The 71,664-nt window shown below is 52.1% G+C and overlaps 2 protein-coding genes across 2 annotated transcripts in view; both read right to left on the bottom strand.

The window, feature by feature from the left end:
• Nucleotides 1-8,159, bottom strand: part of LOC144951205 (tubulin beta-4 chain-like) — an 8,326-nt gene extending 167 nt beyond the window's left edge. The window contains exons 1-6 of the mRNA XM_078881350.1: nucleotides 7,991-8,159; nucleotides 4,231-4,339; nucleotides 3,716-3,826; nucleotides 2,168-2,412; nucleotides 1,320-1,922; nucleotides 1-892 (exon numbers count right to left, since the gene is read on the bottom strand). The exon at nucleotides 1-892 is cut by the window's left edge and continues 167 nt beyond it. Of these exons, the coding sequence (XP_078737476.1) occupies nucleotides 680-892; nucleotides 1,320-1,922; nucleotides 2,168-2,412; nucleotides 3,716-3,826; nucleotides 4,231-4,339; nucleotides 7,991-8,047 (1,338 nt within the window). The 5' untranslated portion in view covers nucleotides 8,048-8,159 and the 3' untranslated portion in view covers nucleotides 1-679. The remainder of the gene's footprint in view (nucleotides 893-1,319; nucleotides 1,923-2,167; nucleotides 2,413-3,715; nucleotides 3,827-4,230; nucleotides 4,340-7,990) is intronic.
• A 14,981-nt stretch (nucleotides 8,160-23,140) lies between these two features.
• LOC144951204 (chloride intracellular channel protein 5-like) lies at nucleotides 23,141-67,280 on the bottom strand. The gene is made up of 6 exons (XM_078881349.1): nucleotides 66,908-67,280; nucleotides 37,120-37,229; nucleotides 34,830-34,955; nucleotides 33,860-33,966; nucleotides 32,305-32,492; nucleotides 23,141-25,739 (listed from the first exon to the last, which is right to left on the bottom strand). The coding sequence occupies exons 1-6, from the start codon at nucleotides 66,962-66,964 to the stop codon at nucleotides 25,578-25,580; spliced, it is 750 nt and encodes a 249-aa protein (XP_078737475.1). The 5' UTR covers nucleotides 66,965-67,280; the 3' UTR covers nucleotides 23,141-25,577.
• Between the last annotated feature and the right edge of the window lie 4,384 nt (nucleotides 67,281-71,664).

The following is a 71,664-nucleotide window of genomic DNA, read 5'->3' as shown; positions in this document are numbered from 1 at the left end:
AAGGGGGGGGGGGCGGGAAAAGATGGTTTCCCCAAACACCACAAGTGCTTCTCAAATAACAATTTTATTCATCAGGTGCTAGCATGTACATTAAGAGCTGGGGGCTTGCCGTCCAAACATTTCAAAGCGATCTATTTTAGGGTGCAGCTCTGAAATGTCTAGACCAGCCCACGCCACTGCCGTAAGAATTAAAAGGGCTCCAGAGAATCTGTAACGGAGTTATTTCAGGCCCAACTCTCAAAGCTGGACAGGTCGTTACGTCTCGACGAGGTCTGATCGCACCACACTTGACCCCCCTGCACACAATCCTGCAAGGTGTCTGGGGATCACCGGATGGATTGTTGGGGTGCAACCTGTCGAGTGGACTTATTCTTTCCCAGATCCGCCGGGTCATTAATTTAGCAATCCTGTGGAGTGTTGCGGCGACACAGCTGGCACCACCAGGGCTGCTGCTGCACTGCCCCCTCAGTCCCCTCCACGGGGACCCATCCCTCCAACCACCCCCAAGACACAACTTCCATTGCAGCCCGATTAAACCCCCGCTTCAACCTCATGGCTGCACCCAAAAAAAAGACACGTGCAGTCACGACAAACACGACACCGACAACACAGAAACCAGAAGTGTAAGAGAACGAGTGGGGGGGCAGGGGGGGTTGGATGGGGGGGGGGTCGTCAACTTTTAGGCATCCTCTTGCCCCTCCTCCTCCTCAAACTCTCCCTCCTCCTCGGCGGTGGCGTCCTGGTACTGCTGGTACTCGGAGACGAGGTCGTTCATGTTGCTCTCCGCCTCGGTGAACTCCATCTCGTCCATGCCCTCACCCGTGTACCAGTGGAGGAAAGCCTTGCGGCGGAACATGGCCGTGAACTGCTCGGAGATTCGCTTGAACAGCTCCTGCACACGTGCGGTGGGGGGGGTTAAGGAGACGGAATGCAGTCAGCAGATGAAACGCCTTGAGAGATACCAGCATCAATCACAGCTCAGTCCACGAGTCCGTGGGAGTCACTGGCAAATGGGCCGAAACTAACTCACGACCCACTTGGGAACCTTGTTCAGAGGTGCCCAACCTGTAAGACCTAGTATCTATTACACTCAAGTGTGTATACATTTGACAGTTCTTGGCACACTACTTTGAGAGCATGGCTCTACGCGATGCCCATTTGCCATGAGCCACTAGTGGGGGATTAAGGAGCCCGCCACCACATGCGGCTCAGGAGTCGGCCACAGCCGACCGCTTAAATTACAGGCGGGCGCGACCAAAACCCAGGATTTCAAAAGCTTCCGCCACAGCCGTAAAATACCGCACGCCACCACAACTCACCTGGATGGCCGTGCTGTTGCCGATGAAGGTGGCCGACATCTTGAGGCCGCGGGGCGGGATGTCGCACACGGCCGTCTTCACGTTGTTGGGGATCCACTCGACGAAGTAGCTGCTGTTCTTGTTCTGCACGTTCAGCATCTGCTCGTCAACCTCCTTCATGGACATGCGGCCGCGGAAGATGGCGGCCACCGTGAGGTAGCGGCCGTGCCGCGGGTCGCACGCCGCCATCATGTTCTTCGAATCGAACATCTGCTGGGTGAGCTCGGGCACGGTGAGCGCGCGGTACTGCTGCGAGCCGCGGCTGGTGAGCGGCGCGAAGCCCGGCATGAAGAAGTGGAGGCGCGGGAAGGGCACCATGTTGACGGCGAGCTTGCGCAGGTCGGCGTTGAGCTGGCCAGGGAAGCGCAGGCAGGTGGTGACGCCGCTCATGGTGGCCGACACCAGGTGGTTGAGGTCGCCGTAGGTGGGCGTCGTGAGCTTGAGGGTGCGGAAGCAGATGTCGTAGAGAGCCTCGTTGTCGATGCAGTACGTCTCGTCCGTGTTCTCCACCAGCTGGTGCACCGACAGCGTCGCGTTGTACGGCTCCACCACCGTGTCCGACACCTGCGTGGGGGGAGGGGAAGAGACCACGTGAGCCAGTGCGCGTTGGTGGGCGAGTGGCTTGGTGTACAAGTGTGGCCGTTGTTCAGGGTTCGGACTCGCACGTCACCACCATCCTGGGCTGTCTCTGCCTCTCACCGTCGTGCAGGAGAGCACCATCTCATCCCCATGGGGGAGGGGGCACTACCCTGAAGCCGTTGGTGCGGTCACGGTATATAGAACTTGTATTATAGTACGCGTAGTCTCACCTTGGGAGAGGGCACCACGCTGAAGGTGTTCATGATGCGGTCGGGGTACTCCTCGCGGATCTTGCTGATGAGCAGGGTGCCCATGCCCGAGCCGGTGCCGCCGCCCAGCGAGTGCGTCAGCTGGAAGCCCTGCAGGCAGTCGCAGCTCTCCGCCTCCTTGCGCACCACGTCCAGCACAGAGTCCACCAGCTCGGCGCCCTCCGTGTAGTGGCCCTTGGCCCAGTTGTTACCCGCGCCGCTCTGGCCTGGTGGACGACAAGACGCAGCAAGGGGTTGAGTTTATTTTGTTTTAAACCACAAGTGAGAGCTAGGAGTCGTTTAAAAAAATACCGGGTCAAAAGCAAAACACTAAGAGCAGCAGCAATTGTGCAAAAAAAAAAAATCGGCGCACAAACAGCTTCACATGAGAAATCGATAATCCTGTACAAGTCCATGTTCAATTATAACCTCCCTCAAGCTAAAGTTATTTTTAGATCAATCACATTACGTGACAGAAGCCTGCGAGGGAAGGGGGACCATTGAACTAAAGCGTAATGAAGCAATGGCACAAGAGGATGCCATTCAAAGTTGTACCACGGGGCACAGCACAAGTCAACTAACAGGTAAACAGCACGTTACGCAAGGCCTACACTACACAGCACATCCATTACTACCACCCAGTGTGTGCCCAGGAAGCCCGAGGCCCTCAGGAGGGTCCTGCCAAGTTGTGACAGTAGGGGGAGTGGGAGGGAGCAACGATTGTACATTCACAGCATGTACGCACCACATTTACAAAAGAAACGTGGCCAACACAAGGGGCGGTTTCACACAAGCCATTCTCACACCACCCTACTATAATCGGCTTGCGGCCGCAAGCGTTGTGCGGACTATTAATAATGCACCCCATTCTCACTTTAACAGCGACAGCTGAACAGACGAGGTCTCGGTCGTTTCAACAACGAATATTGTAGGCGTCAATGGACAAGGTAATCCCGTGTCCAAGATAATCAAGCACAAATTCCCGCTGCTCAAAATGAGAGCATTGTTGGTGTTCAATTGCGGTCTGCAGCCATGCCAAGGCCAGTGGTAGACATACCACTCCTATGACAGAGGGGGCAAGTCTCAACATAGGGCAACTGGTGTTGCCTTCATGCTCACCGCACAGTGCTCTCGCTTTATAAAGGGATGTTTATTGGAGCCATGGAATGGGTGGCCATTTCCTTGCCGAGGGCACTAATCGGCACAGCGACATTAAGCACAGGACACAGTCCACAAGCTCACAGTACAGACACTCTTCCTCGTCAGGGTCACCGAGGTAGCACCACTTTGGCAGTTAATTTATTTTAAAAGGCCAATTATAGCAAACCATGTGATAATTATTTGAAATGAGCGGGTGTTAAAGCAATTCACTCTTATGTAGCCGCGTGACTAAAAAGGGTGTTCCGTGGAGGTTGATACTTTTGGCCAGAGCGGGAACTAAAAGGAGAGTTCATTTCCACGCGGTGTAAATGTCCATTCTCTTCTGGTGACACGGGAGCACCAGTCACCACCCCAGCCGTCGGCACTCACCGAACACAAAGTTGTCGGGCCGGAAGATCTGGCCAAATGGGCCAGACCGCACCGAGTCCATGGTGCCGGGCTCCAGGTCTACGAGGATGGCGCGGGGAACGTACTTCCCACCTGCACAGCAGACACACACACACACGAGGCGTTAATCGTACATAGGGTTACGCATACACGCACACACGGCGTTAATCATACACAGGGTTATGCATACACACAGCACACCAGGCCACTCTTACACGGCACACAGTATCATTTAGCCACCTCACGCCAGGGCATTACCTCACAGGGCGTTATACTCGCACACCCATTACTCAGCCTTTACATCACCCAGAGAACCTCAGCCCTTAGACTCAACACCTGTCGCACAGCCCCATCATGCAGGAACCTGCCGGTCGTGTTTATCTAGACCATGTCTCACCCAAGTGGGGAGTGAGCGGATGCGAGTGAATATGCAAGCGAATGTGTAATAGCAAAAGGGGCGAGCGAGCCATGGCGAGTGATCAAGTGCGCTTCGTTACCAGACGCCTCGTTGTAGTAGACGTTGATGCGCTCCAGCTGCAGGTCGCTGTCGCCATGGTACGAGCCCGTGGGGTCAATCCCATGCTCGTCGCTGATCACCTCCCAGAACTGGAACCAGACACGCACGCGGTTCGTTAACCAGGCACCACACACGATCAAGTGGGTAGAAACAATGCATGCACACTGGAAGAGTAGTCGTCGTTACACACGGTGTTTACACGCCAGTGGCTGAGCACAAGGTAACGATCTTTTGAGGTATGTGCGGTTTGGCTCGAGTGGTTGTACAGAGTGCAAGTGAGGGGCGAGCCCTGTTCTTTGAGGGCGAGCGCAAGTCTGGGCGTGCACAAGGGCACGGATGAGAGTGCACGGCGAGTGGGTTCTCGGCGTGTGGATGGGCGAGTGGAGAATGAGCGAGGCGAGCGTGTAGCGGCGAGCGCGTGCCAATGACTGCATGCGCATGGGGCGAGTGAATGCGCGCGACCGCGCGAGGTTCGAGCGAGTGTGAACGTGCGTGGCAGCCAATTCTCAAGTAGAGAGGAATGCAGCGACGTCAGCTTTGCCAGCTCAGCATTTGCCCCTTGCCGCAATCCAATCTCGGCAACCCCCCCCGCCCCCCCAAACAGGTGCATCTCTCAGCACCATCCGCCAGACTTTAGACGGCACCCCATCTGCTGGCTCGCCCCCCCGCAAGAGCCAGCTGGGATACACGATCCCCTTAGACTCTAAAACACAGCTGCTCGGCACAGCCTCATTAAAAGCTCTCGTGGCCAATCCACTGCTGGATGAATGTCTCCCAATCCATTTGCGCGAAAACGCAAATTCAATAAAACCTCCACAGCAACTGCACACGAGTCGACCTCATTGTCTCAGTCTCCTGGGCGGTTCTAATCGTAGAGTCCTCTCACCTCCTGGACTACGAGTCACTCAATTTTGACCACCGGCCATGAACAACGTCCGAGTGGTAGATGTGCCCCGTCAAGCCCAAATGTATCAGCGTTTGAAACGCGTCCTGTTAACCCCGGCTGTGGTCACCTCTCTACATAATCCCAATCGTGCACCCTCATGCCATTTGCTTTTGTTCCACGTGCTGTTAAAATGGCCACGGCTTTTGATACACGTGACCGTTCCTCATCTAGAGTTGACAATGAGATGCAACTTGTCAATGTGCCTAAAGGTTTAAACCCAATGTGGTACTGCTACTACCTGCAATGTCAGCGACTGCTCACCCCGAACCAACAGTACCACGCCCACCCCACCCCCGTGCCAGGCTAGGTAGCCAAACCTCCCCGGCTGGATTGAAAATACAAACTCCTCTGCTCATTAAAACAAATCAACACGTTGGATTGTTCACTGAATAAAACTCCACCTTGTCTCATCTAAACAAACCGTGTTTGTTTCTAACAGCAGCCGAGCCGCTTCCCAAAGCCGTGACCATCCAGAGCAATCTCCCCTGGCAAGCTTCGAGAAACCGCGTCCATTGCCACGCAGCAAAGTGGCATCATCATCATCATGCAGGACGGCGGCAAGCGAAGCCTGGCGACCAGGCTTCGCTTGCGAGTTGCGTGGACACGAGATGGATGGCGAGGGGGGCGCATTGCGGGTGGTGACGTTATAGGTCAGCAACTCTGTACAAGGCCGCCGTGTTTGTCAGGGCTTTGTCAGCGGTGGGTGGTGGCGGCGTTGCCACCACCAGGACACGAAGGGTGGGGGGGGCCATGATGCATTTTGGGTGAAACAAAACCAACATTGATGCACGCTCGATTCAAATCGAATCCAACATTCGTGATTCCCACAGCCTGCCAATGTGGTGGCGGCGGTGGCGAGACCTGAGGGGCAAGCCCGCAATGCGACACACAAAGGAGAATCGATTACAAAATGAAATCGGAAGCTTCCAATCGAATTCACGGAGTCGCCTGGCGGGCAGAATCGGCGCGGGTACGAATCAGGGCGTGACGATTCAGCCCCCATTTTGCGATGTTGCTTCCCCATCGCCCCGACCCCATCCACTGCTGGATTAGTCGACTGCACAAAGCCATCGTTAATTAGGTGGATTTTTTTTGTTTTAGTTCCATATTCAATAAACGGTGAGCGATTGCCACAAGACATTAACCCAGGCGAACCGGCCACGTTCGTTCAAAGGTCTCGACGGTGCGATGGGTGAAAATATAAAAATGTAAACGTGTAAGGGGCAAAGAGCGCCGAGTAGTGAAAGGCGACATCCCGAGCGGGGAGACGGACAGCGATGAGCGAGACGCAACGAACGTCACAACCACCGCCGCATCGCGAGATGGCGGCCGAGTGGGGGGGGGGGAGTATAAAGCGGGGGGGTGGTTTACGGTAACAATCTTTAATCCACAGAGGGGGGGGGGGTGGGAGGGTGGCGATTGACCACATTAATATCGCAGAGCAAAAACATTTTTTTTCCATAACCGCGGCCCCGGCACGATAACGTGGAATCGTAACCACGTGGTCAGCAAACCCCGACCACCCCCCCCCTCGCGAGCCTCGGAGATCCGTTAGCGACGTCACGCCCGGCAACGGCGCCCGCTGATTGGCCGCAGCCCAAACCGGCCCCACCCCCCACATTTTCTTTGAATTTTGCCGAGCGACGATTGGACGCGGGCGGTTTGAATCTGCAACGTCGAGCCGCGATTGGTCGAGCGACGCGAGAGGGTGTGGGGGGGGCGGGGCTACGACCGCCCCACGGCAACGGTCGCGGCCGAGCGCGGGAAACGGCGGCCCCCACCCCCCAACCCCCCCGTGGCCGCCATTTTACATTTCGCCCACTCGCACACACGGGGTGGTAATGAGCGTGGAAAAAGCCGAAATCCACACGCGCGCACGTTTAATCCATCGCAAGCTACAAAAACGTACGTTTAATCCATTGCAAACTACAAAAATGCGCTTTTTTAAAAGCAAGCGAGACGTTTTTAATAATAATTCGTTTCTCGTCCACGCGAACCCCCCCCCCCTGAAGAGTTGCTAACGGCTGCGGGCGAAATTAACAAACGCTGCGTCATCCTAAATTTTTTTTTATTAAAAAGCATAAAAAAATCTCACAGGCAAGGTGCTTTAGCGTAAGACGCAGAAGACCTCCCCCCCTCCTTCCAATCATCGTCTGCATCAATCCACTGCTGGATGAAGGCATTCCCCCGCCCGCATTAAGATTCCTTGCCCGCACGGCGAACATCGACGGCGATTGTTGCCACAATGGGTCCCTGGACAACCACCAACCCTTTCAAACCGCTACGATTTAATTTTAAAGACGATGGATTTCGGAGGACGAGGGGTGTTCAATATTTGATTGCAATCTGTTGCGTACGCGAGATGGCGGGAAATGGCGGCGAAGCCTCCAACCGACCGCCCTCACCGATTTTTTACATTTTATTTTACAAATTACCAATGAAGCTGGAGTTGCCATCTCAGCCTTAAAACCTCTTAAACGACGCCCTAAATTACGGGATTTTTTTTTATTACCCATGCAGGTGTGGTGGGTCTTATTAAAACCGGCATTTTGTGGCGCGATCCCATGTGCATAAAATGTATAACCGACGTACAGCACGAACATTTTCTTGGGGCGCGTCTTCCCTTTCTCTCCAGAGCGCCCCATAATTACGATGCCCAAAGTCCAAATGTCACGGGCAGCAAGATCCGGGTTCGTTCAACACGCAGCCACGTAAACCACCGTCGAGCCCCCTCGCGACAATTAAATCCGAACATTTCTCAAATATCACGGAGGGGGGGGGGGGCCTTCCTTACCTTGGCGCCGATCTGATTGCCGCACTGGCCCGCCTGCAGATGAACTATTTCCCTCATGGTGAAGTATGTAAATGTGCTTGACTGTCACGTTACGTCGACAAAAAACCCTCTGGTGAAATCTTCAGCAGCTTTGGTGGTCCCCGGCTCCAACTGTCACCAACGGCTCCGCCGCGCCCTTATATACCCGCAGCTGGCGTGGAGGGCGGGGGGGCCGGGGGCGGGGGGGTTCGAATTGACCAATCGTGGCGCGAGCGCGAGACGCCGCGGCGGGATCCGATTGGTGGAGAACGCTTTGACCACGCCCCCTCCCACCCCCCGCCTCTCCCAACCCCCACCAGCCTCCCGTCGCTGAGCCACGGCTGTTGTTGCATTTTAACGCAACGAACCCCCATCACCAACCCCCATCACCAACCCCCATCACCAAGTTGCTCGTTCAAACAAAGATGGCCAAACAGTGGCGAGTCTCGGCGGCCTCTAGTGGGTGGGTGGGCGGGTGGCTCACGCGACATCGATGCCGCATCTCTGTTGAACCATTTCGTTACACTCGCTTCTCAGCCCGTCGAGGCAACCGTGTGTATTGCATTGCAAAGGGGCCGTCCATAAATGACGTCACGCGATTTTGGACGATTTTTGACCCCCGCTCTCGTCACACGGCGTCACAAAAAGTCAGACCCCCCCCCCTCAAATATGACGTCACAAAGCTCTGCCCCCCCCCCCCCCAAAAATAAATCATGCTTCAAATCGCTTTAAACTATTGTCATTGTAAAATTTTGATTTAAAGCTTTCGTGACTGCAGGGATTCATATTCTTGGTTCTTTCGGTAAAGTCACGTAGAAGGGAAATAATAAAATAATACAAATATAAACTGATAAAATAATACAAATATAAAACAATAATATTGTTTTATTAAGTAATAATAAAAAGATAAACCAATAACATTGTTTTATATTTTTTTACATTTTTAATATTTTTATTACTTTATTATTTCCCTTCTACGTGACTTTACCGAAAGAACCAAGAATATTGTCATTGTAGTGCGTACTTAATGTGGCGCTGCACTCTGATGTTGTAGGAGAAAACATTTATTAAAAAGTATATTTAATTCAGTAGAACGTGTTGTCTATATGTATTTAAAGTTGCGCATTTTGATGTGACGTCACATCTCTCACCCCCCCCCCCTCGTCACACATCGTCACAAATGTCTGACCCCCCCCCCCGAGGTGCGTGACGTCATTTATGGACGGCCCCAAAGTACATCTGAAATGTTCATGATGATTAATGAGAATGGGTGGTGGTCTATGTGAAGTGACGTCACCTGCTAATGATTATTAATTACGTGGGTGGTGCTTTTATGTGGAGTGACGTCACGCGCTCATGATTATTCATGATAGCGTTACGGAGTTCTGGCTTTTAATCGATTAAGAATTATTATTTATTTAAAATGTGCAGCGGTATTGTAGCGGTTCAGAATACAATATTTATCTATGCTGGAGGAATCCGATTAGCTATTAAGCTATTTTTCACAAATGCCCAGCAGTTTTCGCACAGATCTCCAGTTGGCATTCCCCAAGGTTGACTCAGCCTACAAAATGAGTATAACCTGATGCTTCCAGGGAGACAAAGGCGGCCGGGCGTAGTGTTGACAACCCACCCCACCCCCACCTCGTGTGCCGTTCTGGCCTTCATAGGTGCTACTCGCTCACAGCACTTGACCCAAAAGTCCGTTGAGGCTATCCGGGGGATCTTTGTTTTTGTTTTTGATTGGGCTTCCTGAGAATGGACTTCCAAGTTGGGATAACCTGGATTGCGACCTCTATGAACAAAACAGAAGTAGACATTAAAACAGATAACACAACATAGTATTACAAATACTAAAATAGGATGATCAATACTAAAATAGTATGATAAATACTAAAATAGTATGATAAATACTAAAATAGTATTATCAATACTAAAATAAATACTAAAATAGTTTTATTTTTCGATTTAAAGCTTTCGTGACTGCAGGGATTCATCTTCTTGGTTGTTTCGGTAAAGTCACGTAGAAGGGAAGTAATAAAATAATAAAAATAAAACATAATAAAATACAATTCTCACGACGTTTCGGCCACAACGCAAGCAGCCGTCATCAGGTGAAGACCAGGTCTGTCGAGGCGACAGCGTCTGATTATTATTTTATTACTTCCCTTCTACGTGACTTTACTAAAATAGTATTAGCAATACTAAAATAGTATGATAAATACTAAAATAGTATTACAAATACTAAAACAGTATGATAAATACTAAAATAGTATGATAAATACTAAAAGAGTATTACAAATACTAAAATAGTATGATAAACACTAAAATAGTATGATAAATACTAAAATAGTATTACAAATAACGCTTCTGATTCACGGCTGGTATTTATGTGGTGGGCCAGGTCTGACTCGTGACTTAAATGTGCGTGGATCTCTATCCAGCTGCAATGCCACGGCCCCCTATCTCAGAGCCAAAGATGAATAATAATTCACCTCTAGATGTGAAGTTTTTCGTGCCTGCAAGGATCTATACTCTTTGGTTCTTTCGGGAAAGTCACGTAGGTGAAAAGAAATAAAATAAAAATAAAAATTTTACTTATTTTATTTTCACCCACGTGACTTTACCGAAAGAACCAAAGAGTTATTCACCTGTACGCTTCACGATTCGGACTTGATCGCCTGATTGAAGCTGCTGCTGGTGGTGGTGGTTGTTGTTGTTGTGATCACCTGCGGGCCTAGCGACACATTGATATTGGACGCGATCTGACCCAAGGGAAAATAAACCTCTGGGTGATATTGGTCGAGAAAGCCCCCACCGCCCCCACCGCCCCCACCCCCCCAGAAAAAAAAGTTGTTATGGATACCTTGCGTGTGTTCACCATGTGACAACCTTTACAAATCTGAATCGTTATTTACACTACAGAGGGATACGATGAGCTTCAAGGCACTTTCATCGCAGATGTCCGGTCGGGGCACGGGGTAAGAACGTTTCTACAACAAACGACAAACACGACAGCAGTGCAACCTACACGCAAGGTAAACCAATCGCCCAAACACAAACACAACACTCAACCATCCTCATCCTACCAGGCAAAGCCCGCTGAACTGTGCTTTTTCTGAAATATTTTGCCGTCTTTTCTTGGATTTTCTGTTTGCACTTAGTCACATATTCACTTCTAGATTTGAAGCTTTCGTGACTGCAAGGATTCATACTCTTAGTTCTTTCGGTAAAGTCACGTAGGTAAAAAATGTAATTAAAATTAATAAAAAATAAAAACAATAAAATCACGACGTTTCGGAGGCAACACAAGCTTCCGTCTTCAGGTGAAACTGTCACAGCAAAAAATCTGTATCACTGTAAGATGTTTTCTTGTTCATGTTTTTTTTGTTTGTTGCGGTTGCACCCGAATCAAGAGCCGAATGGCTCACGGGGCTACACCTAATAAATGAACTTGAACTTGAACCAGAAGCGACTTGACCACCACAAAATGATAGCCCAACAAAGTGGCCCATCATTTGGACATTTATAGTAGCCAGAATAATATAAATCATCTCAACGCACGTTTCTAAATGTTCCACGCGACCACGGAGATAGAGAGACACACAAACTACAAATATACAGCAGCAGGCCTCATTAGGGTCGGGATCGAACCCACGACCTCATGTACACCAGGCGAGGTAGTTAACATCTCCTAGCCACCGTGATGATGGTGAGAGAGAGAGAGACACGCAAACTCCAAATACACAGCAGCAGGCGGCAGGGTCGGGATCGAACCCACGACCTTCTGTACACCAGGCGAGGTAGTTAACATCTCCTAGTCACCGTGATGATGATGAGAGAGAGAGACACCGCAAACTCCAAATATACAGCAGGTATCAGGGTCGAGATCGAACCCACGACCTCCTGTACCCCAGGTGAGGTAGTTAACATCTCCTAGTCACCGTGGTGATGATGATGAGAGAGAGAGAGAGACACCGCAAACTCCAAATATACAGCAAGTGCCAGGGTCGGGATCGAACCCACGACTTCCTGCACACCAGGCGAGGTGGTTAACATCTCATAGCCACTGCGAGCTCGTAATACAGCCATCGCCTCGCTGCGGTGAAGGCGAATACCGCCCGGACGAGGGGGTGGTGTGTGCCGGGTGTTGTGTGGCCAGGGTCTGGGGGGGGGCTGGCCTTCAAGGGCATCGTCAATGCACTCTGCTTGCTGCTCGTGGCGACGTCGCGGTTACCACGGAATGCGTTGCTACGCCCGTGCCGTTCCACGTGGTTTTTGTTGCGCGCTTGGACACGGCACACAACGACGAACAAACACAAAGTCGCTTCCTTCTTGGCGAGCCTCGACAGACTTTTGGCGGTGGGGTCAAGTTGCTGAAGGCCGCCACGGCACACGAGGGGGCTGCCTGGCTGGCTGGCTGGGGGGGCCTTTGTCTCCCTCGTGGCGATGTTTACACACCGCACCGGCTATTCGTTTGAGGCTGAGTCGACCTAGGGGAGGCCCATGATCCGGTTCAGATGATCGCCACCGGGGGTTTCACCGTGAGCAGGAAATCGAACTCGGGTCGCCGGGTTCGGAGCGCAATGCTAACCACTGTCCCACCGCTCAACACGCATGCACAAAGACAACGAACCCCCGTGTAGCCTTAGCAGACTATCGGGGCAAGTGCTGTTAGCGAGCAGCACCTATGAAGCCCGGCACGGCACACGAGTGGGGGTGTGGGTGGCCAGCACCACGCACGGCCGCCTTTGTCTCCCCCAGTGGCGATGTTCACGACACCACCGCACTGGGGACTCGTTTGAGGCCGAGTCGACCTAGGGGGGAGGCGCAGGAGCGGTTCAGAGAATCGTCACGTGGTGTTGCCCGCTCGCTGGAATTGAACCCGGCTCTCTGCCGCGTTCCTAACCAATGCCCCACCGCTCCCCACGTTCACCCTAACAAAGACAAAGGTCCCCCGTGTAGCCTGTGACGGACTGTCCGAGGGGGGCAAGTGCTGTGAGCGAGTAGCAGCACCCACGAAGGGCGGCACGGCGACCCATGAGGGGGTTGAGTGGCCGGCACCACGCACGGCAAACATAGACAGCGGACCGGTGTGCCAGGCTAGGTGCAGGAGATCACGAGAGCGGAGACCCAGTCATCATGGGTTGGCTGCTGTGCCAGGCTAGGTGCAGGTCACGGAGACCCAGTCATCATGGGTTGGCTGGTGTGCCAGGCTAGGTGCAAGTCACGGAGACCCAGTCATCATGGGTTGGCTGCTGTGCCAGGCTAGGTGCAGGAGGTCACGGAGACCCAGTCATCATGGGTTGGCTGGTGTGCCAGGCTAGGTGCAGGAGGTCACGGGAGCGGAGACCCAGTTATCATGGGTTGACTGCTGTGCCAGGCTAGGTGCAGGAGGTCACGGAGACCCAGTCATCATGGGTTGGCTGGTGTGCCAGGCTAGGTGCAGGAGGTCACGGGAGCGGAGACTCAGTCATCATGCGTTGGCTGCTGTGCCAGGCTAGGTGCAGGAGGTCACGGAGACCCAGTCATCATGGGTTGGCTGGTGTGCCAGGCTAGGTGCAGGAGGTCACGGGAGCGGAGACTCAGTCATCATGGGTTGACTGCTGTGCCAGGCTAGGTGCAGGAGGTCACGGAGACCCAGTCATCATGGGTCGGCTGGTCTGCCAGGCTAGGTGCAGGAGGTCACGGGAGCGGAGACTCAGTCATCATGCGTTGGCTGCTGTGCCAGGCTAGATGCGGGTGACGGGAGCGGAGACCCAGTCATCATGGGTTGGCTGCTGTGCCAGGCTAGGTGCAGGTCACGGAGACCCAGTCATCATGGGTTGGCTGCTGTGCCAGGCTAGGTGCAGGTGACGAGAGCGGAGACCCAGTCATCATGGGTTGACCGACTGAGATGACCGGTAGATGCACCACCTGTGCTCCCCACTGTGCCAACTCGCTGTGGTTTAGCCGCCCGGCGCTCCGCTCGTTGTTGTGAGCGTCGCTCCTCGGAGGGCGACTGCCTCCAGCTGCCCAGCAGCAGCCGCGGCGTCCTTCACGAGCCTCCTCCATAGCGGGATATCGTCGCTGGTGCCGCTCATCAGCAAGTCCACTCGGCTCCACAACATCCTGTACCTTACCACTCCATCTCTTCTCAAACCCGTGCCACAGACTCACCCACTCACTCACCTAATCACTCACCCACTCACTCACTCAATCACTCACCTACTCACTCACTCACCCACTCACTCAATCACCCACTTATTCACTCACTCACCCACTCACTCAATCACTCACCTACTCACTCACTCACTCACCCACTCATTCACCTACTCAATCACTCACCTACTCACTCATCTACTCAATCACTCACCTACTCACTCAATCACCCACCCACCAACTCACTCACCCACTCATTTAATCACCCACCCACCACCTCACTCACCCACTCACTGAATCACCCACTCACCCACTTACTCACATCAGCCCATCTCTTCTCGCGTTGCGCGGCACGCGTGCGTGTGTGTTTGCGTGTGTGCGCGTGTGCGTGCGTGTGTTTGTGTGCGTGTGTGTTTGTGTGTGTGTTTGTATGTGTGTGTATGTGTGTTGATATGTGTGTGTGTATGTGTGTGTGTGTTTGTATTTGTGTTTGTATGTGTGTGTGTATGTGTGTATGTGTGTGTGCGTGTGTATGTGTGTGTATGTGTTTGTGTGTGTGTGTATGTGTGTCTATGTGTGTTTGTATGTGTGTGTATGTGTGTATGTGTGTGTGTATGTGTGTGGAAGCTACCTGGTCTGTCGCTCCGCACGAAGCTTCAGGTCTTCTCGGCCACGGTCATTCCCTCCCTTCTCTACGCTTGCGAAACATGGACCCCCCTAGTGGAGCATCTTCGCCGGTTGGAAACATTTAGGCTGGCCTGCCTACGATCCATCCTGGGTTTAACCAGGCTGGATTGTGTGAGGAGCTCACAAGTCCTTGAAAGATCTGGGCAAAGTCCCATCAGTGAGCTCCTCCGGCAGGCAAGGCTGCGTTGGCTGGGTCATGTAGCCCGCATGCCCAGCCACCGCATGCCTAAACAGCTTTTGTTCGGCCGGATCGAGGGGGCTAAACGGGCGCGGCACGGGCTAGAGAAGAGATGGAGTGATGTGGTACAGGAGGACGTGGAGCTGAGTGGACTTGCCGATGACTGGTACCAGCGGTGTCAAGATCGGCCTCAGTGGAGGAGGCTCGTGAAGGACGCTACTGGGCAGTTGGAGGCAGTCGCCCTCCAACAACAACGGAGGGCGGAGGAGCGACGCTCACAACAACGAGCGGAGCGCCGGGTGGCTAAAGCACAGCAAGTTGGCACAGTAGGGGGCACAGGTGGTGCATCAGCCAGTCATCTCGGTCATCTCGGTCAGTCGACCCGTGGCACCTGGGTCTGCCCCGTGACCTCCTGCCAGCGGGCGTTCGACACTTCACGTGGCCTCAGGGTGCAGATGGCCTGGCACAAGGGTCGCGGTGACGTCACCGCCACTTAGTGGCGAATGGCGGTTGTTGTTGTTGTTGTGTATGTGTGTGTATGTGTGTGTACGTGTGTGTACGTGTGTCTGTGTGTGTGTGTGTTTATATGTGTGTGTGTGTTTGTATGTGTGTCTGTATGTGTGTGTTTGTATGTGTGTCTGTCTGTTTGTGTATGTGTGTGTGTATGTGTGTATGTGTGTGTTTGTATGTGTGTGTTTGTGTGCGCGTGGTCGCCTGGTCGCGTTGTTGCGTAGTCACGTGGCCGCGTGGTGACGTGGCTGTGAGAGCGTGAGAGTGCCCATCGCCTTTTTTTGCGTTCACCTGGGTGGGTTCACTCACATGTGTGTGTACCTGTGTGTCTACCTGTGTGTGTCTACCTGTGTGTGTACCTGCGTGTGTACCTGTGTGTGTGTCTACCTGGAGAGGGGGGGAGAGGGGGGGGGTATTGCGCGCTGTTGACACGTGGGGCAGCACGTTGGTTGTGTGCGCAACGAGCGCGGCCCTCGCAACAGCAGCGACGACGCCGCCGCTTTCGCTCGGCAAGCGGCAGGGCTCTGTCGGAGCCCTGGCGGAGCCATCACCACACCCCAGCGTCTCCCTCCTCCTCCATTCTCCTGTTCCTAAACAAAACACATTCCTGCGGAGGGAGCTGGTAGGAACGTTGGGTTGCTCGGTCAATGGCCAGGGTCAACGGCCAGGGCGTGGTGTATTCCGCAAATATGCCCGACTGTGTGGGCGGGCACAAGCCGGCGTGAGTAGGTTAAACGTTGAGTTTTATAAGGGCACCACGGGGTGACCAGCCCCTCCCCACCCAGCCCCACTCATCCCACCCTCCCCACCCAGCCCCTCCCCACCCTCCCCACCCAGCCCCACCCCACCCAGCCCCTCCCCACCCTCCCCTCCCCACCCAGCCCCTCCCCACCCTCCCCTCTCCACCCAGCCCTACCCCTCCCATTTGTGGATGCACGACGGACGGACACAATAATCCCCTGTGGGCTGGTGTAACCAGGAGGCTGCCGCTGGCTCCTGATCGTCCACGCAGCTGCGCGTGGTCCAGCCCCATGCACCGCCCCAGCCACTGCACACAGCGTGGCAGCAGCAGTGGAGGCAGCGGGTCGCTGCTGCTGATGATGATGGTGATGCTGCTGATGATGATGATGGTGATGCTGCTGATGATGCACAGGCGGGGAATGAGAAACTCTGCGGTAGTCTTGATTTAAAGCTTTCGTGACTGCAGGGATTTATCTTCTTGGTTCTTTCGGTAAAGTCACGTAAAAGGGAAATAATAAAACATAATAAAATAATTATCACGACGTTTCGGCCACAAAGCAAGCAGCCGTCCTGGTTTTCACCTGAGGACTGCTGCTTCCGTTGTGGCCGAAACGTCGTGAGAATTGTATTTTATTATGTTTTATTTTTATTATTTTATTATTTCCCTTCTACGTGACTTTACCGAAAGAACCAAGAAGATCTGCGGTAGTCGTGTGGCCACTGTGGCCAAGCAGAGCAGAGGGCGGCACGACGCAATGCCCCGACCCGCACACTGCGAAGACTCCGCTGTCTGCTGCTGGCTCTACCACCACCTCGATGTGACCAGGTGGTGCTTGTTGTTGTTGGATCTGCATCGACATCAGCAGCCGTACGGCAGAAGAAGGAAAGTCGTGATTTGAAGGCACTAACAACAACAATAGCAACCATATCAACAACAACAATAACAACAATACAAACAACAACAAAAACAACAATAACAACAACCATATCAACAACAACAATAACAAAACAACAATAACAACTACATTTCGATTTAAAGCTTTCGTGACTGCAGGGATTCATATTCTTGGTTCTTTCGGTAAAGTCACGTAGAAGGGAAATAATAAAATAATAAAAATAAAAAACAATAAAATTCTCACGACGTTTCGATTGCAACACAAGCAATCATCATCGGGTGTGCAATCCACAAGCCTGCGACGCGTTCACCGGCCCCCCTACACCCCCTGGGACACTGCCACGTGCACCCCCACACGCTGCCCACCGCTCCTTGTGTTTTTGTCACGTACTGACCCCGTGCCCCCTACTGGACATCTGCGACGAAGAGCTTCATGGCTCATCGGATTCCTCCCGCAGGATAAATACAAACATTCTGATCGCGAAACCCCCAACGGGCTTCCAGCGCAAAGACGCGAGGTGGCGCCCAACTCCCACACACAGCACCTCGTGTGTGTCTCCACACAGCTTCGTGTATCCACACAGCCTCGTGTGTCTCCACACACAGCCCCGTGACTCCACACACAGCCCTGTGTGTCTCCACATGTCCCCGTGTGTCTCCACATGTCCCCGTGTCTCCACACACAGCCCCTCGTGTCTCCACACACAGCCCCGTGTCTCCACACACAGCCCCGTGTCTCCACACACAGCCCCGTGTCTCCACACAGCCCCGTGTCTCCACACACAGCCCCGTGTCTCCACACACAGCCCCGTGTCTCCACACACAGCCCCGTGTCTCCACACACAGCCCCTCGTGTCTCCACACAGCCCCGTGTCTCCACACACAGCCCCTCGTGTCTCCACACAGCCCCGTGTCTCCACACACAGCCCATCGTGTCTCCACACAGCCCCGTGTCTCCACACACAGCCCCGTGTGTCCACATACAGCCCCTCGTGTGTCTCCACACAGCCCCGTGTCTCCACACACAGCCCCTCGTGTGTGTCTCCACACACAGCCCCGTGTCTCCACACACAGCCCCGTGTGTGACTCCACATACAGCCCCTCGTGTGTGTATCCACATGTCCCCGTGTCTCCACATAGAGCCCCGTGTCTCCACACACAGCCCCTCGTGTGTCTCCACACACAGCCCCGTGTGTGTCTCCACACAGCCCCGTGTGTGTGTATCCACATGTCCCCGTGTCTCCACATGTCCCCGTGTCTCCACATAGAGCCCCGTGTCTCCACACACAGCCCCGTGTCTCCACACACAGCCCCTCGTGTCTCCACACAGCCCCGTGTCTCCACACACAGCCCATCGTGTCTCCACACAGCCCCGTGTCTCCACACACAGCCCCGTGTCTCCACACACAGCCCCGTGTCTCCACACACAGCCCCTCGTGTGTCTCCACACACAGCCCCGTGTCTCCACATACAGCCCCGTGTCTCCACGTGTCCCCGTGTCTCCACACACAGCCCCGTGTGTGTCTCCCCATGTCCCCGTGTCTCCACACACAGCCCCGTGTGTCTCCCCATGTCCCCGTGTCTCCACATACAGCCTCGTGTGCGTCTCCACACAGCCTCGTGTCTCCACATAGAGCCCCTCGTGTGTCTCCACATACAGCCTCGTGTCTCCACATAGAGCCCCTCGTGTGTCTCCACATACAGCCTCGTGTCTCCACATACAGCCCCGTGTCTTCACACAACCTCGTGTCTCCACATACAGCCCCATGTGTGTCTCCACATGTCCCCGTGTGTCCCTCCACATGTCCCCGTGTCTCCCCGTATGTCCTCCCGCATGTCCACGCGTGTCCACGTGTCTCCCCATGGCGTGTCTCCCACGCGTCTCCCCGTGGTGTGTCCCCATGGTGTCCCCACGTGTCTCCCCATGGTGTCCCCACGTGTCTCCCCATGGTGTCCCCACGTGTCTCCCCATGGTGTCCCCACGTGTCTCCCGTGTGTTCCGTTGCCGGCCTTCAGATGTGCTACTCGCTAACAGCACTTGCCCCTACAGCCTGGTGAAGACTATAGGGGGTATCTTTGTCTTTGTGTATCCACGTATCCCCTCCGTGTGTCCATGAATCCGTGTGTCTCCACGTGTCTCCGCGTCTCTTCCACCATCTCTCCCCGCCCCCCCCCCCCCGTGGCCCCACGCCTCTCTTCTCACAGGAACGACGCGAGACTTGGCAACTGCAATAATATGTTTACTTTTAAACTCCGTTCCAACGATGACAATGAGGTTTAACACGCAGCAGCAGCAGGCTTTCGCGATCAACATCATCCATAATGCAGGTTGTTTGGGGGGTGGGAGTTAGATCGCGTAAATCTATAAATGTGTCGTCAAACCCGCCACCACCCGCCACAGCCAATCGGCAAGGGTTGTGTCACGTGACCAGAACGTTGCCAACTCGTCACTCGCACAGCGCCGCCGGTTGCGTGTTGGGGGAGCCAAGCCGCGACTTTCACAATCCGAGTGTACGACGTTTCGCCAGTGATTACAAGCACCTTCATCAGGCGGACAGCAGGAGCCAGATCTGTGGAGAACCCCACGTGGCCAGACCCGTGGCTGTAACGACACGTGGACACATCACCACCACCCCCTCGTGTTCTGGATGACAATGAACACGCGACAGGGTCTCGGGGCAGGGCACCACGTGGGTTTGGCTCTGCGAAGTGGCCCTGGGAGTGGCCCGGCACGGGAGGCGTGAGCCGGGCACCGCCGCTGTGCCCCACGGGGTTGCGATGTCGCAGCGTGTGGACCACGTAGAGCACATTGTTGACTTGTTCACGACTTCACGTCGCGTGTGTGTGCGTCGTCTGCGTCGTCGCCCGAGGTAATGGACCAACGTGGCCACGTCACCATCGCAGCCAAAGATAATCTCAAATCCACTCCCCTCTGAGAACCCGCGGGGCGTGGGGGGTGTGGGTAGGAGGGGCTGTGGGTAGGGGGGACTGTGGGATAACAAAAAAAACCGACACCCCCACCACCTTTTGTTCTTCTTGGTTCTTTCGGTGAAGTCACGTAGAAGGGAAGTAATAAAATAATAAAAATAAAACATAATAAAATAATTCTCACGACGTTTCGGCCACAACGCAAGCAGCCGTCCTCAGGTGAAACCAGGTCTGTCGAGGCGACAGCGTCTGTCTACGTGACTTTACCGAAAGAACCAAGATGAATCCCTGCAGTCACGAAAGCTTTAAATCGAAAAAAACCCCCACCACCACCACCATCACCACCCCCATCACCACCACCACCCATGGGAGTAGAGGTGACGTTTAGGACTACATCGCGTCCCAGTAATGTTCAGGTTATGTGTGTGTTCATGTTGCGTGTGAGTGTTCAGTCTGTGTGTTCAGGTTATGTGTGTTCATGTTGTGTGTGTTCATGTTGTGTGTGTTGAGGTTGCGTGTGTGTTCATGTTATGTGTTCAGTTTGTGTTCAGGTTGTGGGTGTGTGTTCAGGTTATGTGTGTTCATGTTGTGTTTTCAGGTTATGTGTGTTCATGTTGTGTGTGTGTTGAGGTTGCGTGTGTGTTCTGGTTGTGGGTGTGTTCAGTTTGTGTGTTCATGTTGTGTGTTCATGTTGTGTGTTCAGGTTGTGTGTGTTCAGGTTGTGTGTGAGTGTTCATGTTGTGTGTGAGTGTTCATGTTGTGTGTATTCAGTTTGTGTGTTTGTCATTAATGCTCATCTCCATTCCGCCTCTCAGTCACTCTAACCAACCGTCGAAGGATCACCCGGTACAGCTCCAGCGACGGTCCTAACCGTGACCCCCCCCCCCCCCACGTTGCCCACAGACACACAGAGCCAAGGGCTCTCACTCCCGAGATGGGAGAGAGGCGACAAGAACGCCGGAGAGACGAGTCGATGCATCGTCAGCTTCACGCGCAGCAGCAGCAGCAGGAGAAGCAGCAGCAGCAGCAGGAGCAGCAGCAGGAGCAACAGGAGGAGAAGCAGCAGAAGCAGCAGGAGGAGAAGCAGCAGTAGCAGCAGCAGAAGCAGCAGGAGAAGCAGAAGCAGCAGCAGCAGCAGCAGGAGCAGCAGCAGCAGCAGCAGGAGAAGCAGCAGCAGCAGCAGGAGCAGCAGCAGGAGCAGCAGGAGGAGAAGCAGCAGAAGCAGCAGGAGGAGAAGCAGCAGAAGCAGCAGGAGGAGAAGCAGCAGTAGCAGCAGCAGAAGCAGCAGGAGAAGCAGAAGCAGCAGCAGCAGGAGCAGCAGCAGCAGCAGCAGCAGGAGAAGCAGCAGAAGCAGCAGGAGGAGAAGCAGCAGAAGCAGCAGGAGGAGAAGCAGCAGTAGCAGCAGCAGAAGCAGCAGGAGAAGCAGAAGAAGCAGCAGCAGCAGAAGCAGCAGCAGCAGCAGCAGAAGCAGCAGCAGAAGCAGGAGAAGCAGCAGCAGCAGAAGCAGCAGCAGGAGCAGCAGCAGCAGCAGCAGAAGCAGCAGCAGAAGCAGGAGAAGCAGCGGAGAGGCTTTCGCGACCGACATGATCCAGATGTGTCGTCGGAGCCGCCACCACCCGACGCGGCCAATCCAGTCAGGGGGGTTGTCACGTCAACAAGACGTGGCAATGAGTGACCAGTCTCAGCGCGCCCGGGTGTGTTGGGGAGTAAAAAAAACATTTTCAATTCGAGTAGCTGCGATGTTTCGCCGGTAATTCCAACAAATGTAGAAAATTCCACCGGTTCCGGACTTATGCATCGAGAGTTTAGAGAGTTTAGAGAGTTTAGAGAGTTTATAAATCTCTGCCAATCGGCGACTTGGCGAGTCACGACCACCCCGAGCTTGGCGACGAGTTCAAAGCGAAACCGACCCTTGGGGCTCACAGCGACCCCACGCACGCAGCGGCATCAGCGGCATCAGCGGCATCAGCGACGACCCCGACGAATCACGGCAAAGTCGAGCCACCGGCAGGCGTCGTCCAAGCGAACGTCACGGAAGGAAGACGGGGAGGGAGGGGGGGAGGGGAGAGGGGGGGGAGGGGAGAGAGGGGGGGGAGAGGGGGGGGGGAGAGGAGGGGGGAGAGAGGGGGGGGAGGAGGGGGGAGAGAGGGGGGGAGGGAGGGGGGAGGGAGAGAGGGGGAGGGAGGGTTGCCCCCCCGTGGTAGACCCAGCCACCCCCCACGCAGAACACAGTGGGGGGCGGGGGGGTGCTTGGCTGAATGAACGGAAGCGACGACATCATTCACGGACACGCGCGGTGCAGTATCCAGTAGCGGCGGGACGAGCGTGCCCCCCCCCCCCCCCCAGGTGGCCAAAGCTACGAGTTGGAGGGCCCCCCCCCCTTGACAGCCGCCATCCCACGACGAGATATTGTCAAGAACCACGAGGACAAACCGGAGCCGCCCCCCAGACGCCGTTAAACGTCGGAGAGACCAGAACGGGACCTCCATCCCCCTAAAGAGACTCGGTCTTCATGAAGGCAGCCGCCGTCTCTGCTGTAGGCCAATCGGTGTCAAAGACGACGCACCACACGTCAGCATCAGAGCCACGTGTGTGTCTGTACGCTCACCACAGGCACTGCGTGTGCTTAATGCAGAAACTCCATTCCTCGCACGAGGTTTCTATTTGGCGTTTGAACATCTTAGCACGACTCCTGTTCTACGTCGTGCGTTGGGGAACCCGCGAGCGTGACGACGATGCGGCTGAGGCCGCGATACGCAGTGACCTCGAGGTTTGGTCGTGCGGGAAAACAAATCGAATATTGAGGATGGGGGGGGGGGCACCTGATCGATTACCGCACCCCTCGGAGCTGATGATGATGATGTCACGACCACGCGCCGCTGGGTACAGCCGCTTACAACCGCGCCGAGATAAACACGCGGGGGGGGGGGGAGATCCTTAACATAATAGTTTGTTATTCCTATGCAGTCTATGTAGTACTCTGCCTCTAATAACACTATGTTGCACCATAACATATATGAACAGGGATTTGACGACAAGAGGAACGATAATGCAAAGCGTAACAAGTTTAATATTCATAATTCTGAGTCGTCCTTTCTCCTCTCTCGTCAAAGCCCCCCGCGTCATCTGCCGGGCACAGCCATTGCCGCCATCAGCGCCATTCCCCATTCACGACGCAGCAACAAGAACAACAAAAACCGCGGCTTTCGATTTCGAGAGCTGTTGGCGTGCAACGGCTGCGATTTGCGATTCGAAAAACTTGGTTCGGAGGTTTTTTTTTCCTTTCCTTCCTCCCCGCGGCGGCCCCAAGATTCCGACTCATCGTCCGTGTTTCAAGCCGCGGGCGATCAAGGCCACCGGGCGGAACGATACGACCAACTCTGCGTCGTCGTCGTCGTGGTGAACCCTCCGACCGCCCGACACGGAAGACGATGAGCGCTCTCCTCCCGCCGTAGCGGCTCAACTCGCCACCGATGGCGGCGGAGGGTGCGAGAGAGAGAGATTCAGCGGTGGCGGCGAGCCGCGGGTTGTGAACGACACTTAATTTGCGTTGGGCGGGCCCCCAACCCCAATTCCACTACGAATCTCGTGCCGTCGCCCGCAACCGCCTTGTCCGCATGCGCCGGGGCGAGCCGCTCTCGAAATCCACGAAGATTCTACAATCGACGGCCGGCATCTCCGTGCGGACGTCCCGGGTCGCAGAGGGCAGGTTGCGTGGCACGCCCAGACGTGGCACGCAAACACATGTGGCACGCACACACGTGGCACGCGCGCACACGCGGCACGCGCGCACACACGCGGCACGCGCACACACGCAGCACGCGCGCACACACGCGGCACGCGCACACACGCGGCACGCGCACACACGCGGCACGCGCACACGTGGGGGAGCGACGCAAGTTGCACGCAAACGCCTGTGGGGAAGGATCGTCGCGACGAAATCGCAGTCCGTCGCACGCTAACAGGGCCGCGCGACGCACCCCCCCCACCACCCCCCCTATGGACCCGCTAGCAACGTGTCAATCGCGACGAGGGGTAACAGATGGCGAAGACCGTAGCGGAATACGATGGCAATGGTAACGAGAATAACAATGATTAACAAAAACAACTTTTAATTGGCCTTTCACGACGGTCGTGGATATTTGAGTGTGGCCAAGCGTGGTAAATATGCAGGCACCTTGTGAGATTCACGCACACGGACACGCGCACACGCGCACGCACGGACACTGCGAGTGTGCGTGCGTTAGGGATGAGTTTAAGAATTAAACATTTCGGGCGAGCGACTATTTTTTAAACATAATTTCTGTTCGCGTAATGATGCTCCGACTTCTGTTCCGATTGTTTGCGTGGTCACGTGACGCTGGTTTTTACGCGAGACACATTTATGGTCCCCGACGATTCGTATGCACGATAGAGAGAGAGGCACGATCGACCGAACGTTAAAGGTGAAAGTGCAATTTGATTGAGGGACTACTGCTCCGTGTGCTATGTTGGTGTGGGGCCATTTGTTGTTAATATAACACGCAGGCTTTTTGTCGTGGTTGTTGTTGACCAGGCTCGATAAATCGAACTGATAGGATGGATGTAATCATCAATGATTTTATCATAGTGACTTGATTACCCATTCCTCGACTTAGCACTCCCCGTCATGTTTTTGAGATCGTTTGTTGATTTAAGCGATTTGTTTACCTTGCCAACAACTTGCACTCCCACCGTGCTGTTGTATTATTCGTTGTCGTAACGCTCTCATACCGTGGCCCCCACACTGGACATCTGCGAGAAAGAGCTTCATAGCTCATCGGATTTCCACCTCCTGCAGTGTAAATAAACATTCTGATTTTGATTCAGATCAATCGCCGCTGCCACCGCCGGAGTATTGATCATCTAGATCCCATCATTCCAAGTAGAGCCAAGGGTTCTAAAAGTAGCCAAAATCCTCCGGAAGTTTTACGTAAATCGGGGGTTGACGCCCCCCCCCCCCCACCCACTGCGATGCTCTCACTTGATAAACAAAAATAATGAACTATTTTTTATTTTGACCAGGTAGGGCCGCGCTGAGCGATGGAGCTCTTCTTCAAGCCGCTCAACCACTCTACATCATCGTGTGGAATGTATAGCAGTGGCAAAATACTCTAGAACGCGCGATGTTGACTCTAAATGTGGAGGGGAAAAACCGGAAGACTCAGAGAAAATTCCACGCGACCACGTGGAGAGAGAAAGGTGAGACACGCAAACTCCAGATATACAGCAGGTGCCAGGGGGTCAGGGTCGAACCCACGACATCCTACATACACCAGGCGCAGGAGTTAACGTCTCGCCACCGCGGCCACCGTGATAACAACAACATCCCTAGCGTGAGCGTGTGCGCGCGTCAGGAAGAGAAAGAGAGAGTGAGAGAGAGACAGAGAGAGAGAAAGGAGAGACAGAGAGAGAGAGAGAAGAGGCAGAGAGGAGAGAAACAGAGAGAGAGAGAGGCGAGAGAAAGATGCTCATTTGAGAGGTCTGGCGACCGCCATGTAAGCGATTTCGATCTCCTTGTCGGCAGGACAGGTGTTGGCAAACTCTTCGCGAGCGTAGGCGCTGTCCAGGTATCGCCAGTAGCCCGTGAGCTCCCGCGGAATCGAGAAGCCGCGGTACTTCTTGCACACGACCTGCCGGGACGGAGAGACGGACATGTCAGCGTTAGCCACGCAACGCTTACATACTTGCTAGCGAAACTGAACACGATGAACTGTTTGTATTTTTACCAGAAGCGACCTGATAGTTCAACGAAGCGGCTCATCGTCACGTGGGAATTTATAGCAGAAGCCAAATACACTAAAAATGCACAGAGATCCCCCAGTACAGCCGTTAACACTGTTGGGGCGAGGTCCGTTAGCGAGCAGCAGCACCTATGAAGGTTGTTAGTGAGTAGCAGCACCTATGAAGGCCGTGAGTAGAACACAGGGGAGTCTACGCTTGGTGCCGAGAGCTTACAAATCTCTACCAGTTAGTTGGTGACTGGGCGAGTCATTTCCACCCCTAACTTTGGCGACGAGATCCTTGGGGCTCTGGACAAACATCACCTGGGCTCACACCGCCCCCCACGCACGCAGCGGCATCGGCGGCTTGCGTGGCCACGCCGACGACTCCCGGCAAAGTCGAGCGACCGGCAGGCGTCGAAGCGAACGTCACGGAAGGAAGCGAGGGAAAGAGGGGGGGGGGGTTTCCACCCCGTGGTAGGCGCAGCCGCCCCCACGCAGCACGAAGGGAGGTAATGAAGTCGTCGCTTCCTTTCAGCCAGGCACGGAGTCACGGCCACCACGCGCGGTGCACGCGCGCGCGGGGCTCGCGGAGCCACACGTCAAGGCGCGTGTGTGTATTTTGTGAGTGCATTGTGGGAGGGGGGGGTGTCTTTGTGTGGGCGTCTGAGCAAGTAAGAAAGTGGGTGGGTTGGTTGTTTTATGACTGTGTGATGATGGTGTTTGTATGCGTTTGTGTTGGCAATGTGGGGAGCGGTCGCGTGCGCCAAGCGTGGTGGCCAGCACCAAGCTTGGCCGCCTTTGTATCTCTCACGGCGATATTGACAACACACCGCACCGGGCAGTCATTTGAGATCGAGTTGATCCAGAGTAGGATCCGGACTGGTTCAGATAATCGTCACTGGTGTTGGCCGAGAGCCGGAATTGAACTCGGGACAGACCCAGGTGCCGTGCGCTTTGACCGACTGAGATGGGGGGCAGATGCACCAGCTGTGCCCCCGACTGTGACAGCTCGCACACAACAACAACAACCGCCATTCCCCACCAGGTGGCGGTGACGTCACCACGGCGCTCGTGCCAGGCCAGGTGCACTTTAAGGCCACGTGAAAGTGTCGGACGCACGCCGCCAAGAGGTCACGGGACAGACCCAGCACGTGCCTGGCCGATGCACCACCTGTGCCCCCTACTGTGCCAACTTGCTGGTGTTTTAGCCGCCCGGCTGAAACAGTCACCAACCATAACATCCGCCCACTCGCCCACAAAGACAAACACCCGCAAGTACGCGCGCAACCTGTTCACAATAGCGCACATCAGCCCACGCACACACGCGCCTTACGCAAACTGACCCCATTCAATAAACTCCCCCTATCCCCCTCCCCGCTCGCTGGCACACACACACACACGGATGACCACCCGTTGACGATTCGTAATTGATTTTAGGGTCAGATCGCCACTTTGGTTAAGTGCGTGGCGTACACCCCCTCTCCTCCGCCCGACAGGACAGATGAACAAAGTCGGCACGCGATCAACAAACGTGGGGGTGCAGTGAATCAGTGGGGCAGCAGCAGCAATAGCAGCAGCAGTAGCAGCAGCAGTAGCAGCAGTAGCAGCAATAGCAGCAGCAGTAGCAGCAGTGGCAGCGGCGGCAGTAGCAGCAGTAGCAGCAGTGGCAGCAGCAGTAGGACTGTCGGTCTCGCTGCTGCTGGAGAGCGATGGGCAATGTGGTGAGCGATGTGGTGAGCGATGTGGTGAGCGATGTGGTGAGCAATGGGCGATGTGGTGAGCGATGTGGTGAGCGATGTGGTGAGCGATGTGGTGAGCGATGTGGTGAGCGATGTGGTGAGCGATGTGGTGAGCAATGTGGTGAGCAATGTGGTGAGCGATGTGGTGAGCGATGTGGTGAGCGATGTGGTGAGCGATGTGGTGAGCAATGTGGTGAGCGATGTGGTGAGCGATGTGGTGAGCAATGTGGTTTGCGGCGGGGGTGGGTGGTGGTGCGGGCGTCTAGCTGGCTGTTCTGATCCGGTCCTGGGCCCTCCCCTAGGTCGACTCGGCCTCAAATGAGTACCTGGTGCGGTGTGTAAACATCGTCACTAGGGAGATAAAGGTGGCCGGGAGTGGTGCCGGCCACTAGGGCTGAACGATTAATCGATTTCAAATCGAAATCGCAATTTCAAACAAAGCGATTAGCAAATCGCAAAGGCTGTGATTTTTGCGATTTGAAAAGTCCTATGACTTTCCTATTGGAATTGTTTCATTTTGTATTATTATAACTTTAATCAGTGAGTGTCAGTGAGTGAGCATTTGTATCAGTGAGTGAGTGTGTGTATCAGCGAGTGAGCGTTTGTATCAGTGAGTGAGTGTGAGCAGCAGTGATTGAGTGTGTGTATCAGTGAGTGAATGTCAGTGAGTGAGTGTGTGAGTATCAGTGGGTGAGTGTGAGTATCAGTGTGTGTGCATCAGTGAGTGAGTGTCAGTGAGTGAGTGTGAGTATCAGTGAGTGAGTGTGAGTATCAGTGAGTGTGTATCAGTGAGTGAGTATCAGTGAGTGAGTATCAGTGTGTGTGCATCAGTGAGTGAGTATCAGTGAGTGAGTGAGTGTGTATCAGTGAGTGAGTGTGTGTATCAGTGAGTGAGTGTGAGTATCAGTGAGTGTGTATCAGTGAGTGAGTATCAGTGAGTGAGTGTGAGTATCAGTGAGTGAGTGTGAGTATCAGTGAGTGAGTGTGAGTATCAGTTAGTGAGTATCAGTGAGTGTGTATCAGTGAGTGTGAGTATCAGTGAGTGAGTGTGAGTATCAGTGAGTGAGTGTGAGTATCAGTTAGTGTGTATCAGTGAGTGAGTATCAGTGAGTGAGTGAGTGTGTATCAGTGAGTGAGTGTGTGTATCAGTGAGTGAGTGTGAGTATCAGTGAGTGTGTATCAGTGAGTGAGTATCAGTGAGTGTGTATCAGTGAGTGAGTGTGAGTATCAGTGAGTGAGTGTGAGTATCAGTGAGTGAGTATCAGTGAGTGAGTGTGTGAGTATCAGTGTGTGTGTATCAGTGAGTGACTGTGAGTATCAGTGTGTGTGTATCAGTGAGTGACTGTGAGTATCAGTGTGTGTGTATCAGTGAGTGAGTGTGAGTATCAGTGAGTGTGTATCAGTGAGTGAGTATCAGTGAGTGTGTATCAGTGAGTGAGTGTGAGTATCAGTGAGTGAGTGTGAGTATCAGTGAGTGAGTATCAGTGTGTGTGTATCAGTGAGTGACTGTATCAGTGTGTGTGTATCAGTGAGTGAGTGTGTGTATCAGTGAGTGAGTATCAGTGAGTGAGTGTGTGAGTATCAGTGTGTGTGTATCAGTGAGTGACTGTATCAGTGAGTGAGTATCAGTGAGTGAGTGTGTGAGTATGAGTGAGTGAGTGTGTATCAGTGAGTGAGTGTCAGTGTGTATCAGTGAGTGAGTATCAGTGAGTGAGTGAGTGAGTATCAGTGAGTGAGTGTGAGTATCAGTGAGTGAGTGAGTGTGTATCAGTGAGTGAGTGTCAGTGTGTATCAGTGAGTGAGTATCAGTGAGTGAGTGAGTGAGTATCAGTGAGTGAGTGTGAGTATCAGTGAGTGAGTGAGTGTGTATCAGTGAGTGAGTGTCAGTGTGTATCAGTGAGTGAGTATCAGTGAGTGAGTGAGTGAGTATCAGTGAGTGAGTGTGAGTATCAGTGAGTGAGTGAGTGTGTATCAGTGAGTGAGTGTCAGTGTGTATCAGTGAGTGTGTATCAGTGAGTGAGTATCAGTGAGTGTGTATCAGTGAGTGAGTGTGAGTATCAGTGAGTGAGTGTGAGTATCAGTGAGTGAGTATCAGTGAGTGAGTGTGTGAGTATCAGTGTGTGTGTATCAGTGAGTGACTGTGAGTATCAGTGTGTGTGTATCAGTGAGTGACTGTGAGTATCAGTGTGTGTGTATCAGTGAGTGAGTGTGAGTATCAGTGAGTGTGTATCAGTGAGTGAGTATCAGTGAGTGTGTATCAGTGAGTGAGTGTGAGTATCAGTGAGTGAGTGTGAGTATCAGTGAGTGAGTATCAGTGTGTGTGTATCAGTGAGTGACTGTATCAGTGTGTGTGTATCAGTGAGTGAGTGTGTGTATCAGTGAGTGAGTATCAGTGAGTGAGTGTGTGAGTATCAGTGTGTGTGTATCAGTGAGTGACTGTATCAGTGAGTGAGTATCAGTGAGTGAGTGTGTGAGTATGAGTGAGTGAGTGTGTATCAGTGAGTGAGTGTCAGTGTGTATCAGTGAGTGAGTATCAGTGAGTGAGTGAGTGAGTATCAGTGAGTGAGTGTGAGTATCAGTGAGTGAGTGAGTGTGTATCAGTGAGTGAGTGTCAGTGTGTATCAGTGAGTGAGTATCAGTGAGTGAGTGAGTGAGTATCAGTGAGTGAGTGTGAGTATCAGTGAGTGAGTGAGTGTGTATCAGTGAGTGAGTGTCAGTGTGTATCAGTGAGTGAGTATCAGTGAGTGAGTGAGTGTGAGTATCAGTGAGTGAGTGTGAGTATCAGTGAGTGAGTATCAGTGAGTGAGTGTGTGAGTATCAGTGTGTGTGTATCAGTGAGTGACTGTGAGTATCAGTGTGTGTGTATCAGTGAGTGAGTGTGTGTATCAGTGAGTGAGTATCAGTGAGTGAGTGTCAGTGTGTATCAGTGGGTGAGTGTGAGTATCAGTGTGTGTGCATCAGTGAGTGAGTGTCAGTGAGTGAGTGTGAGTATCAGTGAGTGAGTGTGAGTATCAGTGAGTGAGTGTGAGTATCAGTGAGTGAGTATCAGTGAGTGAGTATCAGTGTGTGTGCATCAGTGAGTGAGTATCAGTGAGTGAGTGAGTGTGTATCAGTGAGTGAGTGTGTGTATCAGTGAGTGTGTATCAGTGAGTGAGTATCAGTGTGTGTGCATCAGTGAGTGAGTATCAGTGAGTGAGTGAGTGTGTATCAGTGAGTGAGTGTGTGTATCAGTGAGTGAGTGTGAGTATCAGTGAGTGTGTATCAGTGAGTGAGTATCAGTGAGTGTGTATCAGTGAGTGAGTGTGAGTATCAGTGAGTGAGTGTGAGTATCAGTGAGTGAGTGTGAGTATCAGTTAGTGAGTATCAGTGAGTGTGTATCAGTGAGTGAGCGTGAGTATCAGTGAGTGAGTGTGAGTATCAGTTAGTGTGTATCAGTGAGTGAGTATCAGTGAGTGAGTGAGTGTGTATCAGTGAGTGAGTGTGAGTATCAGTGAGTGAGTGTGAGTATCAGGTAGTGAGTGTCAGTGTGTATCAGTGAGTGAGTATCAGTGAGTGAGTGTGAGTATCAGTGAGTGAGTGTGAGTATCAGTGAGTGAGTGTGAGTATCAGTTAGTGAGTATCAGTGAGTGTGTATCAGTGAGTGAGTGTGAGTATCAGTGAGTGAGTGTGAGTATCAGTTAGTGTGTATCAGTGAGTGAGTATCAGTGAGTGAGTGAGTGTGTATCAGTGAGTGAGTGTGAGTATCAGTGAGTGAGTGTGAGTATCAGTTAGTGAGTGTCAGTGTGTATCAGTGAGTGAGTATCAGTGAGTGAGTGAGTGTGTATCAGTGAGTGAGTGTGTGTATCAGTGAGTGAGTGTGAGTATCAGTGAGTGTGTATCAGTGAGTGTGTATCAGTGAGTGAGTGTGAGTATCAGTGAGTGAGTGTGAGTATCAGTGAGTGAGTATCAGTGAGTGAGTGTGTGAGTATCAGTGTGTGTGTATCAGTGAGTGACTGTGAGTATCAGTGTGTGTGTATCAGTGAGTGACTGTGAGTATCAGTGTGTGTGTATCAGTGAGTGAGTGTGAGTATCAGTGAGTGTGTATCAGTGAGTGAGTATCAGTGAGTGTGTATCAGTGAGTGAGTGTGAGTATCAGTGAGTGAGTGTGAGTATCAGTGAGTGAGTATCAGTGAGTGAGTGTGTGAGTATCAGTGTGTGTGTATCAGTGAGTGACTGTATCAGTGTGTGTGTATCAGTGAGTGAGTGTGTGTATCAGTGAGTGAGTATCAGTGAGTGAGTGTGTGAGTATCAGTGAGTGAGTGTCAGTGTGTATCAGTGAGTGAGTATCAGTGAGTGAGTGAGTGAGTATCAGTGAGTGAGTGAGTGTGTATCAGTGAGTGAGTGTCAGTGTGTATCAGTGAGTGAGTATCAGTGAGTGAGTGAGTGTGAGTATCAGTGAGTGAGTGTGTGAGTATCAGTGAGTGAGTATCAGTGAGTGAGTGTGTGAGTATCAGTGTGTGTGTATCAGTGAGTGACTGTGAGTATCAGTGTGTGTGTATCAGTGAGTGAGTGTGTGTATCAGTGAGTGAGTATCAGTGAGTGAGTGTCAGTGTGTATCAGTGAGTGAGTGTGTGAGTATCAGTGTGTGTGTATCAGTGAGTGACTGTGAGTATCAGTGTGTGTGTATCAGTGAGTGAGTGTGTGTATCAGTGAGTGAATGTGTGTACAAGTGAGTGAGTGGGCCCCCTCCCCACCTTGACGATGTGCAGCTTGGGCAGCAGGTTGCAGTCGGCCAGCGTGAAGTCGTCCCCGTCGAGGAACTTGCGCTGGGACTGCCCCAGGTCGTCGTCGTCCTCGTCGTTCTGGTCCACCTCGTCGGGCAGCGGCGTGTTCATGAAGTCGTCCAGCTTCTTCAGAGACTTCAGCAGCGCCATCTCCAGCGCTGCAACGAGGCGGCGTGCCGACGTCACCCACGGCAACCGCGACCGGCGCACGCGCTCTGGAGCTACGCCACTGTGGTCTGTGCAGATCTGCGGGGGTCTCTATGCGAATATCTGTGGGTATCTATTGGAGTCACTGGTGACCGGGCAGAGACAATCAACTCGCTACACCTGAGACCTCAATTTAATGACAACTCAGTCCTCTGTGAGACTGTGAGTCTCTATGTGCATCTATGGGTCTCTATGCGAGACTATGGGTCTCTACGCGAGTCTTTGGGTCTCCATGCAAGGCTATGGGTCTCCCTCGTGTATACTGGAGAACGTGTGGACATCTGTGAGCAAAAAGCTTTATAGCTCTCGATTTGAAGCTTTCGTGACTGCAAGGATTCATACTCTTAGGTTTTTTCGGTAAAGTCACTTAGGTAAATAGCTCATCGGATTCCTCCTCCAGCATAACTAAATATATTGATCATGGTTCTGATGGCCCCCACACCATTCCCAGGTGCGCCGTGCCGGCCTTCACAGCCCTTGCCCCGGGCAGCCTGCGAATGCTAAATGTGGGATGTCTGTATTTGTCGCTGGGGATGAGGGGTAAATGTGATTATCATTACGCCTGTTCAGCCGCGAAAGTCTCAACGAGCCTCAGGGCTCTTTGCGGCGGACCATGCCGACGGCACTCACAATTGCCGGCTACTCTTTCCGAATGACGTCACAGGATCTTTAACATCCACCGTGAGTGAAGCAGGCTGCGTGTAGTGGTAGTGGTATGATTATGGTTACTACCATGCCATCTTAGTAGTACATCGGAGCGACCTCTGCATTCAAACCACCTGGCTACGTCACCACCCTACTATTATTATTTGGGGCGCCACGCTGGCGAGATGTTAACTACTTCGCCTGGTATACACGAGGTCGTGGGTTCGATCACAACTCTGACGCATTTCTCTCTAAGAATGTGTTTTTCCCCTTTTTTCTGGCAACAAAACTGAAACCTTTTAGCGTCCTCTGGCCTAGCACCGTTTGAGACGAGACTCAAAAGAAAGCTGTCTCTGGTGTGGACCAATCAGTTTCAAGGACAATGCATTTATTGTCAGACTGTGTTTTTTGTTTGCATTCTGACCACAAGTATTGTGGTTCATGCAGACGTGATTCATTGTACAAAGGTTTCAATTTTGTTGCCAGAAAAAAAGGGGAAAAATATTTTTATTATATTTTAGTGCTGGCAAAGGAGGACTCATGACGCATTTCTCTCTCTCCCGACGGTAGCGTGGATTTCTCTCCGGGTTCTCCGGTTATTCCTCCCACAATTAGAATCAACGTCGTGCGTTCAGAGCATTTTCAACTGCCGATATTAATTTATGGGACTCACCGTCGTTGCTGGCCGGGCTCGTGTTCTTCACGTAGGCCGAGAACTTGGAGAAGATGTCGTTGCCAGCTGTGTTCGACTCCGGGTTCTTAGCCGCCAGCTTGGGGAACCTGCGGAGACGTCATTCGTCCGTTCGTAAAATTATTTGTGGGTTCTAAGCCACTCCGTGATGAACTTGCCGAATCTGCGTGTGTCGAAGCCAAAACAATTTTTCTGTCGTTTCGGCTCAACCCACCGGAGTTGCGGGCGAGGGAACCTCGCAGCCAGACGGAGCAGCAATGATTCAGCAGCAACGAGGTTGCGCAACGTTTAAAGTGGTGCTCGCTAACAGCACTTGCCCCAACCGCCTGTGTGTGTGTGTGGCAGTGTGGGGAGCGGTATTGTAGCGGTTACCGCCGTGCTGTGCTACGAAACCCGGCGACCTGGCTAAGATTCCCGCTCACGGCCACCAACACCGGTGACGATTATCTGAATCGGTCACAGGCCTCCCCCCACCCCCAGATCGACTCATCCTCAAGAGAGTACCTGGTGCGGTGGGTAAACATCGGAAATGGGGAGATAAAGGCGGACGGGTGTGGTGCTGGCCACCCACCCCCCCCCTCATGTGCCATGCCGGCCTTCAGAGATGCTCGCGAACAGCACTTGCCCCAACAGTCTGTTAAGGCTACATTTCGACACCTTTGTCTTTGGTGGATAGCGGTTACATCTCTCGTGGGCGGGGTTGGGGGGGGGTTTGAATTTCCTCCTCCTCCTCCATCATTATCCAGTCCAGAGCGAGTTCCCTGACCCTGGATGTTGTTGTCACGTTCTGACCCTGTCCACCTACTGGACATGCATGACAATTTGCTTCTTCAGGATGAAAATAATTTCTGACGATTCTGAGGTGCTACTCGCTGACTTGCCCCCCACGGTCTGTCGAGGCTACACGGGGCATCTCTGTCTTTGGCGCAGCAAGTGCCCCCCGCGTGCGTACTTGGGCGGGCTGAGCGTGGCCTCCAGGAACTCCTCGATCTTGTTGGTGTCGGTCTTCACGTCCCCGTTGTAGGTGAGGAACGGAGGCTGAGTTCCAGGCGCCAGGTTCGCCAAATTCGCCGGTTTCCTGGAAGCGCAAACCACACAAAAGCGTGGTGACGCTCGCGTGAGTTCACGTGAGCCGCGAGCGTGAAACCGGACACCAACCTCATCCGTGTGCTGGGGGGGGGGTACCACGGGAGCCCCTCTTCACTGGAATAAACAAACCGCCATCGCACCTCAAATGATCACCCTCTCTGTCGCGACCTTCCGCTCTGCTCCTGAAACCCACTCGTTCTCTCTGGCCCACCCCCTCCTCCTCCCCTCGTAGCCCTCGCCACTCGCACCAACGCCGCCTTCCCAACTCCCCGTGGTCACCGACAATCAATCCTCTCGTCTCATCGCCATCTTCGCTTATCCCACGCATCGTCACCACCACCTCGTTTTATATACAGGTAGTCCTCTACTTGCGATGGAGATGCGTTACGACGACCCCATCGTAAGTCGAAAATATCGTAAGTCGAAGATGGCCTATAGCCTACCCAGGAGTCTTAAAGAATGGTGATAATTTAGCAAAACAGAGCAATTTACAGAACTGTACTGTATAAACTATATACTGTATGTATTTATTAATTACAATACTGTATTGCACAGTAAAAAGTAAAGTAAAAAAAACAAGGTAAAATCTTAGCCTACCTATATGAACTACAATTTAATAGAAAGTTTTTTCAGGAAACAATCTTATCTGCTATAAAAAGTTTAACATGCATTGAACGTATCGTATCGTGGTAACCTTAAAATGAAATCGCTAAAGCTACGTATCACACCATGCATTGAACGTATCGTAATGTATCATATTGTACTGTACTCACCAAGATTCTGTCCGTCGTCTGCACACTTGAACGATGTTAGGTTGTTGATGGAAATTTTGTCGTATCGCTATCGCCATCGTAAGATCGAAATATCGTAAGTCGGACCATTGTAACTCGGGGACTACCTGCATATCCCATCCCCTCATCTCGTTTCATCTCTCCATCCATCTTGTACCACACTTAGTTGTTCAGTGTAAAGCGCCTTGGTTCAGGCGCTATATAATATGCCAGGAGATAAGAAGAACTACCTCGCCCGGGATGCAGGATGTCGTGGGTTCGATCCAGACCTTGACGCCTGCTGGATATTTGGAGTTTACGTCTCTCTCTCTCTCCTCGTGGTCACGTGAATTTTTCAAGGGGACGTCCAATTTTAGAATCAACATCACGCGTTTTTGAATATTTGGCTGCTATGAATTCACACGTGATAAGCCGCTTCATTGAGTTGTCATTGGTGATGGGCAGGTAGGTTCTGAAAAAGTACTATTTTGATCAATGGGGCTTTCCTGATAAAATAAAAATAGTTTACATCATTAGACCTCCTTTGCCAGTACCAAAACATAATAATAGGGTTTTTTCCCCTTTTTTCTGGCAACAAAACTGAAACCTTTTTACAAGGATTCATGTCTGCATTAACCACAATACTTGCAGTCAAAATGCAAACAAAAAACACACTCTGATAATATTTGCATTGTCCTTGAAACTGATTGGTCCACACCAAGGGACGGCTTTCTTTTGAGCCTCGACCCAATTGGTGCTCGACCAGAGGACGCCAAAAGGTGTACAGCTCAAAATAATATTATCATATTGTGGTACTGGCAAAGGAGGTCTAATGATTAGATGCTCACCCCGAGCCCTCATTACTGTGATAGTGGCGTTGTCTTTGAGCTGTGGACGCCTTTTGGCGTCCTCTGGTCGAGCACCAATTGGGTCGAGGCTCAAAAGAAAGCCGTCCCTTGGTGTGGACCAATCAGTTTCAAGGACAATGCATATATTATCATAGTGTGTTTTTTTTGCATTTTGACCGCAAGTATTGTGGTTAATGGAGACATGAATCCTTGTAAAAAGGTTTCAGTTTTGTTGCCAGAAAAAAGGAGAAAAACCCTATTATTATTAAAAATAGTTTAGTTTAAAATAGTTTAGTTTTCCTCTGCACATTATGAAACATGCGTTTAGAGTATTTGGCTGCTGCTGTACATTTCCACGTGATGATGAGCCGCTTCGTCGAGCGATCATTAGCGGCCAGGCCGCTTCTGAAAAACAGCTGCAGTGTATAGCCCAGTAGTGGGCCTTACCTCGCAAAATAAAAATAGTTGATCGTTTTAAGTTGTCACCCCACCCTCACCCCAGCGCCCGCACGGCCGGGCTGTCGTCCCGTCTCACCTCTTGAGGTCCACCGTGGTGACGTTGAAGGTGACGCCCTTGAGCCAGAGGATCATGAAGAGGCGCTGGGAGAAGGGGCAATTCCCAATGCTCTCCCCGTCACTGCCGGCCTGCGGCGGACACGACAGAGACGCGCGCTTGAAGCATGGGCACCCACGCCGACCGTTACCGCGCGTCGTGGTCGGCTCACGTGTCTCAGGAGTCTACCGCTCGAGGTGGATCGTGAGGTTAGCACTCGGACGCGGGTGTGTGTGTGAGTGTGCGTGTGTGTCGGTCATCTCGGTCAGTCGACCCGTGGCACCTGCTGGGTCTGGCCCGTGACCTCCTGCCAGCGGGCGTTCGACACTTCACGTGGCCTCAAGGTGCACTTGGCCTGGCACAAGCGTCGTGGTGATGTCACCGCCACTTAGTGGCGAGTGTTAGAAGAGTGGTGAGTGGTAGGCGAGTGGTGAGTGGTAGGAGAGTGGTGAGTGGTAGGCGAGTGGCGAGTGGTAGGCGAGTGGTGAGTGGTAGGCGATGGTGAGTGGTAGGCGAGTGGCGAGTGGTGAGTGGTAGGCGAGTGGTGAGTGGTAGGCGAGTGGTGAGTGGTAGGCGATGGTGAGTGTTAAGCGAGTGGTGAGTGTTAGGCGAGTGGTGAGTGGTAGGCGATGGTGTCAGGCCAAATCGGGAAAGGGGGCGACACAGCGGACGGTGTGAACATTGAGGAGGGGCCACATCCGACGTGGAAGGCTGCCCCTGTCTGCAGGAAAAGCTGCCCTCACGGGTTATTGAACGCAGGGGAGCGGTGGAACAAAAACCCGGTTGCCTTACTCGTCGGTGAATAAGCCCAAGCCCAAGCCCAAGCGTGAGCTATTTAAAAATAATATATGTGTAGAGATAGACAAAGCGAAACTGCCCTGTGGCATCAAAACCGGTCGCAGAGCCGCAGGACGAGAGAAGGCGCAATCCGGTCGAGTGGCCTGCTCGCATCCAGACCGCCAACACAACAAGGGAGGGGGCGCGATAGCGATCTGCCCTACAGGAATTCCAAATATCCTTACCTCCCCCCTAAAGCATTAACACAACTGTAGGCGCAAGTGCTGTGAACGAGCAGCGCTTGTGAAGAAGACCGGCACGGCGCACGAGGGGGTTGGGTGGCCACCACCACCACACCGGACCCGAGTGGCAATGACTTTACACGCCGCACCAGGTACTCATTTGAGGCCGAGTTCACCTAGGGGAGGCCCAGGACCGGTTCACCGAATAAAAATTGGAACCTCGATTTAAAGTGGTGTTGGCCGCGAGCAGTAATCGACGCTCGGGTCACCGCACCCCACTTCCTACCTCGGCGCACACAAAAGACAAAAATATCCTCCGTACAGCCTTCACGGACTGTTGCGGGCAAGTGCTGCGAGTAGCGGCCCCTAGGAAGGCCGGCTCCGTGGCACACGACGGAGGTGGGTGGCCAGCACCTCCGTGCGCACACAACAGACAAAGACACGCAGACAACGCCACTCAACACACACACACCGCGACCTCGCCTCAAGGGGTACAATCGATACCATTAGCAGTAAAGCTACCCATGAGAATAAGCCCCCCGGAGAATCGGCTCAAGTGGCTTGGGGGGGTGGGGGGGTGGGGTCAACTCTACCGACGGGTCGCGCCGCCCTGTGTTGTTGGGCGCGATGCCCGACGTTTTGTGCCACGTGCCAAAGGAGGCACGAGCAGAACACAGCTCGGTGGAGCTGCTTAGCGTCAGCTTAACCGCAAACGCCAACGCAAGCAGAAGTTCATAGGGCGAGGGGATGGCGATGGCTCGCGGAGGCCTTCATCCAGCAGTAGAGTGAGCGTGGCCGACGGCGGTCTAAATGTTGCAGGCGTCGCAAAGCACATCTGTGTGTAATGTGTAAATGTTTCTGTGGCTCAGTTGTGAAATTTAAGCTGCGATCGGTCTGGAAGTCACCTGCCCAGAGCCAATTTGTGTGCGTGTTGAACTTCTTTCGCACCGTACGTAGCCCACCGTGCTAATCGGAGGTGCACTGCAGGAAATTTAATGTTTAGCTCCGATGTAATGTTGCGTTCGGTTTGTGCAATCACAATGACGTGATATAGTTGATGATGATTTTGTTTCCGATTTGTATTCGCATCATTGATGTAACTTTATTTACTTTATTTTGCCTTTGTAATTCTGGTAACCAGGTCACATCTTGCGCGGAGAGACTATCCCCATGACAAAGAAGAATAATAGGCTTTACCCTCTCTGGCAAGAATACGGGAGGCGTGTTTCTATGTTCAAACACCAAATAGACATCTCCATATATATAAAAGGCAAAGTTGTGAATGTGTGTCTGTTCAAAATGTTTAGCGTACTTCCTGACATGCAACAAACTTTAAATTTGCCATGTGGGTACTTTCCAGACTGTACACCATGCAAAAATTATAAAAATACACTTTTGTTTTATTTTGCGGGGGGGAGCTCAATAATGCATATATTTTTTGCACGGCAAGTGAGCTGTGACGTCACATCTGTCACGTGACCCGCGCATGTGGAAGCGTAACGCATTGTAGTGTAGCGGGTAGCGCACCGCGCTACGAACCCGGCGACCCGAGTTCGATTCTCGCTCACGGCCACCACCGGTGACGATTATTTCAACCGCTCCTGGGCCTCCCCTAGGTCGACTCAGCCTCAAACGAGTAACTGCTGTGGTGTGTGAACATCGCCACTGGGGAGACAAAGGCGGCCGGGCGTGGTGGATCCAAGTCCCGGGCGAAGCCGGGTAGTACAGCTAGTATTTACCAAAGCATCAAATCTGCATTAAGCACACAAGCTTGTGGTAGAACATGCACACAAGCACGGCTTAGATACACCACGACACGCATTGTCCTTGAAACTGATTTGCAAAAACCGGAGACAACATTCTCCCCTTTTAATGGCCTCAGTCTCGGCACCAGGCGGAGTCGAACCAGTACAAAGGTGGTGGTGGTGGTGATACTGCAAACATCAAAGCGTTAAGAGCTCGAGTTGAGCAGCTGTATCTACGGAGCGCCTTTTTGCCGCTATCAAGATTATGAAGAGAAGGCCTTGACCCTTTTTGCATGTTTTACCACAAGCATGCTTGGCTAATGCGGCCTTGGTGATGCCTTGCAATAGCTGAAAGGTTGAAGCCTATTATTATGTTTACAACCCGGCCAATATTGGATGGGTTCACTGTCCAATTGATTAGCAAATGGGGCAGTAACCATTATACAGGAGATACCCCTCTTAACGACCAGCCCTGTTCACGACTAATCGCTAAACAACGGGCCTCCATAGAGCCCAATGTGTTCACTTACCGACTCTGTTAATGACGGGCTGTTGTATGTACAGTAAAGATTAAATAATGCATTGATTAAGTGCGCTTACTTTAATATTATGCGTTTATAATGTTGCTAGTATCTTTATGCATTCATAGCCATTGTTTAAATATTAGAAAGTACGGTTTTTGGGTGAAAAAGGTTGGCTTTCAATGCCATCGGAACGAATTGAGCCTTAAACGTGCATTGCCTATACTCGCTTAACGACAAAATCACTTAACAAGACCAGTAACCAATTACCGTCGTTAAGAGGAGGGCTTCTACTGGTCTATGTTTGTCCATTTCCCCGTCTACAAGTCCAGGCTTTGGATATTCCTCTTCTCTGCCCATGGCTGACCGACTCTCTCATGTACGTATGTAGGACTTCTTTCGCACCGTACGTAGTCAACCGTTTGAATCGGAGATGCGGGATAATCAGGTGTGGAAACATCTTAACGTCCCGTGTGTTATTGCCGAAAAGGCTGAAGCATTTACATTTTTTATTGTCTTCATACCGGCAAACCAAGGGTCCCCTATAAATTTAAACTATCTTGGGTCTCCGAGCTCTCGCTTGATTAAACAAAACAATCCAGGGGCTCAGCGGTGGCGAGATGTTAACTACCTCGCCGGGTATACAGGAGGTTGTGGGTTCGATCCCAACTGACGCCTGCTGCTGTGTATTTGGAGTTTGCGTGTCTCCCTCCCCGTGGTCACGTGGATTTGTCTCCGGGTTCCTCCGGTTTTTTCCCCTGCATATTTAGAATCAACATCACGCGTATATGGCTGCCATACACATTTCCACACGACGATAAGCCCCTTCGTTGAGATATAATTTGTGATGACCAGGCAGTTTCTGAAAAAGAGCTCTCTAGCTCAGTGACCCTGACACCTGGCAAAATATAAATAGTTTAGTTTTGGTTTCAATATTCGACAGACGTAACGTAACTTTCTGTCAATGGAATAAAGAATCCCGTGGCTTTTTCTTACACCGTTCTAAAAGCCACTTGGGGCAGGCATCCTCCATCATTTAGAGCAATTGATTATTATCGTTATCATAAAAATAACCAACCAGGAACTCCCAAGAATACCAGGCCAATATATTTCGCCAGCACCCATTTGATTGTTCACGCGATCGTTATCAGCCACAGAGCCCCACAGCCCCTGGCATGAGAGCCGGTTTGCTACCGATGATCATCTCCATTACGATGACCGAGCCTGTCACTCACGCGCACGCTCGCTCTTTACCCCAGTTTCTGCCAAAGGGAGAATTAAGACTTTTTTTCCTCCCCAGGTAAGGCCCCACTGAGCTATTTCGCTCTTTTTCAGAAGGACCTGGCCACCACAAATGATGGCTCAACGAAGTGGCAGCTTGTCATGTGGGAAATTCATGGCGGCCAATACTTTAACCGCAAGTGTATAAATGTGGAGGGAAAAAACCGGAGGCCCCAAGAGAAAAATCCACACAACCACGGGGAGAAAATGCAAACTGAAAATATACAGGTGTCAGAATCGGACCCAGGACCTCCTGTACGCCAGGCAAGGAAGTTAACATCTCGCCACCATGACGCCCAGATTTCATTGTTCGGCCTCATCCATAACCGTCTTCAACCGCCTGTATGCTGCAGGCAACAACAAAGCACTCGCTCACTCACTCACTCGCACAACAACAACAACCGCCATTCACCGCTGGAGCGCTTGTGCCAGGTTAGGTGCACTTTGAGGCACGTGAAATGCTGCCGACAGGTTACGGGACAGACCCCCGGGGCGTTTGTGGGTTAACCGACCCAGGACGACCACTTGATACAGCAATCGTGCTGTGACGGTTCCACCTGAAGACGGAAGCTTGTGTTGCCTCCGAAACGTCGTGATTTTTATTTTATTTTTATTTTACTTTTATTAATTTGAATTTTTTACCTACGTGACTTTACCGAAAAAACCTAAGAACAAGGAAGGTGGCTCCAAGGTTGGGAATCTAACCCAGAATTCACCAACTCTGCTGATCCACTGCGCCACCACCAACCCTGCACGCCCACATAACACGCGGTCTTTACGAGCCACCGCCCATGCGGTATTTTTTGCTATTTTTTTGTTGTTTAAAACGGTCCGGGGCAGGTGCTTTGTTCAATACATAGAAATAAAAAAACCTGCCTGGTCAGGTGAGATGACCACCTACCCACCCACCACATTCCACGAATGATAAAAAGAACGCTGGAAGCTGACGAGTATTTTCCTATCTCTGTTTCTATCGGTCAAGGCCGAGGAGGTCTTTGTTAATCTTTAGTTTTGTTGAGCTATCACCATTCGCGATGGCCAGGTCGATTCTGAAAAAGAGCTATATAGCTCAGTTGGGGTCCTTACACCTGGTAAAATATAAAATAAATCTTAAATAGGATGGGTGGGCGTGGGGTCCTGTGGCAGTGTAGATTGAGGACAGGAGATTAACACCACACTTTGATTTGTTAAACTTGTGGGTCTCTCAGTCTATCGATCTCTATAAGTCTACGTGTCTGTAGTATATGGGTCTCTTGGGAGCCACGGTGGCGAGATGTTAACTACCTTGCCGAGTATGCAGGAGGTCGTGGGTTTGATCACAACCCTAAAGCCTGCTGTATATTTGGAGTTTGCGTGTCTCTCTCTCTCTCCCCGTGGCCGCATGGATTTTTCTCCGGGTCCTACGGTTTTTCCCTCCACATTTAGAATCAATATCACGTGTTTAGATTATTTGGCTGCTCGATAAGCCACTTCGTTGAGCTATCATTTGTGATAGTCGGGTCAATTCTGAAAAAGAGCCAAATAGCTCAGTGGGCCTTACCTGGTAAAAAAAATACCTTCGTTTTAATTTAGTTGTTGTGATGTGCGGTGTTGGAGGTTGAGCACAGTGTGCGCGAGTACCTCCGATTAGTGCAGTTGGCTACATACGGTGGGAAAGAAGTTAAATGACCATACGGACTGCCCATAGACTAACACTGCCCATAGACTAACACGACTCACAGACTCAACACTGCCCATAGACTCAACACTGCCCATAGACTCAACACTGCCCATAGACTAACACGACTCACAGACTCAACACTGCCCACAGACTCAACACTGCCCACAGACTCAACACTGCCCACAGACTCAACACTGCCCACAGACTCAACACTGCCCACAGACTCAACACTGCCCACAGACTCAACACTGCCCACAGACTATCACGACTCAGACTCAACACTGCCCACAGACTCAACACTGCCCACAGACTCAACACTGCCCACAGACTCAACACTGCCCACAGACTCAAGACTGCCCACAGACTCAACACGACTCACAGGCCCACCACCACCCATAGACTCAACAATACTCATAGGCTCAACACAGCACCTCCGATTAGCACGGTTGTCAACGCACACAGACACACATACACACCGAGTCCTCACACATGGTTGGATGAATCAACGAGGGGAAGTTCCCCGGGAACAGTAACCACGGTAGCAGCGAGAGAGGAGTGATATCTGCAGGAGGCACATGCTATCGGCACCATTTATTTTAAGGCCACATATGCAGAAGTAGGCAGGGCGTGGTTCTCGTGAGGTATGCACATGCAACAAAATAATAACAATCACACACGCAGTCTATATTTGTCAATCCGCTGCTAGATGAGAGCAATCCCGTGCCCGCACGGGCCGTGGGAGTCATTCGACCATACTTCACCGCTCCGATTGGTGCAGGGTTGGCGAAGGTGGTACAGCGCCACCGCAGGCCCGCGGACGCCTACGCGGCAGTACAAATAGCCGTTTCACAAGCGAGGCAAATTGTTACCGGCTAATCGCGTCGTTAAGACGATTCCAATGGAGCACTACACAGTTCTAATGATGGCTCTACCAGAGGTGGGACAAAGTCATTGTTATGCAAGTCCAAGTCGAGTCGCAAGTCATCAAATTCATGACTCGAGTCTGACTCGAGTCCAAGTCACATGACAGGAGTCCACATCTCATAGGTGGGACAAAGTCATTGTTATGCAAGTCCAAGTCGAGTCGCAAGTCATCAAATTCATGACTCGAGTCTGACTCGAGTCCAAGTCACATGACTCGAGTCCACACCTCTGGGCTCTACTGCGCAGGCGCTAGTCCACCACCACCCCACTTCCTCGCCTCTTGAGGATGATCAATACAAAGGTCCCCTGCAAAGCCTGCACAGGCCATTGGGGCAAGTGCTGATAGCAAAGCACCGGCGGAGGCTGGCACGGCGCACGAGAGGGCGGGTGACCGAGAGCTCCACGCGCCTTTGTCTCCACCCCAGTGCATCGTCTACACACCACCATAGGTGGTCATTTGAAGCAGAGTTGACCTAGGAGGCCCCGGGACCGGTGTAGACATTCGTCAGCGTGCTAAGCACCGTGTCGCCGCTCCCCTACGTGGTAATGTACGTGTGTACGTTGAACTTCTTTAGCACCGTACGTGGAGAACCGTGCTAATCGTAGGTGCAGTGTTGAGTCTATGGGCAGTGTTGAGTCTATGGGCAGTGTTGAGTCTATGGGCAGTGTTGAGTCTATGGGCAGTGTTGAGTCTATGGGCAGTGTTGAGTCTATGGGCAGTGTTAGTTTTTTGGCAGTATGTATGTGTGTATATTGAACTTCTTTCGCACCGTACGTAGCCATCCGTGCTAATAATCGGAGGTGCGGTAATCCGGAACGACAGACCCACAGCCAAGGAAAACATTTACCTGCCGAGGAGTTTTTTTTTTGCCAATTTAAGTCATCCTCACTTTCCCCCCCTCCCCCGGGGAGAGTCGGAGCAGGAGGAACATTCCTTCACGCTACCAGAACCGCCGCCGCCTTCGTCCCCCTTTGCCCAACGCTGCCAGAACCGCGGGAGGGCCCGTGGCGAGTCTCGACAACAACAACAACACCCACGGTTAGCTCCTCGTGCCGGGCCGGAGGGGGAGCGAGAGCTTCTTCGGAAAATTAATCAAAACGCCGGGGGTGGCGGGGGAAGGGGAGGGCGAGCGTTTAACTCTGACGGGTGAATCCCGAGCGGAATGTGGCCACCCGTCGGCTCAGGGGTTTGGAGCCGTGGAGCCGAGGGCCTGGGGTCCGATTGCGGGTATCAGCAGCTGCCCATCATGAAACTGGGTTTCTCAAGTGCAGTTGAGTTGATGGTCTCCGCCCAGTGACCGGTGACTCCAATCCAAGCACTATCCTTTGTACGTGGATCCATAGGTGTCTCTGTACGAGGGGCTATGGGTATAGAGGGGGCACAGCTGGTGCATCAGCCAGTCATCTCAGTCGACTTATGGCACCTGGGTCTGTAAGATGTTCAAACGCCAAATAGACGCACACCTATTGCAGAACATCATCAAGTATGCATTAACCACACATCCTTGTGGCAAAACGTGCTAACAAACATGCTGTCATATATATGCATTGGCTGTTTCCGCTGTAGGCCATTCAGTTTAAAATTACAATGCATATATTGTCAGAGCATGTTTGTACGTATGTATGTGTTTTACCATAAGTTAGGGAAAATGCTGTTAGCAAGCACATATGAAGGCCCGCATGACACACAAGGTCGTGGGGGAGGCCAGCACCACGCCCGGCCGCCTTCATCTCCCTCATGGCGACGTTTACGAACACCGCACTAAGTACTCTTTTGAGGCCGAGTCGACCTAGGGGCGAGACCCAGGACCGGTTCAGACAATCGTCAATGGTATTGTGACGACCGTGAGCGCGAATAGAACTCGGGTCACCGGGTTCGTAGCGCGGGACCCTAACCAACCGCTACACCACCACCGCTCCCCATGAACATACATACACAGACGTGCACGACAACACAACACAGACGTGAACACAAACGCAATGCACGCGCTGTACCGGTTTGACAAATCAAAGTGTGGCGTTTATCTACTGTCCTTAATCTACACTGCCACATGATCCACGCCCCACTCCTATTTACTAAACAATTTTTTTTATTTTTACCAGGTGAGGCACAACTCAGCTGCAATGTAGCTCTTTTTCAGAAGCGACCTGGCCATCAAAAACGACAGCTCAACAAAGTGGCTTATCGTCATCGTCGCGTGGAAATCTATAGCAGCAGCCAAATACTCTGAACGCGTGACGCTGACTCTAAATGTGCAGGGACAAACCGGAGGACGCGGACAAAAATCCACACGGCCACGGGGAGAGAGACACCGCAAACTCCAAAACTACAGCAGCAGGCGTCAGGGTCTGGATTGAACCTACGAACTCCTGTACACCAGGCGAGGCGGTTAACATCTCGCCATCATGAGCTTCCCTTCTCCGAGAGCCATGTGCATCGTCACCGCCATCGTGTTGCACCCGACGTCGCGCTGTGCTTAGTGTCGTGCTGGGCTTAGCGTCGTGCTGGGCGCAGCGTCGTGCTGGGCTTAGCGTCGTGCTGGGCGCAGCGTCATGCTGGGCTTAGCGTCGTGCTATGCGCAGCGTCGTGCTGCGCACAAAAAGCTCCGTTTGTTTCTAGGGCCCTGGACGTGGGCCCCTCGAATGAGCGCATTTATATTTAATTTATTTCGAATATTTGTTTTCCACAGTCTAATTAGACCCAGCGCTCTCATTTTCCTCTGGGACTGGGGTCCTCTCGTTCCCAAATTCCAAGACGCCTGGCAGAGTTTTATTTCCACGACCGCCTTCAGAATATCAGAATATGTATTTGTACTGAAGGAATCCGATGAGCTATAAAAGATCTTTTTCCACAGACGTCCCGCATCACGGATAGTCCGGCCGTGCGTTGGTTGCGGTTCGGTTCGGAACGGACGTGGCACCGGTGGGGTGGCGAGGGCATTCAGAGCGTGACCAGAGCATCACTTGGAGGAGATGCTCGGGAGGTAGCTCTGTGGTAGCCGCTTCAGCGGCACCATACTCCGACACAGCGCGTCCCACGCTGCTCATCGCACGGGCGAGAGAGATCCGACTGGACGGTTCGGTCTCGTTACTGCGACGCCCGATAGCGCGTTGGGGGATAAAACTCGGGTGGCACGAGGCAGAGGCGCAGCCCCGCAATGGCCTTGCTTACGTCACTGCTAGCGGAAGGGGGCCCCCTCCCACGACAGTGAACTCCAGGGGAGGGGAGGCAATTGGACTACTCCTCTTCCACGTTGCCAGCACGTTGCTGGAAGATGTGAGAGTACCCGTACTTTACCACCCCACCACCACACGCAACCTACCCATCGACTAACTCCGGCGAACCCGTTTATTCTGCTGGGCGGACAGAGGCGCTGATGATGGCGTGGGGTGGGTGGCATTAAAGAAACTCGCCCGTGCCCCCCCCTCCCTCGGGTAGTAGGGGGGACGAACTGCTCGCCATGCAGACACGAAACCCCAAAGTTAAAACATTTACGGACAGTGCGAGAAAAAATGCAACACGGTTGAGGAGCTCGGGCATCTAACGACGACGGACGAATAGTTAACGGGCTGAGTAAGCACAGGGTCGCTCAAGGTCATTCGTCACAACTGCCACGGCGTTCCACTCTGCACACACGTGCCTGCCACAGCCAGGGGGTGGGGAGGGTGGTGGGCCAAGCGAGCGAGCGGACTGAACTCCCCAGCGCCGCCTCCACCACCACCACCAGGAAACCGCACCCAACCCAACAAGGGACTGGCACATCGGAGGAATGCGGGCACCACCAAAAACAACCGCCCAGCGTGGAAAGCCGGCGGCCAGGGTGGCCATTGAACCGCCACTCACCGATTCACTCCGGTCACTCGACGGCAGTCAGTCGCCCCTTCGAATCACTGCTACCATGGTTACTGGGTCGCATGGACCGATTTCTCCTCCTTCGCTAAATCGGAGGCCATTCCGGTACACGGCAGAAACTCGGCTGTGGAGGAACGGCTGAGAGAACAAGGCCCTGCCGTCGCAGATCCCACACACGCCACGACCCCCCTTCCTGTCTGCACTCCTAGCCGCTGAATGATTTTTCCCGGTTAAATTTTGTCATGCGGGGCACGGTGTCGCAAGTCTAACTAACTATAACTTTCTATTTTTATTTTACCAGATAAGGCACCACTGAGCTACGTAGCTTTTTTTCAGAAGCAACCAAATGATAGCTCAACGAAGTGGCTTATCACGTGGAAATGAATAGCAGCCAAATACTCTAAATGCATGTCTCTAAATGTGGAGAGAAAAATCAGAATCAGAATAAGTATTTATACTGGAGGAATGCGTTGAGCTATAAAGCTCTTTGTCACATGCAAACTCCAAATATACAGCAGCAGGCGTCAGGGTCGGAATCGAACCCTCGACCTCCTGTATACCAAGCGAGGTAGTTAACATCTCCTAGCCACCGTGGCGCCCAAACTATCCTCAGCGTCAGCATAATCATTCAGCATCGTGCAGGAGACCATTTGGAGGTCACAATTTAATAATCTCGAGATTGAATCGTGGATTTGACCGTGGCGCCCCCGACTCTTGCCTCCAAGAAACTTTATTGCAAGTGTGCGCAGCCACCACCATCAGATTCTATTTGGATTAGGTTGCGAGACCACTTGGGTTACGTGGCCCAACCTCCGATTAGCTCGGCTGAACCACGTACGGCGCAAAAGAAGTTCAACATACACAACTGAGAACCACAATACTCCAATCCCTCCAATGGCTCCCGTACCAATTCCAGAGCAATTTCTCTACAAATTAGATTTTTTTTCTGCACGCAGTTTATGCTCGAAGGCCCAAGCTCCCAGATTGTCAAAACGGCAAATATAAAAAAGCACAATAAAAGTTGGTTGAGATACGAGTAACACTACTTGAATTGAGCGAGGTCATGATTATAAGAACTGGGGGAAAAAGAGACGATGGTTTGGGGGGAGGAGGGAATTCCAAAGTGGTGTAGTGTGAGGGAAGAAGCAGAGCAAGTGAGGTGACCTGCAGTGTGGTGAGTGAGTGAGTGGGTGGATGGATGAGTGATTACGTAGGTGGGCGAGTGGGTGGGCGATTGGTTGAGTGACCGGATGAGCGAGTGGGTGGGCCAGTCTGGCGGCTGAAGAATGTGGGTGAGACGTCTTGGCAAGCAAAGTCCTTGACGGGATGGGGAGGGAGGGTGAATACCCAGACGTCCGTCTCACTTTGATGTTAATCAACTCGTTCACCGTAATCTATTATATCTAAACTTGTTTTCAAAGCGATAAATAGAAGCGTACATTTTGTCCATTAACATTACACCTAGTTATTAAACGTACGGAAAACACATTCCATGTTTATGTGAACATCATGAGGGTGTGAGCCCAGGCAGCATCACTTGGATTTTCTGCCTGCGGCCAAACTGGTCCGATCTCAGAAGCAAAGCGAGCACGAGAACGGAGAGCGGGGTTGTTGATGGGTTCCATTCTATCGCCGCGCGTGACAGCTATATGCTCGGGAACCTAGTGCCAACGTCAATGCCTGCGGGCTACGATGAGGGGGCTTCGGGAGAGAGTGCGCAAACTTTTGCTATTCATCCTCTGAAGGAGCGCTGACTGCATTGGTTTACTACATGGTCCATTCACGGTTGACCAACACGTACAACAGGTGTTGTAGGGGGTTTTCTGCGTTGTACGCTCTGTGTGTGTGCGTGCGTCTCTAAGTTGTGATTTACTTATTTGGGCCGATTTTCGGTTTTGGTTCCTTTTTTTGTAAGCGTCTGGTGAATTCCCGTACGTGGGTAGAGCAGCGTGAACGCACGCCGATCTAATCGTTCTCTTCTCGATACACACCGGTACCCAAGCTGCTTTGCACAATCAACAAAAGGCACTTCAATCCACACCCTGTTCTAGCTAATATCGGTTTCATCATTCCGATCCCCCCCCCCCGTTCCAACTTCAACGATTGCCCTGAGTCCAGGGGTCAGCAACGCGTCTCTCGTATTCACCGCGGTGCGTTTGCGGCGTTTTGAAATGTTGAGATTTTTTTGCAGAGTTCGTAAATAAATACATTTCTCGTTATTTTGGTTGCCGAATCCTTCCCGAGCCGGACGGTGGTGGCTCCTCCGCCTGTAGTCCAGCCAGCCAAGGTTGGTGGATTCCAAGCGTGGTCTCTCCATGCTTCTCCAGACACCACTGGGCTTTTGTTCCACGACTTCCATTGCGCGCAAGTACTTCGAACTTCCTTCACACCACCGTACGTAGCAAACCGCGCTTATCGGAGGTGCGGGGGTAGGACAACAAACTAAAGCACATAAAGCAGCTCTTAAAGAAATGAGTTTAATCTAGATTTGAAAGTGCATAGCTCCAGAAGGAAGAGCGTTTCAGACGGCTGCAGAACCGCATCCGAAAGCGCTCAATGCGGTGACTGCCTTTGTTCGACGGCTAGCCAAACTCCGCTGCTGCGAGGATGACCGGGGTTCGTGTGATGGTTTATGCTCCTTGATGAGATCAGCAAGTTATTGTGGTTCGTTTGCGGAAAGCACTTCGTGTGTAATGAGTGCAACCTTATAAGGTATTGGTTTGGCAACCGGAAGGCAATGCAGCTCGGCAAGCACTGGACGGACATGGTCGGATCTTGCAGTACCCCATCACGTCACGTGCCAAAGAGTTTTGTGCACACTGCAGCTTGCTAATGTTTTTGCCAGACGTCCCGTAGACTAGCGAGTAGAAATAATCGAGCCTTGTCAATACTATGCTACACGCCACCGTGTTGGCTACGTCACGACTCAATAGTGATCGTACGTGTCTTTGAGCCCTGATATAAAAATTGCAGGACCTGATGATAATTTGCCCTCGGTGAACATCACCGACCTAAGGAGAAGAAAAGTGAGGAGGCGGCGCCGCGTCCGATGATTTACGTTGCTACATTCTCGAGAGTGACGCTTAACGATCCTTACGCACAGCAAAAATGCACAAAGGAGAATAATAAAAATCAGAATGCTCCATTGTGTTTGGTTTACTATTATTACCACCGTTCACACGTTCACTTTCCCCAAGCCCAGCAGAACTAAAATGTACTCTCTCTCTACACTGCTATACTACGACGATTGGGTCATGTCAAGTCCGCTCGCCACAACAACAACCGGCATTCGCCACCAAGTGGCGGTGACGTCCCCCACGGCACTTGTGCCAGGCGAGCTGAACTTTAAGGCCACGTTACAGGACAGACCCAGGTGCCATGGGTTGACCGACTGAGATGAATGACCAGATGCACCGCCTGTGCCCCCTATTGTGCCAACTTGCTCGCCACACACACACACACATGCGTGCACACACAAGCGTGCACACACACACAAACACACACACACGCACGTGCACACACACACAAGCACACACACACACAAACACACACACACACGTGCACACACACACAAGCACACACGCGTGCACACACACACAAGCACACACGCGTGCACACACGCGTGCACACACACACACACGCACGCACGTGCACACACCCACACAAGTGTGCACACACACACACAAGCGTGTGCGCACAGAGCGTCGCGTTCGGGGTGCCGCGAGGAGACGCACGACACGTTCAGGCGCACATCCCAGGGAGCATTCCGAGCGTTCTCCACGTTCCCAGCGGTGACGCACCGTGACCCGCCGAGCCGGCCCAAGGGCGAACACGGCCACTCCGAGACTCAACATCGAGGCCCATCAGACAGCAAGTGGAGGGAGCGAGGAGTTGCGGGGCCACATCTTTTTCCTTGCGTTTTACTTCTTTTGTAAGTGCGGTGCACTAAGAATCTTGAATGTGCCTTAGTCCGGCTCCATGAGCCCCCAGGCATTGACGCACGATTGTTATGAATCCTAAACGCACCTAAAGTGGCAACTAATTTCTTGAGAACCGCTTTGTTTAGTTCGTTGTACTTCCCCCGCACCTCCGATTAGCACGCTTGGCTACGTATGGTGTGAAAGAAGTTCAACACATACATAACATTGCCCATAGACCCAACACTGCCCATAGACTAACACTGCCCATAGACCCAACACTGCCCATAGACCCAACACTGCCCATAGACCCAACACTGCCCATAGACTCAACACTGCCCATAGACCCAACACTGCCCATAGACCCAACACTGCCCATAGACCCAACACTGCCCATAGACCCAACACTGCCCATAGACCCAACACTGCCCATAGACCCAACACTGCCCATAGACCCAACACTGCCCATAGACCCAACACTGCCCATAGACTCAACACTGCCCATAGACCCAACACTGCTCATAGACCCAACACTGCCCATAGACCCAACACTGCCCATAGACCCAACACTGCCCATAGACCCAACACTGCCCATAGACCCAACACTGCCCATAGGCCCAACACTGCCCATAGACCCAACACTGCGCCTCCCATTAGCTCGGTTGGCTAAGTAGAGTGTGAAAGAAGTTCAACACATACATACCTCACGTACCAACTCTGTAAGCCTGAAGCATTACCAATGAACCCGAATAAAACTCTTGAATGTGCCGTAAGTGTGGCTCAAGGAAACGTCAAGAATCACAAAGATGCGTCTCACGTGAAGTGACCAGTGAATCACAATACACGAATCCGAAATACAAAAAATTTAACAGGACGCGGCTTTCGCGACAGTTTTCCCATTAGTAATTGGTGTTTGGGTCATATTGCGCAAGTATAACACGTGCACCGTGCAGGCATCGAACTCGGGTCGCCGGGTTCATAGCGCAGCTCGCTAACCGCTACACCACCGCTCCTCACGCACGCACACACACGCACAAACACAAGCGGCGTCTCGGCCATTTCTTGAATTTTGAATAAGGACCGCTTGCTGGCTGGCTGGCTGCATGGCCGAGTGCCCAGAATGGCAGGAAAGAGTTGGTCACGCAGTTGGCCACTACTCAAGCATGACGCAGACACCCCCCCCTCACCCATTACCCCCCACCTCCTCCCCCCTGAGAGCCAGGGCAGTTTGGGAGGCAAAACCGTGTAATTGAGAGAGCAATTTTGAGCCGAGCCTGTGTGAACTCCAGCCTGAAACATAAATAAACAAGATGCGGCGTGTTTTATACACAGTCGCGAGAGTAGGTAAGCAAGTCAACAGATGGCAGCACAGCATCGGATTCGTGAATCTGTCTGTGCGAAGCTTTGAGCGCAACCGCCTTGGTTGCGTGTGCTGGGTTTTCACCAGAGGTCGCAAACAGGTTTTGATTCCTTACCCGTACCCGGCTGGGTACGGGTAGCCGGGTATCGGGTAGGGTATGGGTATCGGGTACCCGGTTGCGACCTCTGGTTTTCACCGGGTTGTCAGGGTGCTCCCTCCTCCCGCATGAAGCCACTCTCTCACCGCTCATGGGATTCACGGCCACAACGCACAACGGGGTGTGAGCGGCAGCGTCCTCCTCAAAAAGAGCAAAAGCCTCGAGAGGCGGCGATGCTCTCCTGGGAGAACAATCGCGGTCATGTGCAATGCTCAGATATACGACCACGAGGAAAGCCCACCACAACAGAAGCGTTTGGGGGGCGCCACGGTGTATCGGGAATGTTAACTGCCTCGCCACGGGGGTGAGATGTTACCTTCCTCGCCTGGTATACAGGAGGTCGTGGGTTGGATACTGACCTCTTTGTTTTTTTCGGTAAAGTCACGTAGGTAAAATTTAAAATAAATTAACTCACGACGTTTCGGAAGCAACACAAGCCTCCGTCATCAGGTGTAACGGCTCCAGTAAAATTACTGTAGCGTCACGAAAACTTCAAATCTAGAATCGATACTGACCCTGATACTCGCTGTATATTTGGAGTGCGCGTGTGTCTCTCTCTACCCGTGGTCCCGTGGATTTTTCTCTGGGACCTCCGGTTTTTCCCTCCGCATTTATAAACACGCGTTTCAAGTCTTTGGCTGCGATAAATGTCCACGAGGTCGTGGGTTAAATCCTGACCCTAGCTCATCATTTTCCTCCAGTACAAATAAATATTCAGATTTTTCTCTCCTCAATTAGAAAAATGCATTTACAGAATTCGGCTGCTATGAATGTCCACGTGATAAGCTGCTTCGTTGAGCTATCATTGTGATAGCCAGGTGGCTTCTGTGGTAAAATAAATATAGTTTAGTTCATATAGTTTGTGCTGTCTGGAAACAAAACCGATTCAACAACACACGGGTGTGGCAAGCATTGCATGTACAAAAGCTCTCGGCCTTATCCAGACCACCAGCTCAAAAGAACTGACCCATGTGGTGTCCATGCTGTCGTTGAGAACCAATGTGTCCCAACACAACAGGCATCATCAGTGATACAAAGACAACCTAAGGGCAGTTTCCTCCTCATTATGACTCATCAGAAGAGCCATCGGTGTTCGCTGCTGCCACATGATCGCGGGTGCCCCCATACATGTGTAGTAAGTATTCAGGAGGCTTGACGACGGGATCGGAGGCACACTTATTTATTAACACCAACTTGTGTACAGCAGCGGGTACACACAGTACTTAAGGGGTTAACGTCCCCTTTACTCAGCTAACAGGGAGACAACATCTAACCCCGCTAACCTAAGCCCAAGTCCTCCACTACGGAGCTAAGGGAGGCTACCTATCCCAGCCCTGGTCAAGCTGGGATCCCGGCACCCTGAGTCTGGGCTCTCGGGGCCACGCCACCGGCTTGCCCTGGTCGGCCCTGACAAGGACAGCGAGCCAGGGGAGCTCCGGGGCCTATGCTAGCTGGTCTTCAGTCTTCGCTGGTTAAAGCTGATACTCGACCTCGAGCCCTCCGGCTCACCACCTATTATAGTACTCGGCCCCCGGGAGGGGCCCGTGGGGGATGCAGGTGCGGACGTCGGTGTGAGCACCTCCTCTGTGTATGGCCCTAACCACGCCCCTTGTGTTTGTTAGCCATCCGCGCCCATACACAATTACACCTCTACACATGGAAGGGACTTCACCTGGCCAAATTTTTTCCGACGGTGGTATTAAAAACGACACAAACCGTCAACACGTTCAGTCCTCGTGAGCTGGTGGTCTGGATAAGGCTGACAGAGCTCGCGAACGTGCTATGCCGCATACCTCTGTCTTCTGTTATTAAATCTGATATTACTCTGCGGGGGTAGGGGGTTAAGTGAAGAATGGCACAGCTTTTTACAATCACCCGTTTAAGAAGTTGACGACACATGGGCATTAGAATGTAAACAATGTGCGCTTGACCCGATCTAAGCTGTCAACAAAAACGAGGCTGGCGGAGTGAGACACCCCATTGCGCACCTCTACAGAAATGTTTATGGCGCTGCAAAATATTTACTTTGTTGTTGTTGAAAACCCAAGCTTAGCAACCAACCATCGCGACAAAATAAACTCGTAACGAGTTCCAAAAAAAAAAGGCGGACAACGCACTAACCGTGGTGGTGCCGGTCAAGACTCCTCTGCACAAGACTTTGTCGGTGACCTCCTCTCACCTCAAAACCAGGTCCACGAGGTGCAGTCCGGAATGTGTTGCTCACGCAACTGCTGGCAGGGGTGCATCCCACACACTCGCTATGCTCTCTCCCAACGATAAGAGACAGACGGACGGACCGGTCTCTCCAAGAGTCATGTTTGTAACGGCCACATTCCATGCTCCCTGAGACCGGCTTTACGGACTGTGTTGTGAGGTCTGGCAGGAAATGTTATACACGGAATCCGTTCCATATACATAGCAACACACTCATACGCCACATACGAGCCTACCGTCTTGTCAGCTCACAATGCGTGGCATGCACAGGTGTGTATAGCCGTGCAGACTGTTGGGGAAGTGCAGGTAGGGAAATCCAGTACACACTTTAGAACAAAAAAAGACAACAAAGATCTAACACAGGCTGTTGGGCAAAGTGTTGCTATAGAGAGCATCAATGAAGGCCGGCAAGACGCACAAGGCGAAAGTGTGCTCAGCACCGCCTTTGTCTACCCGGTGTTGATGTTCACACACTGCACGGGGTACTCATTTGAGGCGAATTCAACCTCGGGCAGGCTCAGAAGTGGTTCAAATAATTATTAGCAGTGATGTTAGTAGCCGTTTCCGGAAATCAAACGCACTCTTCGATCGCTTACTACGAGCGTGGTGACGGTTCCCGTGATCTTCGCTCATCGTTTCCTCCCTCAATGTTGAGGACCATGTCGACCAGCCTCACCGTTTCGTCTCCTCCACACCATGTCAACAACCACACGGCAGGTCACAACAACAACACTCTCACTTGCACAATCACTTGCACACTCACTGCAGGTCTCCTTCACTTCTCTCTCTCTCTGCTTATTCCCTCGCCCCGCTCCACTTCTTCGGAATTCCCTCCTCCCATCGTCTCTTTCTCCAAGCTCTTGTAACACCCACTCACTCCACTCACCAACTCACAACCTACTCCTCTACTCACCTCACCCTCTCACAACCATCCACTCCACTCACCTCACCATCTCACCCACTCACTCACCCTCTGACCCCCTCACACCAAAGTCACACCCACCCATCCCACTCACCCTCTCACTCATCCACTCACAATCATCCACTCCACTCACCTCACCATCTCACCCACTCACTCACCCTCTGACCCACTCACACCCATTCACCCCAGTCACACCCACTCACTCCACTCACCCTCTCACCCACTCACTCACCCTCTCACACCCATCCACCTCACTCAACTCACCCACTCACCTCACCCTCTCACTCACCCACTCACCCACACAGCAGGTCACAAAACTTCTCTTTCTGCTCCTTCTCTCGCACTGCTCAGCTTTGGAATTCCCCCTTATCCCCTCTTTTCCAAAGCTCTTATTACAAAAACAATAATCTCACTCAACCAAACAAAAGTGTTAACTCTTATCTTTCACAGCTTTGCGAGTGCTGTTTGGCGCTGGCCCACTAGGCACGTAGGGCCTTTGCGTCTGTGCTCAGCAAACGTGCAAAAAACTCGGAGCCTGGTTCATGCGCTCGCTACCACCTGTTAGCACACGCTGCACAACACACACACACACAGCTCTTCCCAGCTGACACGGAGGTACGCGAGGAATGTGCAGAGCTTTTTTTCTATCCCGCCTTAACAACACACGCCGTGTCAGAGAGAAGGGATAATCGTAATAAATAATAAATCTAGTACACGTGGCATCGCCGCTATTATTCTCGGAGTGCAGATGGATCATCGCGAGGAAGGCGCCGCTGTGATGCATGGACACGGCTTGCAATAGCTTTTCAGCAGGCGATGTTGCTGCCGCTGCTACTGTACGCGATCCCGATAAAGTTGCGGTGCAATTATTAAAATTTGGAAAATTTGGGCTGTGACGCAAACAAGACGATGACATTCACTGCGAGCGAAACAGGTGGCGCATAGCGGTAGTCTTGGTATTTTACGGTTGATACCACACCGCAGTGTTAACCAGGGCAGGCCTACCGGATTCGAACCGCGAACCTCTGCGGCAAGTGGTGAACGCGCTACCGCTGCGCCCCACCGCCCTGTTCGCACTGCACACACTTTTATAAAAACGGGAACTCAACTCGAACGCGTTTGTAACAAGAGATAAACACGGGCATGTTGGTTGAGAAATATATTTGGGCTTCAGAGGGTGCTCTTCTGTGTTTAGTGTTGCTGTTCTTCCTCCGCAATTTCGATTAGCACAGTTAGCTACGTACTGAGAAAGAAGATCAACATACACACATAGTGGCACATGGAATAGCTCGAAATGAAACTATATTTCTTTACCGCACCAAGAGCAGGAGAAGACCATTGGTCTTTGGGCTGCCGGAACTGCTTTTGTAAAATGCTGCGGTTTAAATAGATTTGAGTTGTGAAGTGGCAAGGTGACTTGGAGGACGGAGATGCCGAGCCAATCACAAGGGTTCCGAATTTGGGTGTCAGCCCCAGCCTGGCATTAAAACTGGTTTCTCAAGTGCACGGAGAGCTGATGGTCTCAGCACAGTGACTCAACATCCACATAAGGAGACTCATAGACTTGCATAGAGATCTAAAAACTCACATAGAGGCAATGATTTACACGACTTACAACCACAGACTCACACAGAGACCCACAGACTCAAATAAAGACCCGTAGACTCACACAGAGATCCACAGACTCACATAAAGGCTGACAGACTCACAGACTGAGTTGTCATTCAACAGAGTGTAGTGAGATTATTGTCGTAATCTGGTCACCAATAATTTCGGAAAAAAAAACCCATCACTTTAAAATGTATTTTCTGTTCCAGCTCCTACTGCCAAAGCTACGAACATTTTCCTGTTCCTGGGCAGGTGGCGAAGGGCCACGCCCCGACACTTTGAAGGGATCCCCCAGAAGTAGTTCCCTGGCGTCTACTTCTGTGGGCCGTTCTCTAACGCACGCAGCAATGCATCGTTCTACAACGTTTCCCAAAGGACACGTCGGGTCTCGTGACATCAACCACGAGCACAGGTAAAGTAAAACTAGGCTAGAGATTAACGGAGATAACCTTTTGGGTGTGCAATTCAAGTCAACACATTCTCCGATGTGTTTTGGACTGTACGTAGCGTACGGCACAATGTCCGACGGTTCGCTCCACGGTGCCGGGATGTTTTTCAGGAGCCGAATCTCGCCGGACCTCATGCTAGGACGACGTCACCGCGGTTTAAAAAACCCCAAAAGCTCATTGGAGAACTACACAGCACCACTGCAGAATTCGCCCCCCCCCCCCACAGTGCAGCTGTATTTGAATATTTCATATTAAAATTTTTGTATTTCGTGTTTTGTGGATTGGGTACAATCTGGTCTGGATTACCGTACAACATATAACGACGCAATTGCCGCGATCCACAAATACGAAGGGCGACATCTCGGCGATGATGATGATACGCTACTCTGCTGCTCCTGACGACGTTATCTGGCTCTGCAGCTACTTCAGCAGCCGTATGGAAGAAGAAAACAAGAAGAAAAAGTGTGCTCATTATCAGATAAATCTGAAAATATAAAATACATTGTGGAATCTTGATATGAAATTATGGAAGTGATGTCATCCAAAAACATGATGTCACCGTAAGTGATGTCCCTTCCACAAGGTCACTTTTATTGGCAAAGGTGAGAGAGTCCCATGGCATCGGGTGAAATCACGATTGTTAAGGCACCAAGTGCGTTTTTAATTCGTACACGTTACACAGAACCCCGAGAATACAAAACAGCTCCAAAATAGTATAAAAAAAAATCCGAAATCTGAAACGTTTAAATCATAAACTCATCCCGACTACGTTGCAAGCTTCAACAAACCCTACGCGTTCCGTATCACGGAGCCCAAGGGAAGACCCAGTGTTTGTTAAAGCAATGATCGCCAGCAAGTGACCATGACAACACAGCCCCGACGTCGTGTCATCTCTCCCGAAGAGACACCAGAAGGAGCACGGGGACAATGGCTTCGTGTCATCGGAGACGCTCGCGGGGTTCACGCGAAGAGGAGGAGGAGGCAGCAGTCAAGGCTCAGTGTCCTAGCCCCTGTCCATGGTGTTCGTGTCATCTTGCCAGTCGTATCTGGCACCCAGCTGTGTTTTGTGCAAACAAGTCTGGGTCAATTTAAGATCAAGACCAAGATGTTAGCGTGGTAAAAGCCTTTTTATGCCACCACTACCACCATCAACACCAATACCAGGCCATTCGCCACTAAGTGATAGTGACGTCACCACGGCGCCTGTGCCAGGTCAGGTGCACCTTGAGGCCACGTGGAGTGTTGAAGGCTCGCTGACAGAGGAGTTTACGGGACAGACTCAGGTGCCATGGGTTGGCTGACAGATGACTGGCAGATGCACCAGCTGTACCTCCTACTGTGCCAACTTGCCGAATTTTAGCTGCCCGGTGCTCTGCTCGTTGTTGTGAGCGTCGCTCCTCTGCCCTCCATTGTTGTTGGACGGCAACTGTCTCCAATTTCCCACTAGCGTCCTTCACAAATCACCATCACCAACACCACCACATGTCGTTACCAAAGCGTTCTCCCCTTTGCCAGACCCAGCAGCTGCTGCACAGGAGATGCACAGCGACCTCCACAATCCACCCTGACAGTGTCCAACCATCTGCTCTTGATGAGACCCAAAATGTTAAAACCAGACAACGCAACAACAAAAAACAATCATCATCATCATCATCAACTTAGACCAAGGTCAATCCACTTATGGATGAAAGCCTTCCTGAGACATCTCTCTGTCTCTCAATCCTGTGATGTAACAATCCACTTAGCTCCTGCCCAACGCCGCTGATCTCATTGATCCATCTCCTCGGTGGATGTCCTCTGACATATTCCTGCTCCTGACTGCCACTCCATCGTTATGTTTGACCACCGGTCATCATCGTCTAAACTAAACGATGTTTTATTTTACGAGGCAAAGCCCACGGAGCTATGAAGCTCTTTCTCAGAAGCGGCCTGGCCACAAATGATAGCTCAACTAATTGGTTTATCATCATCGTGGACATTTATAGCAGCCAAATACTCTAACCTAACGTGGATTCTAAATGTGGAGTGCAAAACCAGAGGACCCGGAAAAAAAGTCCACACGACCACGGGGAGAGAGAGACACATGCAAACTAAAAATATACAGCAGGAATCAGGGTTGTGATCAAACCCACGACCTCCTGTATACTAGGCGAGGTAGTTAACATCTCCTAGCCACGGTGGTACATCTTGCCCAAGCCCACTAACTTTTCTTAACAGATTGAATTATGTCATTAAGCAAGCATGTGTTCTGTAATAAACACCACACTTAAAAAAAACTTACACATTTTTGAGGCAACTCAACAAAAAAAATTATATAAACTATCCCGGCTGTACTGTACTTATTAAACCAACCCGACTGTACTGTACTTATTCAAACAAAGCCTGGAATTGCCGATGAAACAAAAAAAAGTTTGAAACCAGCGTTCTATTGTTTGATTAAAGTAATGCTGTTTGGCAGTCCTGTTCCAGGATGCCCATATGAGGCTTACGAGACGAAATATTTTGTTTTGGGCTCTCATGTGGGAAGAGGCCAACCGGAAGTGGCATTCGATGAATCACCGGGAATGGAATCCAAGTCGCTAATGCCCCCCCCCCTCTCTCCCCGGTCTAGACGCACACCATCCACGCGGCCCCTTAACAATCAGTCACTGTTCTTCCCACACATGACATCCGTGCCAAAACAGGGCTGTGTCTCACACCAGCTGTGCAAAAAAAACAAAGAGAGTGAACACATCGGTACGAATAACTTAAGCTCGCGATGTGATTTAAAACAAATAAGAATAGGCTTTACTCTTCCTGGCAATGAAACAGGTTGTTGATGTAGACTTGATTCACCGCAATAGGTATCCAAGTTGGTGTTTGAGCATCTTTGACATTTGTTTTATGTTTAGATTTAAAGCTTTCTTGACTGCAGGGATTCATCTTCTTGGTTCTTTCGGTAAAGTCACGTAGAAGGGAAATAATAAAGATAAAACATAATAAAATAATTCTCACGACGTTTCGGCCACAACGCAAGCAGCCGTCCTCAGGTGAAGAACAGGTATGTCGGAGACAGCGTCCGAATGAATTTGTTTTATTGCCAGAAAAGTAGTGCAAGTTTATACTCATGTTTTCATCGCTTTGATACTACTGGTAAAAGGGCCCCATTGATGTAAGCTCACGATTGCTTTCCCTATCACGTGAGTAAGGGTTTCTGTGTTTCACTTCGGCCACACAGGATGCCATACTAACACAATAAGCCAAGAATGTGTCCCGCGCGTGACGTCACTCCACGAGCCCCCCCCCCTCTCATTAATAATCATGAGCGGGTGACGTCAATCCACATGCCGCACCCCTCCCCAATGACCATTAGCGCGTGACGCCACTCCACATGGGCCAACCCCCCCTCCCCTCATTAATAATCATGAGCTGAACAATTTTTCTATGCAATATTTAAGATTTACTGCAACACCCATCCTTGGACGGGCAAACAAGCTCGTGTTTAATAATGGAGTGGGCCAGCCAAGGAGATGGCATCACGTGCCCAAGAGGAACATTCTTGGGGCCGCCACGTGGGCGAGAGGTTAACTACCACGTGGGCGAGACGTTAACTACCACGTGGGCGAGACGTTAACTACCACGTGGGCGAGACGTTAACTACCACGTGGGCGAGATGTTCACTACCACGTCGGCTCTACAGGGTGGCGTCATGGGCTCGGTGCCGATCGTCACGCCTCGATATTTGGAGTTTGCGTGTTCTCCACATGGTCGCGTGGATTTTTCTCCGGGTCCTTCGATTTCCCCCATCCACATTTCGGGCCAACGTCACGTGTTTTAGAGTATTTGCTTGCCACGATGATGATGATAAGCCAGCTCATTGAGCTGTCATTATGTGATAGGTCTCTTCTGAAAAAAGGCCTATAGAGATGAGTGGGCCTTCCTTGGTAAAGTACTAAATAGTTTAAATATAGTTCTACAAGATGGGACTGTTCGAAAACAGTTCGTGTGCTTTGTTAACATCGCAGGGTAGCGAAGGAGGCTCAGAGAGGTTGTCCTCTGCCCCCTCCGTCTGGAACTTTCCACAGCCATCATCAGTGCTGTCGACTTCTTGTGTATGTACAGTATGTCGAATTTCCTTCGTACCATACGGAGTCAACCGTGCCGTGAGCGGCAGGGCAGCAGCAGGGTGTGCCGCTGATGACCTCACTTCCTTCCCGCCTCTGATTAGCACGGCTGGCTATGTACGGTGCGAAAGAGGTTCAACACACACACACACATTCCTCTTCTCCCTCTGCCTATGACCGACTGCCTCCCTCTCCTCCCCCACTGACTCGCACAGAGAATCAGAGACCCACCTACCTCTATAACACAAACATACCCATTGTGTGTGTGTAGTGCCTTGAGATGCGGTCACATTTAGACGCCACTACATAGATCCACATTGTACTGCACTGACTTACAGAAGTCAACTCACTCCGAAACTAAAACACTGACACGAGAGCCATACACACACCATGATACCCATAGCCTAACAGAGCCCTGAGACTCACACAGAGACCCATACACACACACCATGGGACCCATAGCCTAACAGACCCTGAGACTCACACAGAGACCCATATACACACACACACCATGGGACCCATAGCCTAACAGAGACCCTGAGACTCACACAGAGACCCATACACACACACACCATGGGACCCATCGCCTAATAGAGACCCTGAGACTCACACAGAGACCCATATACACACACACACCATGGGACCCATCGCCCGAGACCCTGAGACTCACACAACAACAACAACAACCGCCATTCGCCACTAAGTGGCGGTGACGTCACCACGACGCTTGTGCCAGGCCATGTGCACCTTGAGGCCACGTGAAGTGTCGAACGCCCGCTGGCAGGAGGTCACGGGGCAGACCCAGGTGCCACGGGTCGACTGACCGAGATGACCGAGATGACTGACTGATGCACCACCTGTGCCCCCTACTATGCCAACTTGCTGTGCTTTAGCCACCCGGCGCTCCGCTCGTTGTTGTGAGCGTCGCTCCTCCGCCCTCCGTTGTTGTTGGAGGGCGACTGCCTCCAACTGCCCAGTAGCGTCCTTCACGAGCCTCCTCCACTGAGGCCGATCTTGACACCGCTGGTACCAGTCATCGGCAAGTCCACTCAGCTCCACGTCCTCCTGTACCACATCACTCCATCTCTTCTCTAGCCCGTGCCGCGCCCGTTTAGCCCCCTCGATCCGGCCGAACAAAAGCTGCTTAGGCATGCGAGACTCACACAGAGACCCATACACACACACACCATGGAACCCATCGCCTAACAGAGACCCTGAGACTCACACAGAGACCCATACACACACCCTGGGGCCCATAGTCTAACAGAGACCCTGAGACTCACACAGAGACCCATAGACTAACATAAGAGATGCAGAGGCACTTAAAGCAATTTTTTTGTATTTTACCAGGTAAGGTCCACTGAGCTAAATAGCTCGTTTTCAAAAGCGACCTGACCACAAGTGAGAGCTCACCAAACTGGCTTATCACATGGATTGTTTTCGAGCAGCCAAATATTCTAAACACGTGACAGTGATTCTAATGTGGAGGTGAAAACCGGAGGACCCGGAGAAAAATCAACGCGACCACGACGAGAGAGACACCGCAAACTCAAAATATACAGCAGCAGGCGTCAGGGTCGGGACCGAACCCACGACCTCCTGTACACCAAGCGAGGTAGTTAACATCTCCTAGCCACCGTGATGATGATGAGAGAGAGAGAGACACCGCAAACTCAAAATATACAGCAGCAGGCGTCAGGGTCGGGATCGAACCCACGACCTCCTGTACACCAAGCGAGGTAGTTAACATCTCCTAGCCACCGTGGCGCCCAAGAGACCCATATACTTAGACAAGTCGACTTAAAGAGACACGTAAACTTAGACACACGTAGACTAAGAGACACACGTAGACTTAGAGACACACGTAGACTTAGAGACACACGTAGACTTAGAGACACACGTAGACTTAGAGACACGTAGACTCACAAAGACACGTAGACTCAGAGACACACGGAGTCGTACAGACCCATAGGCTCACTGAGAGACCCAGAGACTCGCATACAATCCGACGACTGCTACTCCTCACTCTCTACACAATAGATATTCCGACTGTGTGTGTGTGCAGACGCTACACACAAATCCACGTTGATGCTGACGCGTGCTAAACGGCATTGGTCGTAACGGCTGACGATGGTGCCAATGTTGACGATGGTGCCAATGTTGACGATGGTGCCAATGTTGACGATGGTGCCAATGTTGACGATGGCTGCAACGTTGTCCGTGCGGGGTGCGACGCTGCTCACAACAACGAGCGAAGCGCCGGGCGGATAAAGCGCCGCGAGTCGGCACGGCAAGGCCCACGCACAGGGCGGGGTTGCAGTCATCTGAGCGAGGCAAACCCCGTGGCACCCTGGGTCTAGACTCTAGTCTAGACTGTACCGCCAGCCTTGTTCGACACTTTCACGTGGCCTTAAAGTGCACCTAGCCTGGCACAAGCGCCCGGGTGGTGACAGTCACCGACACTTGGTGGCGAATGGCGGTGGTTGTTGTTGTTGACGATCTCGTTGTTCGTGGGGCCGATGCTGTTGATTTTAGTCATGGGGACTTTGGTGTCGTTCAAGTTAACGATGGCCACATATCGATTAGGAGTAGCTGCTGTCTGCCTGTGCATGTTCAATCCACTACTGGATGATGGCCCCCATGTTAATCAACACAGTTCCTCTCGACTATCAACCACCGTTGCCCAACTTCCATCGTGGGCGATATATTGGCACGTACAATTAAGATCAATCGATCATTGATCGAGAACCAATAGGCACACGCGTGAACAAAGCACAAAGCCTCGACACGTTTCTAACTGTTCACCTTTAATTGCTTTGCACAACGTTATAAACGTCACCGAAAAGGCCAAATGTGGGTGTCGGCCGGGTCGAAGAGAGGAATAATAATATATGTATTTATATAAAATCTAACCTATAAACACAAACCGATCGAGGCTTACAAAGCGGCACGCAGCCACTGCCACACGGACATCACTTGGCGCGGCGAAACGCTTCAGCAGATCCAACTCGGAACGCTTTGAACAACAGGCGACCGTTAACACTCACATACACTCATACACATACACACACACTCGCATACACACACTCATACACACATATACACACACTCTTACACACTCACTCATACACACTCACATACACACACTCTTACACACTCACTCACTCACACATACTGACACACACACTCTCTCACACACTCACTCACACACACTGACACACACACTCTCACACACTCACTCTCACACTTTCACACACACTCACACTCTCACACACACTTTCACACTCACACACACTTTCACACTCACACACACTTTCACACTCACTCACCCTCATACACTCACCCTCATACTCTCACACTCTCATACTCACACTCACACACTCACTCACACACTCTCTCCCTCACTCACACACACTCACACACATACTCTCACACACACTCTCTCTCACACACACTCACATCGCCATTCGTTAAAGACGACGACCATGAGACTGAGACGCCGCAGCTATTCGACTTACGGCGCTCGCACTGAAGGGGGGGACCAGCTTCGTGTGCGCGCTACGGGGCGAGGGAGGCCTCGGGAAAGCGGCGGCAGCAGCAGGAGGAGGAGGGGTGGTGGTGACTGTGGTGGTGGTGACTGTGGTGGTGGTGTCTGTCGTGGTGACTGTGGTGGTGGTGTCTGTGGTGGTGGTGACTGTGGTGGTGGTGACTGTGGTGGTGGTGACTGTGGTGGTGGCGTCTGTGGTGGTGGTGACTGTGGTGGTGGTGACTGTGGTGGTGGTGTCTGTGTTGGTGGTGTCTGTGTTGGTGGTGGTGACTGTGGTGGTGGTGACTGTGGTGGTGGTGACTGTGGTGGTGGTGATGGACGTTAAGCCCGCCCGCCCGCCGTTTTAGCAACAGTAAAACATTCAAACAACCCTAAGTTCGTAACACATCGCCGCCAGCGACTCAACACGAGGCTTGGGCGTGGAGAAAAGGCGCCGAGGGGATGTGAGTGAGAGGGACGAGGGAGGGAGAGGGGGAGGGAGGCCGCTCACCTTCACGAAGAGTTCCACCACCGGCTCATCGCCGACGCTCACGTCGGAATCTGCCATCGCTGTCGTCGTCGTTGTTGTCGTGGTTGTTGTCGTTGTTGTTGTGCTCGCCGTGAGGGGGGCCTCCCGCACGGGCGCGGCTGAGGCGATTTATAAAATCTGATCGATTTTTTAAAAAAAGTTATTGAAAAAAAAAAGTTCAGACTTAGGGGTGCCACCACCTTTGTAAAGTTGTTCAAACAAATGGAGGGGGGTGGGGTGCGCTGTGGTTTTTTTGTTGTTGAGGAGGCCGATTGCTTTAGCACGAAGTCTCTCGTCGCTGCTGCTGCTCCTGCTGCAGCCGCCGCCGCCTCTTGAAGCCGCTTTGAGTTGTTGAGGCGAGCGGCGGTGGCGAGGGGGGTGGGACTAGGGGAGGGGCGGGGCTACAGAAGATAGGGCGGGGCTTGAGAAGGGATGGGGGCGGGGCTACAGAGGGTGAGGACGGGGCTATGGAGGAGTGGGCGGGGCTACGGGGGATTGGGGCGGGGCTACAGGGGATGGGGCGGGGCTACAGGGGATGTGGGCGGGGTTACGTGGAGGGGCGGGGCTACAGGGGATGTGGGCGGGGCTACGGGAGAGGGGCGGGGCTACAGGGGATGTGAGCGGGGCTACGTGAGAGGGGCGGGGCTACGTGAGAGGGGCGGGGCTACAGGGGATGTGGGCGGGGCTACGGGGGAGGGGCGGGGCTACGGGGCCGGAAGGGGCGGGGCGTGAAACGCGCGGGAGATTCGCGAGGAATCCGAGGCGCGGCCTGGCGCGAGGCGAAGGTAAGACCTCGCCTCGTTGTTAAACAAATAAATACATCGTTACATCGTTACATTCTTACATTGTTACATCGTTATATTGTTAGATTCTTACATTGTTACATCGTTACATTCTTACATTGTTACATCGTTGCATAGCCCTTATATATATGTGTGTGTGTACATTTTTACATTGTTACATTGCCCTTATGCGGTATATGTGTCTGTACATTTTTACATTGTTACATTGTTACATAGCCCTTATATATATGTGTGTGTACATTGTTACATTGTACTGGTACTGGTAGGAACCCCCTGGTTACACCAGCCCACATGGGATTATTGTGTCCGTCCGTCGTGCAGGGAGGGGCTGGGTGGGCCGGGTGGGGGGTGGGGCTGGGTGGGGGCTGGGTGGGAGGGGTGGGGCTGGGTGGGGAGGGGCTGGTCACCCCGTGGTGCCCTTATAAAACTCAACGTTTCACCTACTCACGCCGGCTTGTGCCCGCCCTCACAGTCGGCCATATTTGCGGAATACACCACGCCGCCGTTGACCCTGCAGGCCATTGACCGAGCAACCCAACAACGTTCCTACCAGCTCCCTCCGCAGGACAATGTGATTTATGTGTGTACATTACATTATATTACATTGCCCTTATACAGTGAGGGAAAAAAAGTATTTGATCCCCTGCTGATATTGTACGTTTGCCCACTGACAAATACATGATCAGTCTATAATTTTAATGGTAGGTTTATTTGAACAGTGAGAGACAGAATAACAACAACAAAATCCAGAAAAACGCATGTCAAACATGTTATAAATTGATTTGCATTTTAATGAGGGAAATAAGTAGTTGACCCCCTCTCAATCAGAAAGATTTCTGGTTCCCAGGCGTCTTTTATACAGGTAACGAGCTGAGATTAGGAGCACACTCTTAAAGGGAGTGCTCCTAATCTCAGCTTGTCACAAAGCTTTCCCCCCCCCCCAAAATAAAACATGCTTCAAATCGCTTTAAACTATTGTCATTGTAGTGCGTATTTAATGTGGCGCTGCACTCTGATGTTGTAGGAGAAACCATTTATTAAAAAGTTAATTTAATTAAGTAGAACGTGTTGTCTATATTGATTTAAAGTTGCGCATTTTGATGTGACGTCACATTTCTCACCCCCCCCTCGTCACAAATCGTCACAAATGTCTGACCCCCCCCCAGGTGCGTGACGTCATTTATGTACGGCCCCTTATATATATGTGTGCGTACATAATACACTTTTTTTTGGAGGGTTAGATCGCGTAAATATATAAATGTTGTGTCGTTAAACCCGCCACCACCCGACACAGCCAACCAGTAAGGGTTGTCACGTAAACAGAATGTGGCCAATTCGTCACTAGTGTATAGTGTAGTGTATACTAGTGTCGTGTATAGTTGTGTAGTTTATAGTGTAGTGTGTAGTAGTGTAATGTGTGTAGTAGTGTAGTGTGTATAGTGTAGTGTATAATAGTGTAGTGTATAGTTGTGTAGTGTATAGTGTAGTGTAGTGTGTAGTGCATAGTGTAGTGTACAGTTGTGTAGTGTATAGTGTGGTGTATAGTGTAGTGTATAGTAGTGTAGTGTATAGTGGCGTATATAGTTGTGTATAGTGTAGTGTAGCATACGAGTACAGCACCAACCGGTGTGTTGGAGAGCCAAGCCACGACATTTACAATCTGAGTCCGACGTTTCGCCAGTAATTACGACTAGCTTCATCAGGCGACAGCCAGATGTGTGTACATTATCACGTAGCCCTTATCAGTGCCTAGTTTATTACAGACAAATTAAGACCTCATCGGTCACCCCGCGCCCTTATAAATCTCAACCTTCATCACACAAAGGCCCATCACAAGGGACAAACACAAACAAATGGAATTACACATTTGGTGCCCGCATTGAAACGTCTGTACGCCGCACGGACCTGGACACGCAATTCGCCTGTGCAACAATGCGGCGCGAAACCGCGTGGGTTGACAGCTGCGCTATTACATCGTCACCATCATCACCACCACCATCACAGTCGTACCGGCCACTGTGATGATGGACACGACAATGGATTTGCTGCCTTTGTGCAGCGATCAGGAGCACACGTGGGATCGCCAATACACTTGACGCTTGCGGGGAGGGAGGGCCGAAGTTTCACTATTTCGAGGGGGGTGGGGGTGTGGGTGTGTGGGGGGTGTGTGGGGGGGTGTGGGTAGGGGTGTGGGGGGTATGGGGGGGTGTGTGGGGGGGTGTGTGGGGAGGTGTGTGGGGGGGGTGTGTGGGGGGGTGTGTGGGGGGGGTGTGTGGGGGGGGTATGGGGGGGGTGTGTGGGGAGGTGTGTGGGGAGGTGTGTGGGGAGGTGTGTGGGGAGGTGTGTGGGGGGGTGTGTGGGGGGGGTGTGTGGGGGGGGTGTGTGGGGGGGTGTGTGGGGGGTGTGGGGAAGGTATGTGAGGGGGTATGTGGGGTGTGTGGGTGGGGGAGTTGTGTGGGGGGGGGGTTGTGTGTGAGGGGGTGTGGGGGGGGGTGTGTGGGGGGGTGTGTGGGGGGGTGTGTGGGGGGGGTGTGTGGGGGGGGTGTGTGGGGGGGGTGTGTGGGGGGGTGTGTGGGGGGTGTGGGGAAGGTATGTGAGGGGGTATGTGGGGTGTGTGGGTGGGGGAGTTGTGTGGGGGGGGGGGTTGTGTGTGAGGGGGTGTGGGGGGGGGTGTGTGGGGGGGTGTGTGGGGGGGTGTGTGGGGGGGGTGTGTGGGGGGGGTGTGTGGGGGGTGTGGGGAAGGTATGTGAGGGGTATGTGGGGTGTGTGGGTGGGGGAGTTGTGTGGGGGGGGTTGTGTGTGGGGGTGTGTGTGGGGGTGTGTGTGGGGGTGTGTGTGGGGGTGTGTGTGGGGGTGTGTGAGGGGGTGTGTGAGGGGGTGTGGGGGGTACGTGGGTGGGGGGGGTGTGCATTGTGTCGCGTTGTTGTTGTCGTTTAAACGCAGCCGCGGGCTCTTGCGATGTTTCACAACTTAGTTCCATTAACGTTTATCGACCCTCGTCGACCGACGGTGGATGGTGCGGTCGAGTCAAAGCGAACATGGCTCACAGCGTGCCGCTGTTGTGGGTCTCTGTGCGAGTCGATGGGTCTCTGTGTGAGTCTATGGGTCTCTTTGTGAGTCTATGGGTCTCTGTTTGAGTCTATGGGTCTCTGTGTGAGTCTATGGGACTCTGTGTGAGTCTATGGGTCTCTGTGTGAGTCTATGGGCCTCTGTGTGAGTCTATGGGCCTCTGTGTGAGTGTATGGGTCTCTGTGTGAGTCTATGGGTCTCTGTGCGAGTCTATGGGTCTCTGTGTGAGTCTATGGGTCACTGTGCGAGTCTGTGGGTCTCTGTGCGAGTCTATGGCAGAGAGAAAGAGACAGTCACAGACAGCATCGAGACTGAACTTGAACAGCGATGGGATCCAACAGAAGAGTTTTGACGGTCACTGCCCATGTGCTCATCATTTACCAGCGAACCCATCCTAAGATGGGCTGTGTCAGCCTGTGTGCAACTACTTAGAGGTTCACAACCGAACAAGGCCAGGGCTGACGATGAATCAGCGCTGACTCCGACAGAACAACAGCAGCCACTCCGCCCTCTGGTGGACAGGTGGAGAGACACCCCCGTGGCTGCTGCTGCTGCTGCCTTCCCGCTCCCTCGTCTGTGTGGTTCCTCCTCCTCCTCCTGGTACCTCTTCTGAGTCGTCCTCTCTCTGAGTCGTCCTCTCTGTCTCTGAGTCGTCATCTCTCTCTCTGAGTCGTCCTCTCTGTCTCTGAGTCGTCCTCTCTGTCTCTGAGTCGTCCTCTCTGTCTCTGAGTCGTCCTCTCTCTCTCTGAGTCGTCATCTCTCTCTCTCTGAGTCGTCCTCTCTCTCTGAGTCGTCATCTCTGTCTCTGAGTCGTCCTCTCTCTCTGAGTCGTCCTCTCTGTCTCTGAGTCGTCCTGTCTCTCTGAGT

Source organism: Lampetra fluviatilis, chromosome 61 (assembly GCF_964198595.1).
Source record: "Lampetra fluviatilis chromosome 61, kcLamFluv1.1, whole genome shotgun sequence".
In the NCBI taxonomy this organism is placed as follows: domain Eukaryota; kingdom Metazoa; phylum Chordata; class Hyperoartia; order Petromyzontiformes; family Petromyzontidae; genus Lampetra; species Lampetra fluviatilis.
The sequence above is the reverse complement of the archived record's forward strand: the minus strand, read 5'-3'. Positions and strand labels throughout refer to the sequence as shown.

Coding starts and splice junctions, on each gene's coding strand:
- LOC144951204 (XM_078881349.1), bottom strand. CDS start 66,964: ATGGCAGATTCCGACGTGAGCGTCGGCGATGAGCCGGTGGTGGAACTC. Junction 37,230..66,907: donor TGGTGGAACTCTTCGTGAAG/GTGAGCGGCCTC, acceptor TGTCCGCCGCAG/GCCGGCAGTGACGGGGAGAG. Junction 32,493..33,859: donor GAGCCCGGCCAGCAACGACG/GTGAGTCCCATA, acceptor GCCTCGTTGCAG/CGCTGGAGATGGCGCTGCTG.